At 39.6% G+C, this 72089-nt stretch overlaps 1 protein-coding gene across 1 annotated transcript; it reads right to left on the bottom strand.

The window, feature by feature from the left end:
- Positions 1-16610: 16610 nt before the first annotated feature.
- On the bottom strand, positions 16611-65930 carry CD28 (CD28 molecule). The gene is made up of 4 exons (XM_082467405.1): positions 58982-65930; positions 38373-38726; positions 37997-38121; positions 16611-32496 (listed from the first exon to the last, which is right to left on the bottom strand). The coding sequence occupies exons 1-4, from the start codon at positions 59169-59171 to the stop codon at positions 32368-32370; spliced, it is 798 nt and encodes a 265-aa protein (XP_082323531.1). The 5' UTR covers positions 59172-65930; the 3' UTR covers positions 16611-32367.
- Positions 65931-72089: the final 6159 nt, after the last annotated feature.

Here is a 72089-nt window from a genome sequence, read left to right as displayed (position 1 = left end):
AGACAAGCAGAGAAAAATCCCTAAATGGACCATAACAGAAATATTTTAGTTGATTTAAACATATTCTTAGCACTTAGAATTGATAATATTAACAGGGCCAGATGTTAAGCGGTAAATAATGAAAATCAGAGTGTTGAGCTAAAACAGCTGTTTAATCAGCCAGCTAATAGAGGAGGGGGTGGAAGTGGTCAATTAATTGTTTTCTGTTGTGCAGAATAAAACAAAACAAATGCCTGATAAGATTTTTTAACTTTTCAACTTGGTATATGGTCTGAATCCAGAGGACTGGACTTTTCCCTATTTTCTGTAACTTTGCCCCAATATCAATGTCCTGTGCTCTGGTATACTGAAAAAAACTTTTTTTAAAGATTTATGACTTGGAAATCTCTTATGTGGACCTTCAAATGTGTCGTGTTGTACCACCGTTGTTGTTGGAATGTGGATTAGACTCTCCAAAGGAGTCAAGGGTCTTTCGCTCTCCCATGAATGCTCTCTGACCTGCACGTAATTATGTGCACCAACACCAAGTCCCCCCAGATTAACTACTCTTTGACCCAAAGAGCCAGGTGGGGTTTTGCTTGTTTTTTTTCTACTTTCAAAACCTGGACCCAGCCTGTGTTGGCAGCCATGGGAGAAGTCGAAGGAACTCTCTGATCTTGTCCCCGGCTTCCCTGCTCGGTACCATCACCCATGTGTCCCTCCAGGTCATGATGACCACTGGCATGTCGAGATTTCTCAGATGGAGAAAGAACTTCGAAGCATGAATTCTTTCCACGGGGATGCAGCCTATAAATGTCTGTTTTTCATAACCAAACAACAGAAAAAATGCAACCATTTGAGGATACACTTAACATTCCTAGTACTCTGGACGTTAACACCAAGCTCACATAATTCTGTACCTGGAATGATGAGGTAGACCCTGTGGTCTGAGCAATTCATGGCAGATACTTTAAGGAAACATCTAATCTAATGTGTTGTGAAAAGAAATACTGCCTGAGGCTCCTTGGTTCCTAAATGGGTCAGCATATGCAGTGCATCTTGCACAGTGCCTGGCCCACATTAGACTTTGAAACTTTTTCCTTGCAGATGAGCTTCAACTCCACAGAGGCTGTGAAATGCATCCAGTTAATTTTCCATTCATTGTAAACAGATCTTGATCCAGTACCTGCCCCAAATCCACTTATGTCATCCCATCTGTGTTTCTCAAAATCACATCCACAGACAACCTCCATTGCAAAAACTTGGTGGAGTGAGGGTTAAAAATGCAGATTTCTGGGTCCTGCCCAGACCAACTGAATCTGCAGCTCTAGGAAAAGGGCCTAAGAATCCACCTTTTTATCAAGCTCCCAAAGTGATTCAGTGAAGCTTGAGAATCCTTGATACAGAGCTTCACAGTTCTAACCTTCTATTAACTTAGACCCTGGAAAAAGAATTTTTGCTCTGTAGCAACAAAGCCTGTTGCAAAAAATGACTTCATTGTTACTTCTTAAAGTTATGCCCTCTGTCTTTATGGATGGCTGATTGAAGACCCATCTGAGGGGCTTCCCCGGTGGCACAGTGGTTGAGAGACCACCTGCCAATGCTGGGGACACGGGTTCGAGCCCTGGTCTGGGAAGATCCCACATGCCGCGGAGCGACTAAGCCCGTGCACCTCAACTACTGAGCCTGCGCTCTAGAGCCCGCAAGCCACAACTACTGAAGCCTGCATGCCACAACTACTGAAGCCTGTGCGCCTAGAGCCCATGCTCCACAACAAGAGAAGCCACCGCAATGAGAAGCCTGCGCACCGCTACGAAGAGTAGCCCCCGCTCAGCACAACTAGATAAAGCCTGCGTGCAGCAATGAAGACCCAAGGCAGCCAAAAATAAATAAATAAAATAAATAAATTTATTTTTAAAAAAAAGAGCCATATGAGGCTTTGTTTCAGTATCCTCTATACTGCTGAAGTTAAGATTCTGTTCACTCCATAAATCTTTGTGTTTTATACAAGGACCCCATGCCATTCATTCTTGATTTCATTTAGTTTCAGGGGGGAAAAATCTCTGCTGATGGATTTATTTGCTTCCTGTTGTCAGAAAATGAAAAATATATAACTCTGTGTTTCTCCTGTAGCTTTAGCAACTGGAAATCTTACAGCAATTTTCTTGCCCAGGTGTGGCAATCTGTTCAACTCTGTTGTCTAAATATATTTACTTTTTATCCTCCTTGTAGATGAACTCTGTTTTGTTTTACATTTAAATGACATATTGCACTGTTGTGGTCTGTAGTCACCTCTGAACCACTGACACAGGGTATAAATTTTTCTAAACTAGACAGTGTACATTTTTCTTGCAGTGTTTAATTCTCAGCATGAAGCAATTCCTGAATGGCCACTTGAATCAAGATTAAAAACTTGCTTGTTATAATATGCGGGATTAGTAGTACTGTATTCTGTGCAGTTGAGTCTCTTAATTGGATTGGATACTGGGTCCAGTCGTGTTGGTTTTACACATCTACTTTTACAAATACTAGCCAGAGACAGGAAGTTATGATGCATTTCCTATGCTTTCAGAATCTATTCCTTCTTTGTAGGCTATGAATTTCTGAAGCAACAAAGTGTCTCCATGGCTACCTGACAAAATTACTAAGGCTGCCAGAGCCTGCTCCTATTTGGCTATGAACTACATTAATCACTAGAGCCAGCACGTGATAGATAATTCGCATCTCCAAGCCCTGCAGGGGGAGATGTTGAGCATCCAATGAAAACCCAGCAACACTCCTTACAGTGGCTCGATCAAGATTTGCTTTGGTACTGGCTAAATCCTCACACGTGGGAATTGGCGCCATGGGTCATTTTCATTCCCCAAATCTCCTAATACTGTTTACCACTTATGGCAACCACATACTTAACGGCAAAGTTTGGGTTGGACCAGCAGTAGCTTTTAACTCTACTTCCCTGTATGATTCCTCAGTTTCCTCAGCACCCTCCAACACAAAAGCACTAGTTACTCAACAGAGCTTCTCAATGTTCCCAGAAGCTTTTTACACATTCCTATCATGAAACGCCTTCCATGTCTATCCATTTCTAAGTGTTAGGTCCCTAAGGACAGTATGGCATAGGATTTAAGTGCACGGGCTTTGGGTTCAGAAAGACCAGGATTCAAATCCTGACTCTGCCCCTTACCATCTGTGTGCCATTTGGGCAAGTTACTTAACCTCTCTGAGATTTGGTTTCCCCATTTGAAAAGTAAGGATATTTATAATAATACTACCTCAAGAGTGGTTGTCATGATTAAAATGATAAAGAATTTAGTACAGGGAGATGCTGGTCAAAGAGTACAAACTTCTAGTTATAAGATAAATAAGTTCTGGGTGTCTAATGTACGGCAGGGTGATTATAGTTAATAATACTGTATTATATACTTGAAAGTTGCTAAGAGAACAGATCTTAAATGTTCTCACCGGAAAAAAGAAATGGTGATTATATGACAGGATGGAGGTGTTAGATAACGCTATGGTGATAATCATTTTGCAATGTATAAGTGTATCAAATCAACACATTGTACACATTAAACTTACATCATGTTATATGTCAATTATATCTTAAAAATAAGAATTTAGCACATAGTAAGCACTTAATAAATTATTATTTCTCAGTACTCACAAAGTATCTGTTCTGGAATGACCAGGTCTATTGAGAGCAAGCTCTTTCTTATACTAAACATATTAAAATGTGTTTCATAATAACATCACTCTTTGTTCCAAGTTCTGCCTTCAGGAGCTACCTTGAATGTGTATATTCCTTCTTCCACATAACAGCATTTTCAATATTTGAGGAAGCTATCATGTACCTCTTTTCACATATTTGGGGACAGCTATCATTTTTCCAGTATTACTATTTCTAATCCCTTCAACTGTTTCCATATGCCTTTGAATCTGTCACCACCTGTGGCAGAGCTGGCTAGATGCTTACCAATCCTGTTTCCTCTTATTGGGCACACAGGAACATCCCATTTCCCAACCTCCCTAGATGTAGGTTGGTGTCATGGCACTGGGTTCTGGCCAAGAAAACAAGGGCAAAATGTACACGTGCCACTTCTATATCAGGTCCAATGTCCTGTGAGAGCCTCCTTTCTCTCTTTCACTCATTGGCCTGTTTAATGCAGAGGATCCAGTGGAGGATTTCAAGGATACGCAGATGCCAGAGACAGAAGCTTGAATCCCTGAATCATTACATAGAAGTCTACCTGTTAAACACCTGCCAGACTGTCACACCAGTGGGAAACAAACCTTTATTGTATTAAGCCTTTAAGACAAGGATTTATTCATTACTGCAACATATCCTACCATACCAAGGCTAATACATCTTTGTAGTTACCAGTCTCTGGATATATAACAGCTTGTCAGTGGCTCTCTTAAAAGATGATACAATTTTTGCATCATCTGAATACAATTTTTTCAAATGTAACCAAAACTGAATACAACTTTTCAAATGTGACCTGGCCCTGATGAAAGAAAACTACCTCCTTGTTTCCCTGGGTACCACATTTTTATCAATGCTTTCCAAAGTTGCTTTATGCTTAGCAACACATTACACGTACACAGGTGGCACAAGTTAAACTTTTAGCTGACAACAAAAATGATATATTTTTTCAAACCAACTACTGTTAAGCCAGGGGTGGCACAGATAGTGTTCACCAAATATCCCATTTGCTCCTCTACACTTCCCAGCCTCCCTGGCAGTTTGGTTGGGGCCAGGTTTACATTTCTAAGAGCAGAAATGGCATGTGTCTGGGCTGAGGCAGTTAGGAGACAGTATGTCTCCTCCATCACTCTCTTCCCTGCTGCAGTGAACTTGGAAGACATACACCAGATGAAGGTAACCTTTACAACCTGCGTAGGACTTGGCATAAATGAGAAATAAATGGTTATTATACTAAAACACTAAAATTTCAGAGTTTGTTGTGGCATCTGACATTAATTAACTTGACTCCCCAACCTGGTACCTGTGTAATTCATTTATTTATACTTTAATTCAAAACTTTGTATTTACTGCCATCAATTTTAAATTATTTATTGATTATATTCCTATAGGAAAGTGTCATATCATACATGAATTAATGAATTTTCACACATTGAATGTACAATGTGTGAAATTCAAAACTGTATTTACTGCCATCAATTTTAAATTATTTATTGATTATATTCCTACAGAAAAGTGTCATATCTTATGTGAATTAATGAATTTTCACACATTGAATGTACATGCATAACTAACACCTAGATCAAAAAAGAGAACATTACCAGCACCTCAAAAGCCCCTTCATGCCCCTTCTAGACACTATCTGCCCAAGAGTAGATACTGCCCTGATTTCTAACAGCAAAGATTAATTTTTATCTGTTTTTCTGTTTTATGTAAATGGAATCATACAATATGTACTCTTTTGGGCAAATATTACGTTTGTGAGATTCATCCATATTGTCATGCATGGCTATTATTGGTTCATTCTTATTGCTAGATAATACTTCATTATGTAAATATGCTGCCTTGTCATTTTCTTTTTTTTTTTTTTTTTAATTTTTTTAAATTTTATTTATTTATTTATTTATGGCTGTGTTGGGTCTTCGTTTCTGTGCGAGGGCTTTCTCTAGTTGGGGCGAGCGGCGGCCACTCTTCATCGCGATGCGCGGGCCTCTCACTGTCGCGGCCTCTCTTGTTGCGGAGCACAGGCTCCGGACACGCAGGCTCAGCAGTTGTGGCTCACGGGCCTAGTCGCCCCGCGGCATGTGGGATCTTCCCAGACCAGGGCTCGAACCTATGTCCCCTGCATCGGCAGGCAGATTCTCAACCACTGCGCCACCAGGGAAGCCCTGTCATTTTCTTAATGGTATTTTTGATAAAAACAGAATTCCTTAACTTTATGTAGTCCAATTTATCAATTTTTCCCTTATAGTTAGCACTTTTTATGCCGTATTAGGAAATCCTTGCCTACTGCAAGATCATGGAGTTGTTCTACCTTTCCTTTTAAAAACTTGTTTTATCTTTCTAATAGATTGGCAACTCATCTAGAATTAAATTTGGGGGTATGGTATGAGGGAAGGATCAATATACAGTTTTTTCCATTTGGATATCCAACTGACTCAATGCCATTTATTGTTGTAAATCAGGTAATACATGTATGCAGATTCTGTTTCTAGACTTCATGTTCTGTTCCTTTGGTCAGTTTGCCTCTCTTTTGCAAATACCACACTGTTTAACTCAGTATTGATGTATCTGGTAGTGTACATCCTCCGACTATTTTCTTCTACTTCTGAAATGCCTTGGCTATTCTTGGTTCTTTGTGTTCCCGTACGTATTTTTGAATTATCTGGTTAATCTCCACAAATTAATCTGTAGTGTTTTAACTGGAACTTTGTTGAATTCATAGATTAACTCTTATAGAACTGACTTCTTAACAATGCTGAGTCTTCCAACGCATTAGCTTGGTTTCTTTCTTCACTTGTTTAGACATTTTTAAATCTCTCTCAGTAGTGTTTTGCAGTGTTTAGGGTAAAAGTCTTGCACAACTTTTGTTAAATTTATTCCTAGATATTTAATGTTTTTTGATGCTTTTGTAAATGGTATCTTTTTTTTACTTTATTCTGTTCATTGCCAGTATGTAAAAATACTATTGATTTTTGTATATATGCCTTGTATACAAAGACCTTGCTAAACTCACATATTAATATAGCTTGTAGATTCTTCTGGACTTTCTACATATGCAACCATGTCTTCTGTGAATAATGACAATTTTTTTCTTTCTTTCTAGTCCTTACGCCTATCTCTATTGCATTTTATCTTTTAGTTTTAAGTCCAAAATTCCAATGGGTTGAGGTAATTTCAAATCATGATTTTATAAGCCAGAACATTAGCTGCTTCCCCAACAATTTCTCAGATTTGTGAATGATAAGCATGCATTTTATATGCTCATTCAAATCAGTGTCCAAAAATAATTTTTTAAACAAGAAAAAGCTGAGACAAAGGCATGGAGAATGCCCCAGGAGACTTATTTTCAAGTTGAAATTAATCATTAATTAGTATTCTTTGTAGGCAAGTGTTCAGCTATCACTTGATTCACCCATACATTTCTCAGCCGGTATCCATTTCTTCACTAGGATATCCCAAGATGCTTTCAAATTTCACTTGAAATCCACATACACTTTGTGCCACTCTTATCTCTTTAGACCGAAGATCCTATGTAAAATGTATAGAGTTCACTCCTTTCTCTTAATGAACCTATGCTGGCTTCTTAGTAATGACTACTTTTCTTTTTAAGTAGTCATAAAATATCTGCTTAATAGTTCATTCTGTCATTTTTCTGGGATGCTATGAATGTGAATTTTCTGTCCTTTTTTGGAGACTTCAAGGACCACAAATGTTCATATCTAGTTTCCTGTCATGCCTCCTATCTGCCACAATTTTTAAGAATTATTAACAATAATTCTTAGAGTGCTGATGCAAATGATTTCAGTTCCATGGGTCACAATCCGTATGTGTCTGAGAATGTAAATGTCCTAAAAGCAAAAAGGAAATGTCTCACTATATCCTCACTTAGTGTATTAGTCAGGGTCCTGGCAGGACACAGAATCCCCTCCTCACTCCCAGAGAAGAGACTTTAATAGAAGGACTATTTATAGGGTTGTGGGCAAAGTTAAGGAAACAAACAGGGATGGTAAAGCACCAGAGATGATGGGAAGCTGGTAAGACCTTGAATCTATCAAGGTACCAGCAAGAAAAAGATGACTAGAACTATGACCCAGTGACATTTGGCTACTTTCTCACCTCCCATCTTTTGGATGTGGACTTTTAAACTCTGAGCTCACCAGCAAACCCTCCTGCAACTTTATTGGTTCTGTTAGTTGTTTCTATGTTTTCCTTACTATAATCACTTTATATCACTTTGTCAACATTTCCTCTTACAGGATTGCCATCCACTTTGAATTCTCTCCCCACTTGCAGTCTCTGACCATGAGAAAAACCTCCAAAACATTTGAAATCAGTTTCTGTAAAACAGACTAAGCCCAAAATTGTCTTCATTGACTATTTTATGAGCTCTAAAATGAGTGTAGTCACTTTTCCCCCAAATGTTGGCTTAACTTTCACTGTAATTATTTTTTCATTGCTATTCAATTACTCCAGAGTTATGGTTCTTCTTATTGTGTCCTCTTCATCCTGAAGGATTGGGTCACTAGTAAACTGTGTTTCAAAAAACAACATATCAATTGTTTCTTTTAGGAGATTGAGACTTCTGTCAACGTCTCAATTTTATGCTATTTTGTGCATAAAATTTTATGCTATTCTGTGCATAAAATAAACAAACTTCATATATACCTGATAACAAACATCAACATAATAAACACACTGATGTGAAATCCTCAAGCCACAGTGATTCATTAGGGAGTCCTACGTTTTGTTTCCACAAACCTGTATTAGTATTCTTACCCTGTTTAGTCATTTGCTGGGAGCAACTCATTGGAAGTTTAGGCCTTGGTGTGAGTGAACATTGCTGAATCCAGTAAGAGGGCAGCTGAGGCCATAGCCAATCATGCTCCTTGAAGCAGGATAGACGTGACACATTTCATGGGCATGACAACCACATTAATTGATACGACTAGAAAAGCTTTATTATTAGCTTTAAATGATGTAGGAAAAAATACCTGTTTTAGTTCAATGTCCATTTGTGATTTTAAAAGAATCATTAGCAAATAAGATTAGAAGTGAACATACTTAAATTGGTACAGTCACTATGGAAAACAGTATGGTGTTTCCTCAAGTAATTAAAGATAGAATTACTATATGATCCAGCAATTCCACTTCTGAGCATATACCCCAAAGGATTGAAAGTAGGATCTCAAAGAGATATTTGTACACCCATGTTCATAGCAGCATTATTCATAATAACTAAACCGTGGAAGCAACTCAAGTGTCCATCAGTGGATGAACGGATAAGCAAAATGTGGATATACATGCAATGGAATATTGTTCAGTCTTAAAAAGGAAGGAGATTCTGCAGTATGTTTACAACATGGATGAACTTTGGGGACATTATACTAAATGAAATTAGCCAGTCAGAAAAAGATACATACTGTATGATCCCACTTATATGAGGTACTTAGAGTATTCAAAATCATAAAGACAGAAAGTAGACTGGTGGTTACCAGGGGCTGGGGGCAAGGAATAACGGGGAGTTATTGTTTAATGGATATAGAGCTTCAGTTTCACAAGATGAAAACAGTTATGCGGATGGACAGAGGTGATTTTTGCCCAACGATGTGAACGTATTTGACACCGCTGAGCTGAACTGTACACTTAAAAAATGGTTAAGATGGAAAAAAAATTATTTATCATGAAATATATCAAATACAAAGTGTAAATAAAATACATATGTATAATTTAAAGAATAAAAAAAAAGAAGTGAACATACTTAACCGGTAAAAAGAATCAAAACAAAGCAAAACTAGAGCAAATCTCAAACGTAATGGTGATGAAATCATTCTCTTTTAAATAAAAACAAATATAGGAATAACTGCTCTCACCACTTCTAGTCAGCATTGTATTGAAGCTCTTAGTTACAATGAAAAGCAGGAAAAAGAAATAAAAGGCATTAGCGCTGGAAAGGAAACCATCGTTATTCATATGTGACTGTATAAAATATATAACACAAAATAATAGCCAGAAAATTATAAGGATTAAAAAGAGGGCTGGGCAAGGTTGTTGGATATAAGATCAATGTGTAAAAGTTAATTACATTACTGTATACCAGTAATAAAACATTAGAAAATGTATCTGCTATTTTCTTCTTTAAGTCGTTATATATTTTCCAGATTGATTCCTAGAATCAATTTTTTTTTTTTTTTTTTTTGCTTCTTAAAATGGTATATCTTTAGAAGGCTAAATACGTGGAGTGATACACTATGTATTTAGATGGGGAAACTTAATATTACAAATATGTTAATTCTCCCCAAATTGACCTTGAAATTCAATGAAACTCCAATCCGATTCCCAGCAGGGTTTCTGATGGAACTTGACAAACTAAAATTAATATAGAAGACCAAGTAGCTAAGGTACCCCTGAAGAAGAAAGTCAGAAAGCAAGATTATAAAGTGATTGTAATTAGTGGAAGGTAGTTTTAGCTTATCAAAATAGATAACTAGACAATTGGAGGAAAGTGGAGAGCCCATAAATAGATGCATACCCATATGGAAGCTTGATGAAAAGGGTGCATTGAATATCAGTGTAACAGTGGGACAAATGGGATCTATACAGAAAAAAATAAAATTATATCCCAACCTCATGCTATATCTTCAAAAGTCAATTTCAAATAAATTGTGAACTTAAATGTGAAAAGCAAAACTTAAGAACTTTTAGAAGAAAATATGTTTATGATCTCAGGGGAGAGAAAAAATTTTTAGATGAGACAAAAAACACATAAAACTGAGGGGAAAGACTTATAAATGGAAGCTATCAACTTTATCTCAGCCAAATTTATTAGGCGACACCATAAAAATCAGGTAAAGGTAAGCCACAAGATGGGAGAATATATTTGTAACACATATAAATAGCAGAGAACTGGAATTCAGAAAATATAAAGAATTTGTTTAGGTAAATTATAAAACAGTCCTCCAAAAAATTTTTTTAAATGGAGAAAAGACTTGTACACCTATTTCACAGAAGAAAAACCACAAATAGCCCCCAAAATTGAAGGAAATGTACTCATTTGTAATCTGAGAAATACAAGTAAAACACAGTAAGATACTATTTTATACCCATCAGACTAGCAAAAATTAAATGACAATGGTGTTGGCCATGATGTGGAGAAACAGAAATCTTAAACATTGATGATGGGAAAGAAAATTGATACAATAATTGGAAACATTTTGCCATTATCTGGAGAAAATTAGTATAACCAGTAACACAGCAATTCCACTCCTAGGTATATATATTCTTTAAAGAAAATTTTTCATATACACACAAAGAGATAATAGCCTCCTTCCTTAAAATGGGGGGGGTGGGGGAACTCAGAAAACAATTTAAATGGGAGACTGGACTGAGATATAGTCAAACAGAAAAATTGTAATTCAGTGAAAATGAATAGTATCAAAATGGATAAATATCTCCTTATAGTGAGCAAAAAGCAAGTTGCAGTATGAAACATACAATAGACTCCTTACATAAAGGTCAAAAACATGCAAAACTAAAAAATATATTGCTTGAAGAGGCATACATACATGATAAAATTAAAACAAAGCAATAAAATAACAAAACACAAGCCAATATTTTGCTCTGGCAACGAGAGACGGAGGTGGAAGAGAAGAAGGATACAGGAAGCTTCCAGGATACTGGTCATGTTCTAGTTCTTATTCTAGGACAGGTATACACAGGTTTTCATTATATTGCTTTATTTTGAACCACATGTATGTGTGTATACACACACACAGACACACACACCGTTTGTACAATATTTGTTCTCTTTTGTATGTGTGATATATTTTGTAATAACAATAACACACACAAAAAAGAAGACAAGCTCATGAAGGCTTTTGACCCTTCAACCTTCTTTCAGAATGTTGTATAGACATGATTCAAGAAATGAAGCATATAGCATGCAGACTTGAGGACAAGAGCCACATGCTGAAGGTGGTGGCACAGGAGGATAGAAGCACCCTGGTTTTGATCATGTGGTTGAGCTCCTGTACCATCCCTGGGCAGCCTAGGAAACTTCTTATGATGTGGGCAATTTGTTACTAAAGCAGGGCTGTCTTTCACTCTCAGCCGAATGAAGTCTTCGAAGATACAGTATTAATGAAACTCTCAGGATTCTAGTCCCTACTAGAGTCTTCTGTCTTGATCCTCTGGTCACATTAATGTCAATGTGATACGTTGATTCATACCCCATTCTTGTATCAAATCTAACAGGCACAGACCAATTACAACACATCCCCAGTTTCCTTATCTGCTAGAATTTCCCTAACACACACTTTCTAATTCAACCACTTGCCTCATTAACTATGTCTCTATTGGTGTAGCTCATAATACTGCTGAATGTTATTACATATATTCTATGTAAATGCCAAAAATTCAGGAAAATTCAGCAAAGCTCCTGTAGGGAAATACGTTCTAGGATATTATCTTCAAATTATCTCCTCCAGAAGACCTCCACCAAAAAAAATGGGTTTTGTACCTATAAAGATGATATTTTTAGAGATCTCCTTACCTGAGGCAGGAAAAAAGTGTGGTTTCTGGGCTTAGTGTGACCTGAATCTCTCTCCTCCATTATTCATAAGTCTTTTCCTTCTTATGGTTGTTTTTTGATTCATACTATGAAAATTCCTCCCCCCCTTAAATTCAATAGCTTGACCTAAAAATTATGTTTCTCGACTCATCAAGATCTTGTAGTCTAAGTATATCGTGCCTCACACAGCTGTATAAAGACGTACACATGCACTCACACAGAGGCACACGCATATGTATTAAAGATCAAACCTTTGATTCTTGAGAACAGTATTGTGGAATCTAGAAAAATGGTACAGATGAACTGGTTTGCAAGGCAGAAACAGAGACACGGATGTAGAGAACAAACGTACGGACACCAAGGGGGGAAAGTGGCGGGATGCGGGTGGTGGTGGGATGAATTGGGAGATTGGGATTGACATGTATACACTAACATGTATTAAATAGATAACTAATAAAACCTGCATATAAAAAAATAAAATTCAATAAAGAAATAATCCTTGTTAAAAACGTTTGGCTCTGACTATTCAGAAATCCTTCTGGGAACTAACAAATATTATTGTCCTTGTTTTAGCCATGCTCCAATTACAGGGATAAGATGTTCTGCAATACAGCAGCAGTGCTTTCTGTGTCCTTTCTTCCCAGTGATTAAACTGTTTAGATTTTAAAAATTAAGACTAATTCAAACCATACTAAGCATGGAGTCATTATGGAATCCATGTTAATAAACAAAATAAACTATTTTGTCTAATGTCCATTGGAGATACTGAAGATGGATAGATTCTGCACCCTTTGGTCTGCCCTGCCAGAGTAACCCAGGCTACTCTCCTCTCCTTAAACTACTTTGGTCTTCTTCAGGGCAATTCCCTGAAGCTGGATACTGACCTGAGGAGAACAAGAAATCTCTAGCAGGGAGTGTTGATCATCCAGAGAGAGACTAGGAAGTTCACTGATATATATGCAATTACACACTTCTCTCTCCTCTCTTTCATCAATCCCCAACCCAGCCCGTTACACATGTTTAATCAAGTAAATAGATTCACAAAAAACATTTTCAATAGCATGATCAATATGGGCTTGTCATTTAAATGCAGAAGACTAGGGTTCAGCTCTTTTCTCTTCTATGTGTGTTACCATGACAACTACTTAAACTCTCTATTCCTCATCTATAAAATTGAAACAATAATGTCTACCTCAGCGTGTTCCCATGAAGATCAACAGAGTAAGTATATGTGATAACATTTCATAAATTGAAAAGTGCTATGTGAGTTTGTTATTATTATTATTACTATATTAATTCTCAGCTTCAAACAGGATAAGACTGGTATTAGCAACCTTGTATAGAGGCCAAGGGTATAACCAAGGAGAGTCCTAGACCAACATCCCAAAATGTGGTACAGAACACTAGTTCCATGAGTTATTAATAGATATCATGTGTTTTTTTTAAGTAAAAGGATCAAAATTAGTTGGGAAATATTTGTTTAAAAGGTAAATCAGGGTTTTTTTTAATTACAGGACTTCTCAGAACTTTTAATATGTAATGTAGTTGGTGACACTCCGAAAGGAATGTCATCTGTAGTGTTTACCCCAAATATTTGCACCCCACAATTTCCTTTTGCAAACTGCAACCTCCAGCAAGTACAATTTTATCTTTTGCCCACTCTCTTCAATTTCTGCACTCCTATTTTCTGTTACCTAATTCTTAGAACACTTTCTCTAATTTCTGTTTTGTTGGATTTCTGTTAACAGGCAGAGAAAGATTTTCCAAAACAATGTTTTATTGGAGCAAAAACCACATGGCTAAGCCCACTCTATATAACATAGTTACAGGAACTCAAGGGAACAAAATATTAACAGGAAACCAAAACATCAAAAACATGAATTGCACTGTAGCAATACTTAGCCCTCTCTGACCTACAAAGCAAGATTTCATAAAGGTAATTAATCAATCATCATAATTTATATTTAATTATTCCTTCTTATGAAACAATACTATGATATGAAATCTTAATCACAGGTCTCTTTACTTTAGATTTTTAAGACCTACCATCTCAGCTACATATTTTCAAGTCCCATGGTAATTTTAGGGGCTTGTACTCTAAGACATGGAGCTCAACAGGCACTGGTTTTACACTAATATAAAAACAAAGTGCAAAGTACGTTTTTTCACTTGGCACATTTTAGGCCTTAGCACAGCCTAAGTGACACTCACTTCCTTATTTGGGGCATGAGAAAGTTCCAGCACACTGTCAAAGTCACAGGCTTGCTGGCCTCTGTGTGTGCACTCCTAGATGCCTGAAGCACACACCTTCCCCTTCTCTCAAATGTTTTCACGTCTATGAGTCAGATCATAAGTTCTTGAGCCAAACTCAGCTCCCCTGCCCCTCTTTTTTTCCTTTTGTAGCATATTTAGTACTTATGATCCTTCCCAAACACCCAGAGGCCACCCAGGTGTAGTGTATCTCTGATTGTGGCAGTTGTCTTTCTAAACTTCACCTATACCTCCCCCACTGTGACCTCCACACTCCCACAGACCCTCATGGCTCATTTTCTCCACTCCGGTTAAGGCAGCCAGGCACAAGCTCCACCTCATTTACAAATGACTACATCTGCCAAAGCCTGTCTGGAGTCAGAAAACAACCTTGGGTTTGATTTGAGTGTGAAAACCACTGTACTCACTTGTTTGTTAAAAGACTTATGAAGATGTGTTAATCATGTCAATTTCTGGACCTCCCTACGCCCCCCAAAAAATGAAGAAAAGAAAAACAAGTGGGAAGGAAACCTACAATGTTGTTTCACCTCCTTTTGTTACCATGCTGTGACACAAAAGTTCACAGACTTGTAGAATCTCTGAATGAGAAGGGGTTTTAAGGTCAAGATGGTTTAAAGCACCTAACCCATGATGAAATTGACATGTGTACTAGTGAAAAGAGAGTAGGCTTTGAAGCCACACAAAATGGGTTGGCTTTGCCACTTCCTAGTCACATGGCCTTAGACAAGTTACTTAACTTCCCTGAGTCTCAACCCCCTCAAATGAAAAATGAAGAAAATAATGTGCAAGGTTATCATGAAGATATGAGGTTATGTAATTAAGATGCTTAATGTTGTGTCTAGCACCAAACAAATGGTAGCTATGATCTTATTTATTTACTTACTTACTTATTTAATTTCTACATACTTGACAAATGATCATCCAGCTGTCTTAACTCCCCTTCTGGGATGAGAAACTCTTTGCTTTCCTAGTCAGCCCATTCCATCTTTGGAAAGTCCTCCAAGAGTTACAAAGTGTTTCCCTATTGTTGGGATTGCCAACTTCCCAAGGAGGAAGAGACTGGGGTGGAGGGCAGCAAGGGCTGTGTTAAAGACTAACAAAGGAGGCTGTGGATTCAGATCGATCGGAAGAGAAAAAAATTCAGGCTCAATCAGGTCAACATGTGCTCATTAGCTCTCCTACACATGTATGCATACCGACCCCTCAAGCCCCCTAGAAGCTTCACTAGTTCAAAGTTCAAAGTTCAAAGACAGTTCACTCTCCAGCCTTTCCTGTGTGGATGGATGGGAGGAGAAAAGGCAGTGTGAATTAAAGCAAGGAATCATTATTTCCCCATACTGCCATCTTAGGAAGTTTGGAAGTGGTGTTTAGGAGATACTGGCTATTTGTCCCTCTTATGTTGTTAACCAAAGCTCTGATGTCAAATAGGTGGATACTCTTTGGGAGCCATGTGCCCATTAATAGATCAGGCGTTTTCCCCTAACACTTTGGATTGGGATGAGGAATTTGAGGACCAGCATCCTGGTCCCACATTTTAAAGAGATCACCCTTCCTGAGCCCAAGCAAAGCACCTCATTCTTGCCTTAAACATATATCTTTTGCCATTTTGGAATGAAAGGGACAGAGGCTTCAATCATGCTGTTGAATTTAAATTGGTTCCTCTAGGATTTCAACTCATTGGTCCTCATTCTACATCTGTGGGCCACAAAAAAATGAAACTCATCTAATGCTCTTCTACCCAGAAGGTTTTGAAGACTGAAAACAAATTCATGGTCAAATATAATATTCAAGTATCTTGTTTACAGTATGTCAGACACATGATTTCTGGAAATATACAAGCAATTAACTGAATTTTTCTTTGGACAGAAATGACTTCAGACTTGTATATCCTCCTATGAATTGATTCATCATGAGGATGAGTTCAAGAATACACATTCCTAGGACAAACAACAATAGATCCCTTGAGAATTGTAAAGATGCCCAAAGTCACAAACACCATGACATACAATTTTCCTTCTTTTTTTTTTTTATTTTTTTGAGGATCTGGGTTATATATATATATATATATATATATATATATTTTTTTTTTTTTTTTTTAATGGCTGTGTTGGGTCTTCGTTTCTGTGCGAGGGCTTTCTCTAGTTGCGGCAAGCGGGGGCCACTCTTCATCGTGGTGCGCGGGCCTCTCTTGTTGCGGAGCATAGGCTCCAGAAGCACAGGCTCAGTAACTGTGGCTCACGGGCCCAGTCGCTCCGCGGCATGCGGGATCCTCCCAGACCAGGGCTCGAACCCGTGTCCCCTGCATTGGCAGACAGACTCTGAACCACTGCGCCACCAGGGAACCCCCAATTTTCCTTCTTAAAATGCAGCTTTTGCACTGTCTTCTTTAGAAGTACTTCTCCACAGATCCAAGAACTACAATAAACACCATAAAACAAGAGGCAACCTTTTGTGTGTATGTGCTTTTTTTCTGGGAAAAAAAATTCATAACTTTTAAAAGATTCCTAAAAGGGTCCATGACCCATCAAAAATTAAGAACACTTGAATTTGTTGGTGGCTCACATATGTAATATGAGCAAGTCTACAATACATCTTACACAGCAAAAAAAAAAAAAGATGAAGGAGGATTCATGAAACTTTGCTAGTAAATAAGCTAATGTGACATTCCAAAATTTTTATTTTCTTTTGAAGAACTAGAATGTCTTAGACCTGTGTTAGACACAAATAGGGTGGCAGCTCAGCTGACAATGATATCTCCAGAAACCATACCTGTCCTCTGATTCCCTTCCTCCAACAAAGACCCCCTTCCTATTGGCACTTGATCCAAGCTAAGCAAGTCAGAACAATTCCCTGAAATTTTTCAGGCTGAAAATCTTGAGGAGGAAAGAGAATGAGAGAATGGAGATTACATCTAGAAAGAAGCAGAAGCAAGAGGTTGAATAAAGTCCTAGGAACATGGGGGTCCTGGTTCCATTGTCTCCTCCCTACCCTACATACATGAGCTGCTAAACCCCCCTTTTTTTTTCTACTTGCACCAGGTGAAGTCATGTTTCTGTCATTTGCAACTAAAAGAGTCCTGACCTCTTTATTTTCAACATCAGCTCTACCAGTTATCTTCATTTTCAGGCTCCTTCTCAGTAAAGGAACAAAGATACCCTCACAAGAAGAAGCTATCTGCCCTGGCATGCTCTTAGCAGAGCTCATTCTCTGGGTAAGTGACTGCCTCCACAGATGAACCTCATGGGCAAAAATTTCATATTCACGTCTAAGAACAATTGCAAATTACCATAAGACCTGGGCCCTGATGGTTCTCAACAAGTTGAAAGAAAGAGACTATATAAAGCAAAATGATTAAAAATGTGGCTCTGGAAATAAATTCCCTGAGTTTGAATCCTTGACAAGTCACTTAAATTCTCCAAGTCTGAGTTTCATTGCCTACAAAATAAACAAAATAATAATAAAGCCAAGTGCATAGAAGAGTTGTGAAGATTGGATAAAACCATGTATACAATGCACATGTTATGGACTTGATATTTATAAGCATTCTCTAAACATGGACCATAATATTATGATTGAAGCTTCAAATGTTTGCTTCTCGAATGCCAGTATGTGAAAGCTATAAATATATACATGCCATTTGAAAGGAATTTAGACGTTATATGAGATGCTGAATATTCATGAAGGGTTTCCAGCAAACGTTGACTTTTATATTGTCTTTTGACATCTCTACCTCCAAGCTTCTAAGGCTATGGAGAGTGTTAAGTGATCTTGCATAGCAAATTAGTCACCAGGTTAAGTCTCCTGATTCTAAATTCTATAACCTATCCACTTTGCTTTGTTTCATTGTATTGTTGTTGATTTGGGATATGGTTATTTAAAAATTCTTTGCCCCTCCTTCCATCTTGAGATAGAGTCTAATTCTCCTCCCTTTGAATATGGGTTGGTCTTAGTGACTCACTTCACTAATTTCTAAGGCAAATTGCTTCTGTCTGGATCTCTCAAGGGATCTTTCCCTTGGACCCCAGCTGCCATACTATTAGGAATCCCAGACCAGATGGATAAGCTCTATGTAGGCCAACAGCCTCCAGCTAACAGCATCCTCTGAAACCCTAACTGGAAGCCAACATTGGCTGCCAGACTCTGTAGAGGCTTTCAAGAGGCTCCAGAGACCCAAGTGAGGATTACCAAATTGAGCCCAGTCAACCATCAAACTGTAAGAGATAGTAATAATATATTGTTGTTGTTGTGTGCCATTAAGTTTGGGATGGTTTGTTACATACCAACAGATATGTAGATAACAGAATGGGAGCAGGGGTACAGAGAAAGCACTCATACATTTGGGCACTATTTGTAGGTGTAGGCAACAAACTTCACAGAACCAGTGATCCCATGTAGGCAAGGCTCAACTGCTCTGCCCACACATAAAAGGAATATAGTGCAAGCTCTGATGATTTGTCTTTGCCCCTCTAATATCAAGTCACCCTGTGCATTTTGCACCAAGAGAAGAATAGAAGAGCTTGCTTTGCAGGAAACAAATCCCCCATAGTCCATTCCTTTCCATTCAGCGCATAGTGCAGCAAAAAAGTCGGGAGCAGCTGAATGCAATGGCCTTTCCCCACACTCTACAAATAATGGGTGCTCAATGCACTCTGCACATATGTGTATGGATGAGAAGGAGACCAGCATCCCTCTCCAGACCAAGATTCATTGCTCCTCCTTCCAACCCTCTACTCTCTCACCTTCCCCAACACTACCACCCCACCTCATTGCTCAAGGATCTTTACCGTCTATTATTTTCTTATTCCTTCAGCTTTCATTTCTCCATTGCTACTAGATGCCCTCTTTCCTTAGACAGCTTAAATCTTTGCCTTCTAACAAAAACAAAACTTTCCTTTATCTTATTATTTTTCTCTTGCTCTCCAATCAACAAATATCTGCGAGCCTGCCATGGCCCAGTTACTACATCGTGTGCCGGACTTTGGAGATGCCATCAAGGAGCTCCCAGACCAATAACGGACCTCAGGTGCCAAGAAGTTTCTCTTCACAAGGAAACTTCTTGCCATAAGTTCAACTCTCTTGACCTCCTATTCTTCACTGTCTGATCACAATTTTCCCTGCTAGGACCTCACTTCTAGTCCCACCAGCTCACTGCAACTACTCTTGCCAAGGTCTTAGTTGCTAAATCCATAGAGCTGATTTCATCCCTCATCTCACTTACCTAACGGACACTGTTGACCACACTCTCGAACTTAGAATTTTCTTCTCCTTTCTATTCTTTACATTAAACTATATGAAGTAACAGTTTTTGTAAATCAAAAACAGTCAAATAGCCAAGATTTGGAGGAAGAAAGGATGAGTAGGTGGAACAACAGGGAATTTTTAGGGAAGTGAAACTATCCGTATGATATTATAATGATGAATGCACATCACTATACATTTGTCAAAATCTGTGGAACGTACACCACCAAGAGTGAAGCCTAATATGAACTATGGATTTGGTTGGTAATGATGTGCTGATGGTGGTTCATTGATTGTAATAAGTGTACCACTTGGGTGGGAGATTTGATGTGCGGGAGGCTGTCTGGGGTGTGATGAGGGCGCGGAGAGTGTATAAGGGAACTAGTTGTACTTTCACTCAATTTTGCAGTGAACTTAAAACTGCTCTTTAAAAACTCATCTATTAATTTTTCTAAAAAGGCCAAATATCAGCAGTTTTACATGGTTCAACCTAACAGTTCTACTCTCTTCCTCTCTGGCTGTTCCTTCTAGGTCTTTTCAGGCTTACCTCCCTCAGTTCCTTTCTTAGCTGTTGGTGTTCTCCAGGGTTCTGTGTTTTCTTCTCACTCTGAGATCCCCACAGGAAAAAGCCTTCTATCGTTAGAATCCTGCATATCAGGCTCCCAAAAATGCTCTTCCACATCTCTTATCCTATGACCTCAACATACTGGGCGACCACCTCCAAATGCCGTGAAGGTTGTAGGTTGCATCTCTGCCAATCTCAGACACAAACACTGCTTCCAAGTTTGGGGAGGATCGAGTGCCAGGAACTTTCCATCAAAGGAAAAGAAAAATTCGCCTTTTAAATTCTTCCTCTCAGATAGCATGAATGCAATAGATTCTTTTATGAGAAGATATCACTTCCCACTACTGCCAAACATCCTTTTTCTTGCTTCTCTTTGGGTTCCGATTTGTGGCTCCAGAGGCGCTCACAAATTAGCACAGTGTTTGCAGTAGTTCCACATGATATTTTGGAACATTTAGCAATATTAAGCAATTTAAATGATCCAAAATACGTATATCTGTAAACCTAGACATCATGCATGAAAATTGACGCTGATTTTTTACTATCATAGGTTAGGTTTCCTGGGACCAAACTCTGAGACTGAAATTTATTAGAGTTTTACAGGGAAAAAACACTCAGTGGGGAGGGGCAGTGAGGGAAGCAGGATTGGGCAACAGGGAGAAATTGAACTTTGATGCAGTTGTTGATGCAGAGCCTCTGTCAATACTACTGGAAGCTTCTGAGCAGGGATGGTTGGCCCTTCAGAATTATCCCAGTGGTAGCACCTCAAAACTGACCTACCATTGAACAAAGGCAGCTCCCAGGGAGAAGGCATAACCTAGGGTGAGGCAGGTCCCTTCAGCAGAGAGCAATTCCCGGAGAGAGAGCCATCAGAAGCAGACACTGCAGCAGCTGCAGAAATGAGGCCTCAGTCCTGCAGGGAATCTGGCTTGCACATCTTAATGTCCATCACGTTGATGTGGGCAGCTAAATAGACTTTAGATGGTAGAATTGCAAATTCTATAATATTTATTAAAATTTTAATACTGTTTGTTTAAATCCTGAAAAAGTTAAACAATTTTCGTTTTATTTTGTCGTTTTTTTTTTTAACTGTCAAAGGAAAGCCTATGAAAATGACATGAACATGGTTGAAAAGAAAAATGTATACAAGCCAGAATTTTGGCCAAAAATAGAGAAGTCACATATGTCTCACTGTTTATACTTGGCACTGTGAGTTGTGAGTTCGAATGTGCTGCAAGTAATGACATTCTTTGGAAGAACTCGAAGATGACACACAATATTTTACGGATCTGGTAAAAGACAGAAATCTTGATGAAACACATAGCAAATCTGACCTTATAACTGCTTTGAACACATGATAAGAATGCCCACTAAATACTATTACACTAAAGCAATTAGACTTAACTAAGTCTAAAATAGATGATACATTAGAATAATTATGTGAAACAATAGAAAATCCTCAAGTAAAGAACAAATTGTGGTCTTTGTTAGAAAAAGAAATTATTTCCATACTTGTTCTGATTAGTTATTTGGTATGAACTATTGTTTATTATTCATTATAAAAATAAAGAGATCTAAATGTGGATGTTTTATTTTTAAAAGAAATTTGAAGTATTTTCACTTTAGAGTAAATTATTTTTCTAGATGAAGAGAAACTACATGTGGAAAAATGCAAAAAGAAAAAAGTGGCATTTTAATTAAGAATAAAGAAATTATTACAAAAGCCAAATCTGTTTGCATAGATGTGAAGGAGAAGATTCACCTATAAATAATCCTGAAACTAATTTCTCTAGAGACTATTTTCTGGCCATTTGAGATCAAGGCACAATCTCAGTTGAGACTAAGAATGACAACGAATATAGATAAGTTGTCTCATTGAACAGGAACCCCAAAGAAGATCAGTGTTGCCTGGGGAACCACTACCAGAAGCTAAGAGAGATTGAAAGGATAAGGGTCCAGGCCCAGTATACCTACTTTGACCTTCTGATAAGATTTCATTAGAAGAAAAATGGGGAAGGATTCTGCTACTTAAAGAAAAAACTTAAGCCACTGATCTAAATTAACAATGCGATTTTTTAAGTTTACATTTTTTATTATAAGTATATTTTGAATTTTAAAATTTAATACTTTTTCAAATATTTATTATTTTATACCTACTAAGACCTATCTTTCCTATTGGTCCCTGCAGTTTAAGGTGGCATTTGGGAACACAGGGGTAAAAGAGACCACTCAGCTAGAAGAATATTGAAAGACTTTACTGGTGTGTGGTATCCTATACTGCAGGGAAGTAAGCCATTGTTCCCATTTTTCACATATATATTTTAATTCAAAATATGACTATAAGTTCCCCAGGCTCCTTCCAGGAGGTGTTCCTTATTAATTCATGTAACAGAAGAAAAAGAAGGTAAAGTCTTTATGATCTCTTGCGTGGGCCTTGAATTTTCTGCTGTTCTATGGTCTATAGCACCCTTAAGAGGCAATGTGTTCAAAGAAGCCAGTGGCCCAGATTCAATGTATCAGTAACTATGGATACTGTTCCAAGTGTAGTTACATCACTTATTTAGTCCAAGTTATCAGCGACTAATTTGAACATGTCAATAGGACAAGATATTGAGGCAAGTTCTTTGTATCCTCAAGTAACATAATTCATGAGTATTTATACACATCAATAAATGTGAAGAAGGAGTTACCAGTTAGAATGCTTTAAGCTTCATGCAATAGAACATCCAACTCAGAATGGCTTAAATAATAAAGCTATGCATTGTCTCATATGACAGGAAGTTGAAGGAAGAACAGTTTTAGTGTTAGTTCAATTTGCAGCCCAACAATGTCTTCAAGACGCAGGTTCCTTCCCTCTTTCTGCTCTGCCTACACCAGCATGTTCATCTCAGGCTAACTCCCCTCATGGTCCGAAGACGGCTGTCCAGATGCCACCTGCAAACACAACACTCTGGAGCAGAAAAGAAACTGTTCGTTTTCATAGATCTCTTTCTAAGAGTACTGAGAAACTTCTCCAGAGGCCCCTCAGAACAAACTCTCAGGGCTATTGGTCAGAATTTTGTAACATGTCCACACTTAAAACAATCACTGATGAGAAAGCTGGGACTACTCTTCTGGTTTAAACCAATCATTATGTGCTCCCTGGGACTCCTTAGAAACACACGGCGGGTAGATAAGTGAACACAATTAGAGTTCTGTTTGTTGCCAAGGAAGGGTAAACAGCTTTTGCTTCTGAATGTCTGAACAGTGTCTTAAAATGTGTATTCATACAATCCGTTTCAACAATTTAGGAAATGGTAAATCTTTATCAGTAGCCCTCACTTTTCCCAAGTCTTTTTATAGTACTTAGTTAGACCAAAACAGCTTGCAGATATTTATCTAAAGAAACATATTCATTCATCCATCCACTTATTCATTCAGTTCAGATGTTCCGAGTACCTATCATATTCAAGATATAGTTCACTTATGGAAGACTCAATAAAGCAAAGTTTATGTCATCACTAAATTTATTATTTGGAAAACGCCTAACTTTAAAAATGATGTAATAGTTTCTCATGCCATAATGTGAAGGTGACTTTCAAATTAAATTCACCCAAGTTCCACAACATTTGCAAGATTTCTAGCCTAAACTTACAAATAAAATTTTCTTAAGAGAAAGTAATGGAAACAATTTGGATAAAGTATTGAATTTAAGAGTTACAGGGGAATTCCCTGATGGCCCAGTGGTTAGGACTTGGCCCTCTCGCTGCCAGAGCCCCGCTAAGATCCCACAAGCTGTGCTGTGCAGCCAAAAAAAAGGAAAAAGAAAACAAACAAAAAAACAGAGTTATAGGAAATGGTAGATTTATTCCAACAATCCTGATTGACAAATATCAAACATAAAATACTTATGTCTGTAAAATTTGGGAATGTGATGCTGGGAGAAAACCCAAAACAATGGCATTTATTTTGGGACGATTATCCTGGAAGAGTTATAATAACAAATTTGAAAACTATTATAGGAATTAGACTTGAGGTTATTTAGTCTAGCCCCTCCATGTACTGATAACTACGAAATAAGAGAAGACTCTGCCATTAACTCAAAAATTCCAGGGACATCCTAAGAACTAACCCCAAACCTGGTATTCTCCAGGACACAAAAACTTATTTGTTTTCCTTGGAGATCTGAACCAGGAAGTTTCTTCTCACATTACTCCTAAAAGACAACCCCACCAGATGCATGTCAGGAAAAACCAACTAACTGAATTAAAGTGTGCAGAAATGCAGGGAAGAGGAGACTAAAGAAGGGAACCCAGAGAGAAATTGTGATGGTATTAAGAACAATTCTATGTTTTTGTTTTATTTTATTTTAACTATTATTCATCCTGGATAATTCCTGTTTTGAAAATGGGTATCTAACTTATTCTATAAAGAGCTCAGTAATCAAGTGGCAGAAAGGTAGGCATTCTGTCAGCACCTCAATAGCTCATAGGTGTGGGCATTGGAGAAAGGCACCCTCTCCAGGTGGGCATAGCTTTTCCAGGAGAGTAGCTTAAGAAGGCGATCCTGACTGGATTTCAGCCCCCTCGTCCCCTTGGCTAGGGGCCCTTGCTCAGGGCACACAACACATAAATGTACACAGTGGCCATGCATGCTGGAGGAGAAAAATTTGGAATTCCTGAGGTTGTTCACCCAGACCCAGAACTTGAATGCCATGTACAAAGTCAGAATAAATCCACTCTACCAAAATCTTTTTTCATTACTGGTATCCTCAACTGTTGGCACAACAATCTTAATCATCTGACCTTTTAGAGGCAATTTCCTCATCTTGGCTGGACAGATCAGGCTAAATGCTACATTTGGCCCTATTTTTAAATTGCCCAGATGGTGTGAATGGGTGTGTGGCTCAGGGTGCCCACATAGGCTGGGCTCCTTCCAAGGACTATTTGTTCCTTGGGTGTAACCAGCAGCTGCAGACAGGAGTGGGGAATGGAGGTGAAGGAATGGTAAGGGTAGGGTCAGTGCCTTTCTTATCTGAGTAAAAGTGATTTCACCAATTACCCTGGGAAATGCTGAGCCTTAGTTTGGATTTCAGAGGGGTCACTCTTGGTCACCCATAAAATGGCAGCCAGGTACACAACTCCCAAGTTCACACATAGTCACACAGCCAAACTGATTCCTTCCAGCCCTACCAGTGTAAATGGTGGCTGGAACTCAAAGACAAGCTTCTAGCTAAAACTGTGGCTTGGGTCCAAGCCCAAGCCAGCAAACTGCAGCAAACTGCAGCCTGCAGCCCGAATCCAGCCCACCGTCTGCCTTTGAGCAGCCCATGAGCTACGAGTGGGTTTTTACATTGTGAATGGTTGGGAAAAAAAGTCAAAAGAATACTAATATTGTGTGATGTGTAAAAGTTATATGAAATTCCAATATTCACAAATAAAGGTTGATGGGAACACAGACATGTTCATTTGTTTCCATATTGTCTGTGGCTGGCTTTGCACTCCAATGGCAGAATTGAGTAGCTGCAAGAAACCGTACGGTCACAAAGCCTAAAATACTATCTGGCCCTTTCCAGAAAAAAGTTGTCAATCCTAAGCTAAGACATTAAACATGTTAGAGATGGTAGATAAGAACATCTCAAAAAATAAATTTCAGGCAAACCAATAAGACAAGGGCTATCAAATCGCCACATTCCAGTCTGAACCCATAATTAAGACTAAGTGATTACCCTGAGGATTAGGGTATTAAAAAAAAGAAGGGACATACAACGTGTACACTCTGCACTTGGTGAGTGTGGAGATAATAACACCGTGTTGCTTGCTGCCACATCTCCATCCTAGGCCACTTCTTAGAGCTGGGCAGGTGCTCATTAAATAGTTATTCAGTGAATGAAAAGGAAGGGAGTAGGAAGAAACATAAAACAAGTGAAGCAAGAGTTGCATAGGGTTAGGAGTGCAAAAGGGACCCCAAGTACAACGATTTGTCTACCCTTGTATAATATGTCACGATTCTTAAAAGGTAGTAGAAATGCACATTTTGGAAGCTAACATATCAAATGCTAAGTGCGTGCCCAGGAGACTAAGAAATGACTACGTAACTATGGTGACGGCCATGATGCCCGTTCAAGCCCACCTTGTCCCACTCCCTTCCTCAGTCACCAGACACTCGTCTATTTAGTCCAGAGACTAACTTCAGACTTGGAGATTAATGAGGGGAAGGAAATCAAATCTGAACCTCACGAAATAAACAGCACCACTTGTCACTGTTGATCTTTGATTAACTGGCTCTTTTTTCCGAACCAGGGCCTCTCTCTCTCTCTCTCTCTCTCTCTGTGTGTGTGCTTGCAGGTGACACCCACACATATCCTTCAGTGTTGGCAGAGATGCTCACTCAGATAACAACTGGAGTTCATGCTGCATATTTTCATCGTCGTGTGTCATCATCACCAAGCAAAACCACAACTATAGGAAAACAAAGCTGTTTGCTGCTCTTCTGTCTCAACTGACATTTCCACCCAGCTCTCACAATTTGTTCTTTGGAGCCAGAGGAGTGTTTCAACCTGTCATTGAGATAGCTATGCCAGTTGAAGTGTAAGTAGAATCCGATCCACCCCTACTCGAAGGAAAATTCACCTTTCTGTGATTTTTTGTCCCCTAGAATTCCCAGTATTCCAAAACTTTTCACTGAGTTTACACAGGCAAATAAGATAAGGAAATGGGCTTGGGAAGTCCACATTCTGGCCTTTAGAGTGGCCTCAATAATGAGGTCAGCTCAGAACAGATGAAATATTCTTGGGTCATCCATATTTAATCGTTAGTGTTTTTCAAGCGTGGAACCCAGTGTCCATACCCTGAAAAGAACAAAAGGCACACTGAGGAAGTGTGCTCCATTCTTCCCTGGACAGTGGCCTGGGTCTCTAAGTGCTGAGAGCCTGGGAATCTTCAAGTGGAAAGCGCTCATTCCTTTGGGATGCCAAATTAGAGAAAGTTGGGAGGTCCACCCACTCAGATTCATTCCAGAAGAACCAGACTTCTTCTGAGCACCACTATTGAAAAGCCAAGAATTAGTGCCTCAGCTAAAGAGATACAGATAAGGTAACAAACAAGTTTCTGGTGTGACTCCCAGACCATCCCATTTGCTGCTGCTTGGGGTGGTGGTCAGGGCCCCCATTATGATGGATCCAGAATTTTCTTTGATTTTTCTCACTCATCCATTATCTCTGTTCCAGACAAGGGGAGAGAGGAGAAAGTGTACTGCTTTAAAAGGAATCAATCTCTTTTATCAGACTGGATTAAAAAAAGTGAATTCAGGGCTGCAGCAAATTACACTCTTCACCTAGTTATGAAGTTAGAACGTGGTGGGAGGTCTGTTAGGTGAAGTCGCGAAGTTTGCATTTTATTTCATTTTGCACTTGAGTTTCAAGGTGCTAGAACCTTCTCACAGAACTAGGTTACACTATTTATATTAGCCCAATAAAGGAGTGCTTATTGAGCCGATACGTTTAATGCCGGAGTTTTTACCAACTTATCCTTCTCCAGTTGATTTGGTTTGTCCAATCAAACTCATGAGCTAAGTCTTTCTTGGAGTAACAGGTTTTGGTTATCTTTATTAAGTTCAATGAGCTCCATTTCAACGAAGAAAATAGTCCGTTTGGAGATGAACTCATAACACAGCTATGTGACTTCAGGCCACACTCAAAGCACAATTTGCAATGAAGTAATAGGAGTTATTACGTGAAGTATCAGACCAGCTCTTGTGTCTCTTGTTCAAGGGCCTTTCCCTACCCACAAGAGGATAGCAGTGTGTGTGTGTGTGTGTGTGTATGTGTGTGTGTGAGTGTGATGATTGATATGCCTGATTTGAATTTTCAACTTGCTCCAAATGCCACAATTTTGTTTGTCATTGTTCTTTTATTTTTAAACTATTGCAAGCCATTAGCGTGTTCAGTTATGACAAGAGCATGACAGGTGAAGAATCTGAAATTGTCTGTCCCCAGCATTCCCATCCTTGAGCTCTTTATGAATCACAGCCAGGCAAAGCATTTATAGAATTTGTTGGGGGCCAGGGGAGAAAAAATAAAAAGAAAGAGCAGCAGTTTAGTAGTCGGATGGGATTTTAACAACAAAGGCAATATTTTCAGAAGTCTTAGACTAAACGCATGTTTAAAACATAGTCAATACTCCATTAAGAGGGAAATTAGGGACTTCAATGGGAAATCAACTTAATTTCAACTGTGGCTTATTTAGTGTGACTTTTTAAGATGACTCTAACAGTATTGGTTTTCGTCACTGCACAAACATTTCTAAAATGTAAATGAACTTATAGCTACCAGGTTTTCTTTCATCAGGCTTGGCTGTGTGTATGTTTTACATCCTGTCTCACTAATAAAATGGATTTTTGAGCTTATTAATAGGAAAGTGGAAAACAGAACTGACTCTCCCCTTCTCAGAGTCTGATTAGTACATTTAGACTGACCATTAATTCATAAAGGCATGTGAAATTCACTCATCCAGTCGATAAATATTTGTCACATGCCAGGCACTGTTCTGGGCACTGGAGATATGGCAATAAACAAAACAAAGTTCAATCCCTCCTAGAGCTTACATTCTAGTTTGGGGAATTAGACAGTGAACAAATAAATAAGTTTAAAAGTCAGGTATAAGAAATGGTGAAATGTTATGGAAAAACAAACAAGCAAGGAAAGTAGATGGGGCTTGGGGAGATTTTACTAGGGTAGAAGGTGACACTTGAGCAGGGACATGAAGGAAATGAAGGAGCAAGCCAGGTAGATATCTGAGGAAGAGCATTCCAGACAGTGGAAACAGTATGTGTAAAGGCCCTGAGGTTGGAACATGCCTGTGATATTTGAGGAGGAATATATCAGAAAGTATGTATATACTTATAAGAAAGAGATTTACTGAGCCTCAAGTGCCCTTGCAGATACCAAAACCTGGGTAGTAACAGGTCTATAGCAGTGATGATTTTGGTTCTAGGTTCATCATTGCCACCATCTCCAACCTCCAGCATGTCGTTAAATTTAACACTTTGGGATCAATCCCCAGGCCTGCTGTTGCTCCTGTGCAGCAGTACAAAAGGCCAGGATGAGGGATCTGATATCCATTTAACCACCAACATCCCCATTAAATTAGCCATGAGAACTAGTGGCTCAGTTAGTTAACCTGAGGGATTGATGGAGTCAAGGCTGAAGTTTGATCTCTCTGATAGAACATTTACATCACACAGAATGCACAGGTAAGCCCAGCCTGACATCTCAGAGATATAATCCATTGGTCTGATGAGAAGCTGTGACTAAAGCCAAGCAAACAAACCAGAAGTGTACTTTGCTTTGAAATGAAACTAATATTTAAAAGTCTGGATTTTTTTTTCAAGGCTAAACTAGAGATTTATAAAAAGGGTTTATCCCATACCTTTTTTAAATAACAGGTTTTCTCCAGATTCATCACCAAAAGTGAAGCATACCTGCTCTGAAAAACAGTATTAAAGCAAAGATTTAAAAACAGGCACATGGTAGTTCAGTAATTTTATCACTGAACACAGAACATAATGTATACTTGGTCTCTTTAAATTGGTATGCTCATCCCCAAATAAGTGAGCTCACAATCAAAAATTATAGAACCACTATTAATTATAAGACTCTTACAATAATAGCAGCAAATGGCATTGTTCTCTTCATAATTGCCATATCTGAAACTGTAAAAGCATTGCTCCAACCACTGTTCTTAAACTATTTCTTGGTTCACAGTAATAGTGAAAACGGACTTCCCTGTTAACATTTCTACTTTGGTTCTGTTCAGAGTGAGTAAGAAAAATCTAAAGTATGATTCATCTTCAGTAAACCTATTTTTCCCATCAGAAAATAAAACCATTTATTACCAAAGAGCAAATCTTTCCATTTTTTAATTTATTTTTTGTCATTGCCCTTTCTAAAAATTCTCCAGCTTTGTCCTTTTCAAATTCAATCTGATAACTTGGATTAAGGAACTCTGTATGCCAAGAGGCTGGCAATTTGGCACATGTGTCAGTATAAATTCAACAGTTTTCATCACCCAAGTACTGCTAAGTTTGACCTTCTTTGAAATAATTTAATTCATGGAATGGAAGCCCATTTAAAAATCAACCAAAGTTCAATATCCCCTGAATGGAATTATAAGATTTCTACCCCTCCGCATGTTACAAAAAAAAAAAAAATTAGAGAAGACCTCTTTGTATACATAAAAGTGAGAGGCAGAATGCTGTACATTTTATTACAAGCTAAAATATTTTGAAACAGGAAATGGGAGGGAGTTTAGAGGATTTCAAATTTTGTAGCACCTCATCCCTGGGTAGTGAATTTAAATTTGTGTTATAATAGTCTCTTCCTTCTCAGGTCATTGCCCAGTTTAATTTTTATACATAGTTTATCTATATGACAATAATAATAATAGCTAACATATGTCAGTCATGGTACTATGTGCCAGGGACAAGCAGAAAAAAAAAGACAAACTTGAGACATGCCCTCATGGAAATGATAGTATAGGAACAGACCTTTGTGATCATTATCTTCATTTTATAGTTGAAGAATCAGAGTCTTAGAAAGGCAGTGACTTGCCTGAGGCCAACTAGCAATAGTACTTGAGCCACGCCTATCTGCCTCTAAAACCTAGACTTCTCCAACGTCTGAATGAATCAAAGCACTGAACAAATTATAAGGGCAGCAGTAAAACCATTCTTCAAGGTCCCCAGACATACTCCAGTTGACCCAAACTGGAGCCAGAAAAATATTCATGGTGTTTCCAGGGTCTGGCCTTGCCTGGTGTCTTGAGAACTTTGATGTTATCTCAAAAGCATCAAACACTTTTCCATGTCGATGGACCTCCAGGGTAAACAGGCAACTGAACCACAGAGTTCTGGAGCTCTGAGCCCTAAAGCACAGAAAGTCCCAGAAAGAAGCTCTCGCCATTTCTCCTTCTGCCTTCTGTCTTCTAGAAAACTCCTACCAGATGCCGGCCACCCCTGCGGCACGTGGCAAGAATTGTGTCATTCCCTTCAGAAGTTTCTCGAGACCCATCCCTCATACTCTAATGGATACTAACATCCCTTTTTCACAGTATCATCACTTCTCCAGTAGATGCACTCTCAGCATCCTGCTGTAGATCTCCATGCAGACAATAAAGAAACCAACTGAGCAAACCTAAAATACATGGAACAGAAAAGTCCCCTGTATGATTCGACTGAAATGAGCTGCTAAACAAATAACCCTTCATAGTATTCAAATAATTTTGACATCAAGTGACCTTATTTCCTGACACATTCTTCCTTGGTGTGGGAGGACTACTTTATTCTTTTGAAATCATATTGTGAAGACTACCTTGAATTCCCATCACAAGGAGTAAGGAAAGCAAGTTGGTTTACCTCCCATTGCTTTGAAGGGATTCCATTGGTCAAAATGACTAAATAGAACCAGAATTCATCAAAAAGAATGTCTACATCTTTACAAACTAAAATAAAACAGCATTAAATAGGAACTAAGTGACTCATTTCATGAGTGAGAGACAGTGTTTTAAGGGTTTTTTAAATGTTTATGTCTCACCACTCCCTCCCCCATTCCAACTTATCTCCACCCTAAACCCCCATTTAATCAAAGGGAATGATTTCCTAACCTTTTCTTCTCCATCTAAAAAGTCTTTCGATATCACACTTCACTTGGCCGCAATATGCAGGTGAGTTAGAAAGGAGTGGAACTGGAAGCCGATGTCAGGGCTAACAGAATCCGCTCACTTTCAGTTTTCTACCCTAACCGCTCAGTCAAGTCAATAAATACATGGTGAGTTTGAATTTGGGCCATGGCACTACAAGAGTCTGCCACAGTAATATTCTTTAACTTCATTTCAGAGTCTCAAAATGATGTTATTCGGTCTAGTTGTTCAAGAAAAATTGGCATTGGTGGCCTAACAGGAGGCCAAGGTGGCTGGCTGAAGACGAGGCAGTCCTTTCCTATCCAGAGCAATGGTGTTGAGCAGGTGAAGAGGGGCCAGCCGGCTTGCATCTGGATAGGCGTCCGTGTCAGGAACGGTAGGCTGCAAAGTCCCGTGCTGGCACGTAGGGCTGGTAGTGCTTTCGGGTGGGCCCCGGCCTGCGAGGTGTCATGTTCATGTAGTCACTCTGAAGCATCCTGTTTCTCTTACTCTTCATCTGCAGAAAAGAGAAATGTCACTGTGAAGGGGGCCAGGGACACAGAGGGAGATATCTGGGAGGAGTGCTAAGATTTGGGGGCAACTCTTCAGAACACAGACAGTCAAAGGAAGCTGAACAAGCCAGAATTCACTGAGCACCTTGGACTTGCATAATCACCAATCAAACCCAACTACTTTGGACTCTTCCAGATTAACCTGAAAAATCTTAATCAAAGAAAGTATTTTAGAGAAATGCACCCCTGTTACTCTCAATGCAGCCATTTGAACTGAATTCCAAAAGCATATCTAATTAACATATCCGCTGCTGATATGTGGATATTCTTTTTTTTTTTTTTTTTTTTTATTTATTTTATTTATGGCTGTGTTGGGTCTTTGCTTCTATGCGAGGGCTTTCTCTAGTTGTGGCAAGTGGGGGCCACTCTTCATCGCGGTGCACGGGCCTCTCACTATCACGGCCTCTCTTGCTGCGGAGCACAGGCTCCGGACGCGCAAGCTCAGTAATTGTGGCTCACGGGCCCAGCTGCTCTGCGGCATGTGGGATCTTCCCAGACCAGGGCTCGAACCCGTGTCCCCTGCATTGGCAGGCAGATTCTCAACCACTGCGCCACCAGGGAAGCCCTATGTGAATATTCTTGAAGGCCCTTCCTCCTTTGAAAAGGTTAAGCATCCCCATTGCAATCTTCTTGTATTAGTCATTTGCTCAAGAAGCCATTTTTTTCATGATTAACCAAAGAGGACCTTCAGCCCTCCAGAGTCTGGAATAGTCACAATTTCATAGCAGTGGAGTCCAAATTAATTGGATGTTACAGTTCTAGACAACTAGATACCGTCCTATTCCTTTATATGTATGTATATTTCCATAAAGACAATAGCGTCATTCATCTCCATCCCTCAGACACAGCTCCCTCTGGATGAATCTCTACCAGGAATGAGGGGTGATACTAACCCTAGAATAAGAGTTATACTCACCACGAATCTTAGCAAAGTTTTGACTGAGGGTTAGGAACATATTTTCTCAATCAGTGTGATGGTAAAATTTACATATTTGACAAAACTCCCATAAAAATTCTAAAAGTAGAAAGCCATCCAGATTTCTGGATTCAGAATTCTCTAGAATGAAAAAAAAAGTCTATTTCTTGGCACATAGGCCTGGCCTGATGCATAAGTAAATATTGATACGTTGGACATGAATGTCATGAACACCAGAATAAATAAACCAAAGACTGGCCTTATTTCCATGCACTCCTACCTGAGCCCTTCCCACCTTCCTTATCAAAGGGGCAGGAGTAAGTGTTAAAGGTTGGTAAAAAATGGACCTCCATATCACTAAATAAAACTAACATGTTTTCAGGCCTCATCTTTTGAGCTCTCAGCAGCATTCTAGATTATCCGTTCCCTTCTGAAATGCTTCTGTTTTGCCTTCCGCGAGGTGCTACCATCCCAGTTCTCATCCTGCCGCTCTGTGGCCACTCCCTCCTTGCCTCCTCTGCAAGCTCATTCTTCTCCAACTAGCCGTTCAGCGTTAGAGTTCCTCACAGTTTGGTCCGAAGGCTTCTCCTCTACTCATGCCATCCTCTCTCCCTAGGCAACCTCATGCACATTCACAGTTTCAATTGCCGCCTATTCACCCAAATTTATATATCTGGACTAGACCTCAAAGGTACTTTAAACTCAACATGTCCAAAAAGAAACTCAAGATCTTCCCCTAAAATCTGGTCTTTTCCAGTGTTTCTCATCCCAGTGAGTGACACTACCATATACACGGTTGCCCATACCAGACCTCCCAAGCCTCATCCTTGACACCTCCAACTCCCTTATCCTCTGTCCCAGAGGACATATTACAACATCTGAAGACATTTTGGGTTGTCACACTGGGATGAATGCTACTGGCATCTAGCGGGCAGAGGCCAGAGACGCTGCTAAACATCCTACAAGGCACAGGGCAGCCCCTGACAACAAAGGATTATCCAGCTCAAACGTCAGTAGTGCCAAGACCGAGAAATCCTGATCTGAAGAGTCTGATCGTGAAAAAGAAAGGAATGAAAATGAAACAATGGACACAAGGTATATCACCAAGTTAGAATGAATATTGTTAGGCTGCCTGAGTCCTCCTTCTTGCTCATATTCAAAGATGACTGATGGTTTGAGCCTGGGTGATCAGGAGGTTGATGGTCCATCCATAAGTATAAGGCAAGATGATAGGGAAAGTGGATTCGAAAGAGGCTATCAATTCAGCTTTGGTCGTTTGGGATTTGAGATGATGGATGGGGTGATCTAGCTGAAGGTAAGAAGAGGACAGCATTAAACGGACATAATTGGGGGATGCATTCTGGGAGTGGTAGCTATGGAAACCAAGGGGGTGAGGGACGTTGCCCTTCAAACATCCTGGTTCTACATCCTTTCTATAAATAAAGGACCAGACATCTTGGTTCTACATCCTTTCTATAAATAAAGGACCAGACATCTTGGTTCTACATCCTTTCTATAAATAAAGGACCAGAGTTCTCTTGGGCACAGGGTTATGGCAGGGCAGGAGTAAGGCAAGGAACTGTCTGCCCCCAGATAAATGTGCAAGGCTGCCACTGATATCCTGGGAGGCATTAGAGTACTCACCTTACATGTCTGTGTGACTAAGTCATTTAGCCCTTCAACATTCACTGTCTGCTAAAGATGTGTGATTTCAGGACCACTCCTCCCTTCCTCTTCCTTCTACTCCCATCCTTACCGACTTGTTTCTCGGAAGCAGCAGAAAGACACAGGCATACACAGGGCAATTCATTTAAAAGACACGGTCTTCAAGAACCCACTGGATTTAAAGGCAGATACTACCTGTACACACACTATTCACATTCCCCACAGTGTGATTTATAGTGGAGAAAACTGTGTTTTTTAAAGGCTCCTTTAGACTAAGAAGGAGAATGGGTTTACCAGCTCAACGGAGTGAATGGAGGATTGAGTGAGAGTAACAGGTGCTGGTCTGTGGCTGCCTGGCAGAGGGGAGCTCTTTGTTTATTCAAATGTCAGCAACAGGTCAAGAACTGAGATAGAATCTGCAGCTGTTCCCAGAAACCCACTCAGCCTAGAACTGCCTATGGCAGTACATCACAGACCCTCAGGAAGTTCCGGAAAACAGCAGCTTACACCAAGGCACAATGCAGACCAGCCAAAAATAGGATCCCAGAAAAGTACCCTGGAAATGGCTAAACTCTAGGGATCCCTGATGCCTATCTCAGCAAGGTGCCGGTTGCTTAAACAGTATCCGGAAAAGATGAGCCCTGGGTAAAAATGCTCTGTTATTCTATGAAATATACATATATATTTACTTCACACCCTTTTGGTCAGAGAGTACAAAGACCTATGTTTGAGATGCAAATAAAGAGTACTTCTTATTGCGTAACCTAATTAACCACAAGAGGCCACAGAAGAAGATAAGGTATGCCAAGCACTGGGACTTCCCAATTTTCAGGGAGCTCATGAGACAGAATAAGACCAAAATAAGTTTTCTCAAGACAAAGCAAGATGAACCTTACTAGGAATTAGTAGTGCTGCCAAAGAAAAACATATTGCATTTAGGATGTTTCCAATTTAAAAGTAAACTTTTTAAACTCATTAGAAATAGAAGATACTTTTGTCCCTTGGGTAATTCGAGTCACTTAGCAAATTAGTCCCTGCTTATAGTAACTGATATTCTAGTGTATATTGACAATAAGTTTTAAATGGTGAGCAGTACCCTTCTGGCCACTGAAAGTTAAAACAGTTTTCCAAAACTACTTCTCACAAAACTAGTAAAGTACATTGACCTAGGTCAGCATACTACAGGGGAGCACCTGTCCTGGAAATGTACCCCAAAAGGCACTGCACCTGGCTTTTAGATTAAGAAGTTGATATTTCAAGGGGATCAAGATAAAAACAAGAACTGAGATTCTAAATTCTAATGTTACTGGCAAACTCCACAGAGGTTCAAAGATGAAAGATAACTAGGATGAAGACACCAAGATCCAGACTCAACTGACCTCAAAGGAAGAACTTAGACGATATTTCACTACATAAAAAGCCCCCATCAGGGTTGGGCAACTTGAAGAAGGCAAGATAGGCAAATTCTCATGATCTGATATAAAGGATTTCCAGGAACAAGCAGCCACTTTGGTGGTTACAGATTTAGTTGGAGGTACAGATTAGGCAACAGGCAGCCTGACAACCATCCGTCTGCCCCCTAGTCTCCCAAAACGAGAGAAGTATCTGGGGAACAAGGGAGAGGCACACTTTGGCAATAGGCCGACAAGAATTTAAAAGGATCCCAGGCTGAATCTATCCTTGGCATGACTGTGAACCCAGGGCTGCCCTACTCCTCCACCACCCCGACCCTGCCCAGCACCAAGGCTATAGTAAATAGGATGGCTTCAACATGGCATGGCTTCCAGAAATCACTGATCCATGTATGAATTAGTTAGATGTATGGAATATGCCTTAAAGATAAGTATGATACTTCAGGCATACTTATTTAAGTCCTTAGTTTGGCCTCTATGGGGGTTATCAATTCATCAGTTCATAAGCATTCTTTAAGCACTAAGGTCAATGTACTTAATACCAGATGGATGGTGAATGTCAAGAGAAATAGTCCTATATCCTTGAGAAGCATACATATCCTGTTGAAGAAATGATTCATACATGAATCTAACTTCTAGAAAAAAATTCAAAGACAATATGGAATCAGTGTCACACTGTGTACATAAGAACTGGAAGTTTCTGAGTAAGAGAAAGGAAAGAAAATAAGGCGGTCCCTGCCTCACAGTAGATATGGTTATCAATATGCATTCAAATCTAGGCCAAAACTTCAACGTTGAAGAAGGTAGAGAAAAACACACCAAGTTTATTGCATGAACATTTGCAAAAGTTCGTAAACTCCAATTCAGTGGTAAGAGCTCAGAAAAGTCTAACTCCCATTATAGTTTCATAATGACAGCACCATACTTGGCCTCACAAAATTCAACTGCTTCAGAGGAGATAAAAATATGACTCAGATAAACAGACCTAGTTTCCTTGCTAGGTTTGAATGCATAATTTCAGTAGACAAATTTCTCATGATTTTTGACCCTGAACCAAAGTTATTCATTGGCTTCAGTTTCTTAGATTCCCAAGTCGCTTAGATTTTTATACATATGTATATATTAGAGCTATTTTATATGTCATAATGACATTGCAAAGTGGGGAGAAGAAAGGTAATTTTCTACCCTAATTTATCTCCCACACTTATTTACCTGTTTAGCTTCTTACTCTGCCTGGCCACTTAATCAGTGCCTTCTGGAACATAAACTCACATCAGATTTTTATCTCAGATAAAGTTGGATAGGCTAAAAGAGAACCTACTGAAACCTAGCAGGGAAAAAGAAAATAATCACATGTTCAACAGAAAATAAGCCACATAGGCAAAATCCTTGAATATGTCCAATTGCATATGCAGTAGAAAAGTTACATGAAAACAAGGCTGCTTCTCTTACCCAGCAGTTAGAAAGAGCCACTGTTGCTAGCAAGCTATAGAAAGCTAGGACTCCATTTACCACCACAAGTGCCCAAAATGGCTTAGAGGACTCAGGAGACTGGGGAGCTGGACAAAGATGTTTCTCTGAAAAATAGAATAGATTAGATTAAATGATATGGGAATGGCACTTGAGTACATTTCCTTCCTTCTTCCTAGAGGAGAATGTGAGAGGAATCAAAATATGCAAAATATCACTGGCTTAAGAGGTGTAGACTTCCTCATTGGTCTGTCCTCTTTGGGAGTTAGCCAACCCCACCACTGATCATGACCTAGTTTTCAAGACTGCGGTTGAAAACCATTACTTGAGAGTGGACATTGGTCGAGCCGTGCGTTACCTTTCACATGGATAATGGTCCCATTACTCTTCTCATTGTCTATGTAAGGAGGAGGATACAGAACCTCGATTTTGCAGAAATAAATATCCGTTTGGTTAACGTACAAATCCTGGAGGTAGAATGTCACTGTTTCGTTGCCCAAGTTCACAGTGCAGTTGAATTCCTTATTTGTAGACTGAAGTGACTTGGAGTGATTTCCATTCACAGCACAGACCTCCACAGCACTATCTACTCCCTTATAAAGGGATGCCCGGAACTCCTTCGAGAAGAGGTTGTAGGTATACTTGCAGCTGAGGTTGACCTCATTGTTGTTTACCACAAGCATGGGCGACTGATTCACCAAAATCTTGTTTTCTGGATGGGGAAAAAATCATTTGCTTAGAACAAGAATATAAGGACTTTTTTTTCTGAAGTCAAGATATGTTAATTAACAAAATAAACAGACATCCAGCAAAGGATTTCTCTTGGCAGATGAAGACGCAGGAGCTCTTTGGAAGATAATTATCCTGCGAGTTTACATTTTGATATTATTTTCATCCTCCTTTGAATGGAACAGTGGAGCATGTTTTCACTTGGAAGGCAGAACGTGGCCTTCCGTTGGCATTGAACATCACAGCTATGCATTTGGGATTTTTGAATCTGTGCTGAGGTTCCTAACATGTTAATCATGCTCAATTAATTTTCTAATTGAGTGTTTTACTTGGAAACGGCTTTTAACACCTGACATAAACAAATAGATTTGTATTTTAAGTTGCGATTCAGCATTTTGTGGAGGAATTTAAATGTTTTGAAACATTTTGACTTTTTTTTATTGGCTGTTCCAAGAGTAGGATAAAGAGGTAAGAAAAATGTAACCCAAAGAATTTAATTTATCCTCCATAGCAAATGCTGAAAACAGCCTTGTCAGGAAGTTTGCGTATTTGTTTCTTTAAATCACAGAAGATGGAAGAGGCCCAAGAGGCCCACGAGAGTTCTTTCTCTAGTCCGTCTTCTACCTTTATGCTCTCCTAGTAAACGATCAAAGAATCTGGAGACCACCTCGTTCAATCTCTTCACTTCTAAAGCAAAGAACCTGAAATCTGCATGATGGAAGAGAACATACCTATTCTATCCTGTTTTTTTCCCACTATACCCCATTCCCTAGCACATGACAATATATTCCCTTTTCTTGTAGTGACTGTGTGAGGTCTAGAAACATTAGATGATCCGTCTAATATTACTGAGCAGATGGTGAGCAAAGCAAGGGCTAAAACCCAAGCAAACTACAACCACCTGAGCAATGGGCCACTTAAGCACTGAGAATCGACCTTGCAGCCAACACTCTACAAAATTTCTCTAAAACAAGAAATCACTTTGTGTCTTTTATTCAAAATTCAATACAAACAAAAAAAACATTTTTGCTACTGTTTTTAGGTATACTAACAATTGTCTGCCCGTTCACATTTTTTTAAAAGGGTTATTTGAAGCAATACCCCCCAAACCCATACTAAAGGGTCAAATAATCTATTAAAATGAAATTTACAATCTAACCTGGATTTGAATCCATGTACTCAAGTATTTTGTTTTTGCTTTGGAGAAAACGGAGCTGCATAGAACTAAATCACTAATAGCCTTTCATCTCTTACATAGTTCTCAATGCTAGCTGTACATCAAGAACCTGTGCCTGGGTCCCATTCCCAAAAATTCTGATTTAACTGGTCTATGCTGGTGGAGAGAGGGATCGATTCTTTTCATTTTTTTTATAACAACTGATTAAGATATAATTCATGTACCTTAAAGCTCACCCTTTTTTTAAAGTTCACCCTTTTAAAGTAAACTTTAAAAGTTCAGTGGCTTTTTATTATATTCACAAAGCTGTGACTGGATCACCACTCTCTGATTCCAGAATATTTCATTACCCCCCAAAAGAAATCCCATACCCATTAGCAGCCCCCTCCCCATTCTTTCTTTTTTCCAGCCCCTGACAATCACTAATCTATTTTCTACCTCTATGGATTTGCCTATTCTGGACATTTCATATAAATGGGATCATCAATATGTTGCCTTTTTTTTTTTTTTAAACATCTTTATTGGAGTATAATTGCTTTACAATGGTGTGCTAGTTTCTGCTTTATAACAAAGTGAATCAGCTATACATATACATATATCCCCATATCTTTTCCCTCTTGCGTCTCCCTCCCTCCCACCCTCCCTATCCCAACCCTCTAGGTGGTCACAAAGCACCAAGCTGATCTCCCTGTGCTATGCGGCTGCTTCCCACTAGCTATCGGTTTTACATTTGGTAGTGTATATATGTCCATGCCACTCTCTCACTTTGTCCCAGCTTACCCTTCCCCCTCCCCGTGTCCTCAGGTCCTTTCTCTAGTAGGTCTGAGTCTTTATTCCCGTCCTGCCCCTAGGTTCTTCATGACCATTTTTTTTTTTTTTTTAGATTCCATATATATGCGTTAGCATACGGTATTTGTTTTTCTCTTTCTGACTTACTTCACTCTGTATGACAGACTCTAGGTCCACCCACCTCACTAAAAATAACTCAGTTTCGTTTCTTTTTATGGCTGAGTAATATTCCATTGTATATATGTGCCACATCTTCTTTATCCATTCATCTGTCGGTGGACACTTAGGTTGCTTCCATGTCCTGGCTATTGTAAATAGAGCTGCAATGAACATTGTGGTACATGACTCTTTTAGAATTATGGTTTTCTCAGGGTATATGCCCAGTAGTGGGATGACTGGGTCGTATGGTAGTTCTATTTTTAGTTTTTTGTTGCCTTTTGTATCTAGCTTCTTTCACTTAGCAGAATGATGTCAAGGTTCATCTATGTTGTAAATGTATCAGAACTTCATTCCTTTTCATGGCCAAATAATATCCCATTGTACGGATATACCACATTTTGTTTCTTCATTCATTAGTTGCTTCCACTTGTTGGCTATTGTGAACAATGCTGCTATGAACATTCATGTACAAGTTTTTGTGTGGATGAATGTTCTCAACTCTCTTGGGTGTACACCTGGAGTGGCATTGCTGGGTCATTATGGTAACTTTGTACTTAACTTGTTAAGGAACTGCCAAACTGCTTCCTAAAACAACTGCACCATTTTACATCCCCACCAGCAGTGTATAAGGGTTCCAGTTTCTCCACATCCTTGCCAACACTTGCTGTTGTCCATCTTTTTTACTATAGCCATCCTAGAGTTATGAAGCGGTAGCTCATTGTGGTTTGATTTGCATTTCCCTAATGACTAATGATTTGAGCATTTTTTTCATGTACTTATTAGCCATTTGTATATCCTTTTTAGAGAAATGTCTATTTAGATCATTTGCCCACTTACCTGGGTTGTCTTGTTAGTGTTGAGTTATCAGAGTTCTCTACATATTTTTGATACAAGTTCCTTATCAAGATATGTGATTTGCAAATATTTTCTCCTATTTTATATGTCGCGTTTGGCATTGGTTTAACAATTCCCCCAGTTGATTCTGATATTCAGTCAGGGTTGAAAACCACTATAGCCTAACAGAGTTCTCAAGCTGACAGCATATTAGAGTCATCTGGGAACTTTAAAAACCCTTGATTCCCAGGCCAATTAAATCAGAATCTTTGGGTGTAGGACCCAGATGTCAATATTTTTAAAGTTTCTCAGGAGATTCTAATTTGCAGTCAAGTTTGTGAAGCAGTGGCTTAACAGTTGACACTCACTTTTAGTCCTCAATTCATAGGCTTCCACTAGCATTTCCAATCTCATTTCCTTGAACCAAAACCCTCCCAGTTAGCCAGATCATTTAGGGACACTGTGGGTACTCATCTCTCTGTACTTTGTTCACCGACTCCATGGCCTACAATGTCTCTCCCTTCTCAGGTCTCAAAATGATTACTCTCTGTTCTACATTTTGAACACCTCTTGTTTCATAGGCTTCCATTTGTTTAACTTTTGATTTGTGTGTATTTCCTCTACACCCCTAGTTTCCAAGTCCCTTTTGAGCAAGGACAAGAGGTTATGTTTCTTTGCATGATACTGTGCAAACAATAGCATCTCATTAAATACTAAGTGAAAGATGGTGATCAGACTGTACCATTCTTATCAGCAGCTAGCTCTGCCTAGCATCTCATTAAGTCCTCATTCAAAATCTGTCTCAACAACAACTTTAGCTTCATTTATTATTCATTATAACAAATACTCTCTAAAAGCACTGAAAAGTAAACACGTAAAGACTCAAAAAGTTCAGCCTGTCTTGATGGGAAAATCCAACTCATTTTCTGTTTTGTTGTATCTTGCTTGGCCTTTTTCTTTGCTTACTTAGCAAGAATCACCGGGCCGGTTCTGATTGGAAGAGCCAACCCCAGCAAGAAATGCCAACATCTCTGCTCCTTTTCAGCTTAGGTATCTGTGTTTCTGCCTATTGAGGACTCCAGGAAGTGTGTTTCTGTTATTAATTACTTGAATTCTGTTCTAATGGGCATTCAAATTCTTCCTGATCTTCCTTTGAGAGCTGATGTGAGAAAAAAGATGAGAATAGGACTCCTTTGCAGGGATTTTTAAAAAGCGGGGAGGGGAAGCATGGGCAAGGAAACTGAGTAAGGCTGAAGAGAAATCCTGGACGGTTGCTCAGTTTGGCCTCCTTCTCCCAGCACCCACAGCAAGCTGGAGAGGGAGGGGGGCCAGAGAAGCTCAAGCATCTACACTCCAGTAGTTTGCTTAGTGCCTCTTGCATAACTCAGGGTGAGACACCTTCCCCAGAGGCACTGGGAGAGAGAAATTGATTTCCCAAAGGTAAGCAGGGCTCAGTGTCTATCCTTGGGCAGCTCACAAACTGGTGCGGGAAGAAAGATACAAAAACAGACAGCAACTTTAAAAAGAGTGGCAGAGTGATGTGCGAGTGTTTGTGAGGGCAACTGGGGAACCAACTAAGGATTTCTGGAGGAGGTGACTGCTGACCTGAGTCTTATAAGGCTTATGCACACATTGATTCAACAGGTTTTTATGAAGTAAAAGTTATCCTAGCTAAGATGAGTCTTTGTGTTAGGGGACGCAGGGGAGGTAGGAGAATGTGTGTTGGGGTAGGCGTGAGCTAGGGGACTGTGGGGAAGACAAAGACAAAGAGTAAAAAAAGAACAGTCTAGGCAGAGCAGATGAGGAGGGGAGAAAGAGTATGGCAGGTGTTGGGAATTGCACCTACCTGAATTTGCTGCACCTGAGTTGTAAAAGACAAGACTGGCAAGGTAAGCATAGTTCATAGGTTGGACTCTCTCCTGCAGGTAATGAGGACCTTTTGAAGGATTTCAAACAGAAGAGTCATACGTACAACTTTTCATTTTATATAGATCCCTTTAGCACAAAGGTGGAAGGTGAATTTGCAGAGAACAAGAGTGAAAACGTGGAGACCAGTTAGGATGCAATTGTAGTAGTCTAGGCAAGAGGTGATAAGGGTCTGAACTATGGTTAGAAAGAGGTGGATGAACTCAAGAAATATTTCCAGGCTGAAGTTGGCAGAACTCAGCATGGGTTTAGATGTGATGAGTGAGGGAGTTAAAAATGCTGTCCTCAGGCCACACCGACCAACCAGTAAGTAACACTGTTTTCCTTTTGCCTATGTCTTTTCTTCATTCATTCCATGACCGGAGCAGACAGCTCAGAAACTGAGGTGAACTTTGGACATCTGGGCTGTGAAGAAGACATTCTCCCAGCCTAGGGGATCATTGCAAAGAAAAAGGAAACTACCTCAAGGGTTCCTGGGCCCATAGTTGACTCCCTGGAGCTTAGTCAGTGTTTGCTCTTTTTCAGAAGAGGGAGAAGCAGTGGTCTTCCTCTACTTTCCTTCACAGAGCAGGATATAATGAGATAACTGGAAGATAGATTTCCCTTCTCTTCATGATGGGGCCTCCAAATTCAAACCTCAGCATTGTTAAAACTGATCACGTTTCTCCTGAGCCCATTCTCCCTCAGCGCTACAAAGTGAGAAACTTCTTAGGGAAGGACAATCTGAGGTCCTAGGATTTAGGCTGGCTGTTACTTATTCAATATTCCCCTGGTTGATGGCCTATCCAACAGTTGAGCAAGGGAAGAAAAAGTCACTTCTTGTGTGACCCTATGTACTAATATTTTGTTGGGAAAGAGCTTGAAAAATATTGGTTACATGGTCATTTGAGGGAAAAGAGATGTCCAATTTATCTGTCAAGGTTTACTTTCCTCCCTCTTCTATGTCAGCACAGATGATTTTAAAATTAGGTACTATGCTTGAAGTATCAATAGTTCTCTTAATATGTGCTAGTGTGTGACAACAGCCTCCTAGCTGAGGGTGCAACTTGAATTCAAGTTTGACTGATAGAACGTCTTGTTTTTTAACATGTATCTCCTTATAGCACTTGCTTCCACCTTGATTCATGTCAATCATTCAGAGAAACCTAAGTGAGAAGCCATCTCATAGGACTTCAGAATCTACATCTGCTTTGGAGAGACACTGAAGGAAGGAAATTCACTTTGGGTGGTAGGAAAAGATAATCAATTGCTCTAAGTGATATTGAATATTTGTGATCATTATGACTTCCCATAGACACAGTAATCCTGATTGCTCTTATTTTTTCTTAAAAATGGAGCATGTGTGGAAATGCACACCCCTTACTCTGTGAGAGTAAAGTAATAACATGCATCAGTCAAAGCAACAAATAACCAGAACACCAAATGACATTTGGCTTTGATATGTATTTTGGTTCTCTGAGTTTCAGGGAATCTACAGTACTTCAGATGATTTAAGGACACACTGTAAAATTTAAGGACATATCTAGACTCAGAAGAAGAAATAAGAGAAATATTTAGCTTCCCCATACTAACTTCTGTTTGATTCCTTTTTGCTTTCCAGTTAGTGCTAGGAGTGGGAAGCATCCTTCTCATGTTAATTTTTTCTTAGCAGACCTACCCCTTTCCCTGTAAATATTCGGTTTTCCCTCTTGTGAGTAGTTAGGCAAGGTCTGCCGGGGTCAAACCTACTAGGTTAAAAGACAGACATTGTCAATCTATCAGTTGTATTCGTTTCTGGTGTCAAAAGATTGGCTTGACTGACATGTCTCTAATTGAACTGGCAAGTTGTTTTGATGATGAATTTAGTGCTTTGCTTTTCAAAGCCTTTCCTAGCAGCTAAACTAGCTAAAGGTGTGGAGACAGGAAGCAGTAACCTCAAACCTCTTTCCCTCAACTCCTCCTTGACAACAGGCAACATGAAGAGTAAGATTGGAGGTGAGAAGGTACTTATCTGCTACTTATGAGCAAGGCAGTGAGAGCTGAAAGATTTCCCACAGATAATCTGTGAATTTTGTGATATAGTTGACTTCTGGAAAATTGAAAGTTGCTTGTGCTTCCATGAGAAAGGGGGGAAGGGAGCTTGGTTACCAAAAACAAAACAAAACAAAACTTTCCCTTTTTGCCTATGGTAAATAGGTCAATTACTATAATAATAAACAACTCTCTGCACAGGTGGAGTGGATAACCATCTCTAAGGTGTGGCTCCAAACACCACAGAAGGAACCCTGACCCTAAAAGGACACTCCCCACCAGCTCAGTTAATGTTTTGATTTCAAAATACGGTGAAGCCTAAAATGCAATGTGGGAAATACATTGACAAATTAGTAACTATGGTCTATATTCATAGGGCTACAAAGTGCTTTCTCCTATTTTATCTCATATAAACTCCACATTAACCTGTGAAATAAATAAGCAGGACAGTCATCTTTATGCCCATTTTATAGATGAGGAAACTGAGGTCAAAAAGGTCTAATTCTTGCTCAAGGTTACAGGACAAGTACATGACCCTTAGGACTTGGCTCAAGCCTCATCACTTCTAATCTAGTGTTCTTTTCCCTCTGCCAGGTTGCATCAAATTTTCAATCAATTTTGGTGATTGTTTCTAGACCTTCTCAAAGTTGGACTTGATAGTTGGATGGCACAGAAGTGAGACTTAGGGAGGAGAATAACATTGAGCAGGGGAGTAAATGGAGTGGGAAGAGGACAGGACCAAGATAAATTTCATTTTCTACCCCGTTTTGCTGGAATACCATCCCGCAAAAAGTGCTCAGCTGGAAGGGAAGTTGGAGATGATTTCAGCCAATCCCTTATTTTACACAAGAGGCAACTGAAAACCAAAGAAGTAAATGGCTTTCTAAACAAGGTCACAGAAATTGTGGAAGAACTAAGATATTATTTATTTATGATTCTAGGAGTAATATTTTAAATCATGAATGAATAGAAAACCAATTTTGTACATTCAGCAAGTTTGACTTGATTTCATGTCAATCTTGACTTTTTCATATTTAGAAAAAGTCTGTTACCAAACTTGCTTTGTCTCTACACAAAAGATTTTTTTACAACTGCAGAGACTTCCTGAAGGTCATAGATGGATTCCAGATAAAGCCTACAGACAATATGGTCCCATGAAATGCCTCTTATAAATTATTTCAGATCCACACGCAATAATTACACCATTGCAGCAATTCCATTTCAGCTTGCCCACGTGTCCAAAAGAGTTTGAACACAAACATTAGTCAATGCATAAAATCACTTTCAGTCTAAAGCTCATTGGGCAAACCCTTAACTTCAGGGCCTTTGTGAATTACATTTATTTGTCATGATTAATTTACGATATTCCATCTTTCCTTTTCCTTATCATAGCACCATAGAGAAATCAAATGGCACACAGAGGCTGGTGAACCAGAGAGTGGAATACGCAGCACTCAAGACTGAAGGCCGCATTCCTTAACTAAAGTTAAGGAAGCCCTAAAAAAGATAGAGTACACGTTTCTTTAGCAATGTCATTGCCCTTTGACCTCTTGACCTTGTCAATGTCCACTGACCTCTTAAGAACTTTATTGGGTTCCATCTCTGCACACCATGATCAGAGTTTCTTCTGCAGTTTAACCATCAGGTTGTAAAGATCCTAATCACGTTGCTTCCTTTTTAAAATTCTGACTGAACAGAATTTAGCATGTTAGGCGGGAACCAAAGAAAATGAAGCTTTCTCTTTTCAACCATCTTGCCCTGTGATGTTTGTGAACACATTGTGAAGGTGACACTGGTTTCCCTGGCACAGAACACCTCCCTCCTGACCACAGAACTGGTGAAGTTACCGTAACTTTCCTCTGAGCACGTTTCCTGTTCAGGCCCAGGATACCTTTCAACACATGGCCATCTGAGCACTTCCTCCTTTTGCAGACTCCATAAGGGGCAGGCTGACCATAGGCCAAGGCAGTGTTTGCTCAGGAACTTGTAAGGCGAACTGTGCTTTCTGGGAGGAGAGGCATGCTCAACCATCTGGGCTCTGGTAACTCTAGCTTGTGGCTTGGATTCATAGAGATGCGAGAAAGAGGAACACAAGACACTCAGACTACAGCATCTTTCACCATCCTCCTCAGTGAAAACAAAGAGAAAAACAAAGCTATCAAACTTTGAATGGCTCCAGACTCTCTGAAATCCATGTCAAAATGGGAAAAAAGAAAAAAAAGTAATTCAGATTATGTTTTCAAAATAACTTTGTGGTCATTTCATCTAGTTTCCTGTTGACTGTCATCTTGAAACTCTCCTCATTTTCACAAGGAATAGAGATTTAAGGAAAGCCTCTCCAAAAAAAAAAAAAAAAAGTCTTTGAAAAAGCATGGTCCATATACGTATACATGGTCTCATTCAGGATCTTAGCAGAAAACAGATGGCACTCTCAAAACTGGGCAATAGGAGGTGGGTTTATTTATAATAAGACTCTTGGCAGTGGTTTGGAACCACAGGGGATAGTACTAGAACCTGTAGCTCATAGCAGCAGAGTTATAACCATGCTCAGATCTAAAGGGGCAAGGGGAGGAAGAGGTTCCAGAATCAGAAGGAAAAGAGAATTGTGTTGAGGAGGCCACCATGACAGAAGCAATGACTTCTGTAGGGAAAAACAGTCAGGCCAAGCAACCAGCCCTGCCCAAGATTGCATATGCACAACCTGAAAGTTATATCAAGCACATTAACTCCTACCAAGAGCAAGTGTGACTTTCAAACAAAATCTAAAGAGACCTTAGTTCAAACAAGTACATACGATTACAGATGATAATAGAAATAGAAGTTGCTATTGGCCAGCACCAGTCTAAGCACCACCTTTAGCCTTGATCTGTGTTTCCAGACAGGCAAACACTGTCATGTAGAGGACCATCATCCTTGGCCTTTTAGAAAATTGTTGTGCTCCAAGCAACTGTCAGAAAGTAACTCAGAGGTCAGATAGTAGCAAAAAGTCCCATCCAAGCACCTAGACCTAAGACACTAATTATTGAGAGAGAAAAATTATCAATACAATCAATGAATTCTTTCTGAAAAGAAATTTCAATGTGTCAGAAAATTGTTCTGGTATGCTGACTTCTGCCTTGACAAAGTCAAGCATTCACTCAGCAAATAAATAATGGGGCCTATAGTACTAGGTTCTTGGGAGATGGGAAGATGTAAAAGAAGCTGCAGCCTCTTCCTTCTAGGAGAAGTCCTAAAGCAGGTTCACAGTTAGCTACACTCCAAAACCAGGTTTGGTGTGTGAACCCTGTAGAGGGTCACTGACAGTCACACGGAAGAGCCCTTGTTTCCAGACAAGATGAGTCTTCTTCTGTACAGACTGACCTTTAACTGGGCCGTGAACTTTCGAGTAAATTTAGACAGGCTAAGGTAAAGGAAATGCCCTTTAGTGTAAGGGCTTATTGGGAACAAGGTGAGCATTCCATTTACATAGGGGGGACGTAAGTGAAGATGGCTGATACCAATCATGGAGAACCTTTATAATGCCAAGAAAAAGGCACATGGATTTTACTAGAAAGGCAATGGGAGACATTGAAAACACCTGAGCTGAGACTGGGATGTGGTAAGTACCACTTTGGCAAGATGAACACAGAGGGGCACGTGCATTTGCTTGGAGCGAGGGCAGGGCTGAGGCAGAGACCGGTCAGGAGGCTGAGCCAGTAACATCAGTGTGAGCTCCTAGGGCCTGAGCTGCAGAGGTAGCAGCTGGGATAGAAAGGATGGACAAGGTGTTGGTGCTGGGTTATGCTTGGTGATGGTGAACAGGAATGAAAGTGACGTGGAGTTCATGGACTGGCTAAGGGACTATTAACAAAATTAGCTACGTGAAGAGAGGAAATCTGTTTGGAAAAAAAGCTGTTGGGTTTTAGATATGTTGGGTCTGAGGGGTAGGTAAGGCATCCTGGAGGAAAGGTCCAGGAGTTTGATGAGTCGGACTAGAGCTCAAGAAAGTCAGAGATAGACATGTACATTGGGATGTCATCTGTATTAGGGTGACAGTTATTATTAAACCTGCTAAAAAACCACTACCTGTACTACAACCCATCCCTACCACTCAGAGACACTACCCAGCTATGCAGGGTATGAGCACTCTAGGACCAAAACTTCCTAAACACAAGGCAACATAAACTTGGGTGTGATGTGACCCAGGCCCTACCACTCAAGGGTCTGTATTGTCCTCTCAGCTCCTAATGCTGGAAGAACCATCTGAGAGGACAACATGACAGAGCACCTCAATTTACATGAAAGAGCTACCTATACCAAAAGCCACCAGACCATTCCAAAAATCAAATTCTATTACCTTAAAAGGTTACCTATAGTTCAGATAGCAGGTAATCAGGGCTTTATAGCTTTCTACATAAATATTATGACAGTAATCCAGTTAACAGATACCCACAGGTATCTAGAGACCTCATGTATTAATATATTATATCCTAAATACATATTTTAACCTGGTAACCAAATTTGGGAACCATATTTTCCTCCTGAGCCACCATCATTCTAAACCCTCATTCAAAACAACTCTGTAAAGAAGACGACAGTACATTTTTCCTGTCTGTTTCGTTCTCCCTAAATCTTATACCTTTGCAAAGTCTGCTTAGGGCCACCTTAGCACATTCAGATTCTTCTACATAAGAGTCATGGCCTGGAAGTTTGAAAATAATTACTGTGTTAAACTTTAACATTATGTCAGAAGATAGGGGAGAACAAAGGCAATATTGTCCCCCAAAACTCTGCCGTCATTTCTAAGCACATTAGCGTCTAAGATCCTGGTTCACAATCTCTCCAAACAATTTCCAAGATGTCTGGGTGCAGTTCTCATATTTTCTCTATCATATCATAAGAGCATCCACAAAGGGGTGGGGTAGTTGAGTTGCCTTGCTAGAGCTGATAAAAGCTAGAGCTTTTATCCCACTTAAGAAGCATTTTTGAGCCAGAAATAGACCTGAGATGTCTTTTCGTCCAACCCCCTCGTATACCAGATGAGGAAATGAAGGCCTAGAAAAGTTAAGTCAGAGTGTAACAAACTAAAACTCTTCATTACATCCCCTTACCTTGATAAATCAGGGGTTTTAGATTTTGAGTTTGGAAAAAGAATAACAGACGTGGCCTCCCTAAATTCAAGGGCAAGCCACCATGTCCTTTCTCTGAAAAGCACAGAGAGTCGCTAAGATTAACATCCCTGACTGGAAACTGGAGCCCTGCCTGTGATGCTGGGCAGGCTTGGTCTGAACCTTGTGACCCTGTTATCACAGCCATGAGCTGAGGCCAAGCCCAGCCACAGTGTGCAGTTTTGAAGACTCAAGCAAATTTACAATACAAACAGGTTAACTCTTCAAAGTCGAGGTATATACTATCCCAGTGGCCCTTGTTGAGACAGGTTTAACACTATGACCTGTCTTGAGAGAATCAAACATATATATATATATATATATATATATATATATATATATATATATATATATTTGCCAGTATGGAACCACTCATCTACGCTGGCTTCATCCTAACACATCTCTACCCTTATAAATCTCTTCCCTTCCTCCTGTTCTTCTTAGACATTTGTCCTCCTCTCGCTAATACTCCCATTCTCCAAATCTCCATCCCCATCTCCTCAAGAAAACTGCCTCCGTCCTCTTGTTTTTCTCTCCCTCTTCCTCTTGTCTTTCCTAATAGCCCTCTCTCTCCTCCACCCATGCAACACACTCAAAACCAACACTAGGCTCCTTCCACCTGTCGAATATAATTAAGTCACTCAGTTGCAAACATTCATTACACACCTACTATGTACAAAATACCGTGGTAAACATTATAAGTGTTATAAGTTCCTGATTGTCTTCACTTTATCTGGCAATTTCCTCTCCTTTTCACTCTCTCAATTTTGTCCCCCTTCACCTTTTCTTAAACCTTTGAAGTGTTATCTTCCTTCCCCATCACTTGCCTAAACTCCGAAGCCCCAAATGGCCTCCTTTTAGCCGAAACCAATGGCCTTTCCAAGTCATTACTCACTTCTCCTTCCCTTATGCAGTCAATGCCATTGACCACTGTCTCTTTGGAAACTCTTTCCACTTCTGGCTCTAGTGACATTCCACGAGCCTCATTCCCCCTTTCCCTCCCCAAACACGTTCTCTGTCTCCTTCACTAGCTCATCCTGCTCTTCAGCTGACTCCAAACCAGGCCTATTTTCCAGACTCCGTTCAACACTCTGCTTTTCTATAGTTATACCCTCTCCTTTCTATTAGCTATTCATATCCATGGCTTCAATTTTATTCCAAAGTTGAGGATGCCTAAATATTTTATTCTTACCCAGTTCCCATGTCTTCAGCTTTGTACCAGACATCTTTCTGATACCTCAAGTCCTTACTTCAGACTCAGTGTGTCTAAAGTTAAACACTAGTTTCCTCCAGAACTCAGTTACACAACATCTTGATTTCAGGCAGAGACACCACCATTCCTCTTAAGCCAAAAATCTTGGCATCATTCTTTATCCCTCCCTCTCTTTCACAAACCAGGCACTAAGTCCTGACATTTCTACTTTCAAAACATCTCTCAGAATAGTCACTCCTTTCTATTCCCACCTTTGCCACCCAAATCCTATGACCCTCTTCCTGACAAAGTGACAAAGTGTTCTAACATGATCTCCTGGTCCCTAGTCTCCATACACTCTAGACCATCCTGCTTCCACAAACTTTCAGCTGTTTCCCAATATCTTGAAAATGAAGTTTGAATTTCTATTATCAGTATTCAATCCTTTGTTGGACCTGACTCTACCCTGCCTCTCCAAGCCTCTATACATTCAGACTGGTCAACTGTTCCAAGAACATGCAATGATATTCCTGGTTTAATTTCTTCATTTGCATTTCTTCTCCTTCCTGTGGCAACATGGCTTTGGTAAGAAGATGAACCCTGGAGCAAGCATGTATGGATTGGCTCACTTACTAACTGTGTGACCACAGGCAAGTTGTTCTATCTGCTTCATGCCTCAGTTTTACCATCTTATAGACAAGATAATCATAGTAACTACCTCAAAGGATTTAAGGAAAGAATAAATGATTTAATACAGGGAAAGCCACATAGAACAGTGTCTGGCACATTATAAGAGCAAAATAAATATTAGCTGGCAATTATTATTAATAACATTATGCATTCACATCCTATCTAGCTTTAAAGTCCAGCTTAATTCCCAGCTTTCCGTAAAAGCTTACTATTTATTTTATGCTGCCTCATTTTAGTACTAATTCATTCATTTCCTTCAACAAATATTTGTCTAACACCTACAATGATTCCTGCACTGTACATAGTACCGAGGTTATAAGGATGGATATGACATGATCCTGCCTGCAAGGAGCTCACAGTCTAGGGGGAAAAAACAGATGTATCAACACACAATAATAATTTTAGGAACCCTGATGAGGAAAGAAGTCCCTCACTTTGCCATGTAGGGTCTCAGAGAAGACTTCTTCAGATGAGAGGACTAGGGGACATAACAGATTACAAGAATAATATATGCAAAGCCATTAAGGCATCAAATAGCATGATGAGGTAGGAAACTGCCAAGTTTCATTTATCTGTTTCCAGCTGTTATATCCTGTCACATATAGTCTTCTCAACTAGATCTGAAGTCCGTAAAAGCACAGAGAACTTGATTAATTACACAAGCAGTTCTTGTGTGCTAATGAAGTCTTTATATTTCTTTTCCTCTTTTTATATTCCTTCAGATCCCAATAGAGACTAAAATATAACAGAGGTTTAATAAATATTTGTTAGATTGTGTTACACTCCCATTGGGGCTCCTCTTATAAAACCGTAATAAAGGCTGAATACCCAGGGAAAGCTTCCTCAGGGAGATGGATCTTGCACTAAAGACATAAAGTGAAAGTCAAGTAGGATTTGGATGTGTGGAAAGGGAGAGGGAATTCCAAAAGGGAAACAGCATCAGAAAGGTCATAAACATGGAGTGCAGGTGTGTGAGACATTGAAGAAACCCTCAGTATTGAGGTTAAGGATCTTGTATTAGGGTATAAAAGGAGATATATCGGATAAGTAAAATGGGTCCACACTAAAAGCATCCCAAAATGCCAGGAAACATTGCAATGTCATCTTTCTATTAGCATCTTCGAGGAACCATCAACACAACTTCCTCTTCTATAAATTGAGAGATGTCTAAGTTCCCTCCCATCTCTAAAACATGTCTGTGGTTGAATTCAACAGTTCTGTGGATGCTTTGGCTTATCATTGTTTTCCATAAAATAAATTAGCATGGATTGGAAATCATTCACAGTGGTCCTAAATTGAAAGAGAAAAAAAATTCTGGAAAGGTTTCACAGTTCTCATTTTTAACTTCATTGTAGCTCAAACCGGGTTTTTGTATCAGTCACAGAACCTAAAATAGCACGTACAAGATGTTAATAAATACCTATGGAATGAGCACATGAAAGAAGATCTGTCTTCCCAAAGCATAAGAAGGAGCAGGAACTTTAGAGAACAGTAACTTACTAACACCCTGTTTTAGTCCCCACAGGAACCTCACGGTGGGAGGAGACATTCTTCTCCTATGTGCCCATTCTCATCCACCTTCTATGGGATAGAGTCTGTTAATTGGAAATGGAACGCTCCTGGACTCAACATTGCTGAAGCTGGTCTTAAATTATGTACGCTTATTATTAGTACTGTTGAATTTCAACACAAGTCCTCAGGTCACATGGAAGCTGCAAACACAGCCACAGTGATGTTCTGACACTTTATCACATGTCAAGTATCCCTAAGAAATGAAAAGCACAGCCCTCTATCTTCTCAAGTTTAAAAAAAAGAAACACCCACCTAAGTCCTTAACAGGGGAATCCATGTCATTGTTAAAAATGTAAGACATGTCAATAATTTAGATTCTTGTGTGAGAGAATGGGTAATGACCAGGAGTTACTGTTATAATCAATACGTTAAGTGGTGGATTGTGAGCCAGAGAGGTGACTCAGATACTGCAGAAAGGGGCTCACAAGTAGATTAGAGGTCAGAGTGAACTGTGAGTGGGTGACTCTTATGACACCATCAGGAACCATTAACCTGGTTACCTTGGCAACCAGAGTCCCCAAGATAATAAAGATGATGACAAATGAAAAAGATGACGGTAATGGTGATGCAGAGATAAAGTTGCAGCTCAGAGTTAAGTAAGAAATTCACCACCACCATGCTTTTGTCTTCCAACAGTGAAAATATAAACTCACATAACCTGAATGGTCACACACAGACTAAATTAAGATGCCTATTAAATCAGCATTGAAATCCTAAGGCCCAAGAAGTCTAAACTCTCTTTTTCACATCCTCTAATAAAGGGCTGAGTAGCCCTCGAACCCATCCAGGACACCTCTCTTCTAGTGTTGAGAGTCATTAAAATGAGAGTAATAAGCAAGAAATCAGACACCTACTTTCCATAGGGCTTGGGTTACCTTCCCTCCGGCTTCTGGGACCAATTCTCATGCAACCATTCTCAGACCGAAAGTTCTGGGTACATTTTTTGATGACAACATCATGTCATTGACCAAAAAGGGTCAAAGAAATTAACATAAAAGAGACAGAGATTCCTCAACAAGTCTTAGAAAACCAGATACCCCTTCAGTCTGTCACAAAGCCACCCAGATATCATTTTTTTCCTGAAGTTCAGCTAAACTATCTACTGAGAAGAAAAGTCCCAGCCTCTGTGAAGTTTTATAAATAAGAAATGTCTTGAAGAAAAAGGCAAACAAAACTTTAACCAAGATGAAAAGGAAAAAGGATAAATAACTGTGCTCTGAAGGAGGGCCTGCCCTCTGATTTTCAGACAAGAAAGTCTGCAATGAACCGTGTATCCTTATCAATGCCTATATGCGTTAATAAAGAGCTATTGTTTTAGAGATGATAAACCACAAATGGAATTTTCTTCTGGGATGTTGGTGGCCTAATAATTTTCATTTTGTAAATGTCAACACACTGCATGCAGGAAATACTTGGAGGAAGATAGCCACCCATGATAAAAGGTGAATGGTAGTCACATGGCATTTTGATACTCATGAAAATAGAGTAAGGGTATTAAAAAGGAGGATGGTTTATGTTTAAAGGGAAGGCAGCGAGATCCTCCCCCACCCCCCATAGTAAAGGTTTGAATGTGAGAGATTCAGAGTAACGATCACAGATTCATTTCTTTTTCTAATCTATCTGTGAAAATGACTCATTCTATTTCCTGGTATTGATATATTGGTATTAATTTTACATTCCTTGCTGTAAAAGTTCTTTCTGGATGGTTGCCTTTAAAAAAAAAAGTATCTTAGGGTGTGAAAGCAGAGTAAAACCAATTCTTAAGCAATGGCTACACTTTTGAAATGTCCATCAAGTTTACTGGAACTGACAAAACACCCAGTCAATTTTTTAACAGTCAGAAGAACTGGCTACTGTGTGTGGGGTGTCATGTAGAGACAGCAAGCTGCTGGTTACATTGCATTTTCTATGTCCATCTTTCTACCTTACTTCCCCAAGCCCCGCCTTGGGGCAGCACTTTCCTGAGAGAGGTAAATGGTTCTTTTTGTGTACAACTACCTCAGAGGGGTCATTTGCTGAACTAAAAATAAGGTCTTTAATTACCTTGCTTTGCTGATGGTTTTTTATTAAATACCAATCATTTTCCTGCCTTCTGTGCCTCTCTCAGAAAAAGAAGTGCTGGGGGGGAATACAGCAGCACTGGAGAAACCAGTCATGTTCGAATTGGCCGTTTTTGACAGTTTCTTTGCTAGGGTTTGGGAAGAAATGAAAAGAAATGCTCTCGTGAAAAAAAAAAAATTGTGTTGTCCTGATTTTTGCCTTCGTCATGGATGATTAGCTTGCTGAAAAATAACCAATATTGGCTGAAAAACCTATGAACAATGCTATATATTATAGGCACACTTCTATTATCAACCACGAATTGATTCCCTTTCAAAGGCCTGAAGTTCTAAGCTGGATTCATATTCCAAAATCCAACAAAATCCTCTATTGTGGATCTCAATTGCACAATTATCTGGTAGAAAACACATCATGTTAGTAAAGAAACTGTGTAAGTTAAGGTTTTCTCATGCTTCCTAAGTCATACTTCTTTAATTTAGCCATAAAGATCTTTCTATAGTGTTATTAATCATGGAGCATCAGGTTAGGTTTAAAATATTTCATAGAATAAGTATTTTAAGCTATGCTGTGAGGCAATGAGTTGGAATTATTAAATTAGTCGGGGGAAAACTCTTCTTCATACACACACACACACACACACACACACACACACACATATCTCAACACAGACATAGAAGTAGTCTCTCACAATCTTAGGGAGGACAAGTACACTTTGACCAGCAAATTTCCTTAACTGTAACTTCTTCATGTAGCGTAAAGACAGAAACAAAAAACACATGGAAGATTTTGCACCACTGATTAGAATGGATCATTAGATATTTTTGTACGTTGTAATTATTTTTTCTCATAAGTTTTCTTACTGGAAGAGACATTTTGAAAGTGCCTTCTCTACATCTCTCCTACTTCATTAGATGGCCACTCAGCGTCAAATCTTAAAAGTTTTTATGGGGGTGAGTTGGCATTTGAAAAGTAGAAGTACCTCAAAGTCAAAAACAGTTTCCATGTGTGTGAACTCTTCACTGCTTTTCTAGCTATCCCCTTTTAATAAATGTTCTAAAGGAAGAATATAAAGCTTTGAGTCTTACAAAAAATATCTTCAAAGGAGTGTGAATGAAATGATGATGAATGGCTCTCCACAAAGAAAAGTATTTTGTGTACAATTACCAATTTTAAAATTTTCTGTCAGAGTGAGGCTTCTCTCTCTTTTCTGCCCATTCTTTACTGCCTAATAAATTAAGAAATTTTAAATACTCTTTAAAAATAAATTTTAGAGATCCCTTAAAAACAAAGTTTTTTTAAATCGATGTTGAAGATTCTTTTAAACTATACTTGGTAATTCTCAATGCTGGGTACCAGCTATTGGAGCATAACCTATCTCATCACCTGTTCATGTCTTTTATTATATCAACACCTTTTATAAATACACTCAGTTTGTAAACGTGCTTACTGGCACCTCAGACAACAAAATGGATGGGTATATATGTAACTAGCGTACTTGTGCTGGTTGGGTAATTATATTCTTTGGAGGCATGTACATGATATTTAAGAACAACAAAAAATCATGCAGTCCCCACACTACCAAAATAAGTGAGAAAGAAAATGGAAGATACTGGCTTTTCAATGTATCTTCAAGGGAAAAATAACTATCCTTATTTCAATATGCCGATTAACCCATATCAGTCCAATTTCTGAGCCAAGTGGGACACTTTTCTAACTCTGAGAACAAGTTGAACAAACATCTGACTCCAGCCCACATAAGCAACAAACTCTTTCCTTTCGAAATTGTAATTTTCCAAAGATGATTTAACCTTGGACATATCTGGAGCTAAGAAATTATAAAGCACATCATGTTAGGTGGAGTAGCACAGGCTCTAGAGTCAGACTAAAGTAGTTCAGACCCTGGTTCCAATAACTCCTATATGTATATCCTTAGCCAAATTAACATTCCTACCCCCATCTCTTCATCTGAAATGCGGTTAACTGTGATAGTGTCAAGTTTTTTAGTCTCACCCCATCACCACTGGAAACGTAAAAGAATTTCAACCTAAGAAAACAGATTTCAGCCAACTGTTAAAAAAAAAAAAAAAACTAATTTATTAGCATCTGTATTGTACCAGCTTCTGTGACAACTCCAGAATTCATTCTGGCACTCATTCAGTTCAGGTAGACATGGTAATTACAACCAACATTTATCTTGCTAGCCAAGCACTGACTGTGCTAAACATTTCACATGGATTGTTTCCTTTTTATCCTCACAATGACCTTGAGATGAGGTTATTATCATCCCCATTTTACAGGCAAGGAAACTGAGGCTTAGAGAGTTTAAACACTAGCCTAAGCCCAGCTAGCAAGAAATGGATCTGCGCTGTGAATCCAGGTAGTCCAAGTCCAGAGCTTTCAGAACCAACCTGCTTACAGCAATTTTCTTACATTTCAAAATATATATGTATAGACACTATCAACTGATAGCTAAATAAATCTGATTTCATTCCAAAGGCAGTTCGTTAAAATATTTTGCTGGCTGTAGTCTGAGAATCAGTGAGTTTCTAAATAACAGGTTGTCATTCATAGCAAAAACTACACTTCAAATGTCCAAATTTCATGAGTTCTTTGAAATTTGAAAATGAACCAAAAACCGCAAAAGAAAACGTTGGGGGAGGAAAGAAATCAAAATTGTTTACCTGCTACTTGAATTGAGGGGAAGAAGTTGAGAGCCAGGACCAGCCTGAGGATCATCGTGCTAACGGTGGGCCAGGGCTCCCGCCCCTCCTCCCTGAGAAGCCCAAGTGTGAGGTGAGCTGGAGACGCACCTGAGCAACCTGACTCGTCATCCGCAGCCACCACCACCGACTTACTTCTCTCAGGGCACATGATTAAGGCACTCAAACCACTTACTTCCCTCGGGGCACATGATCAAGGGACTCAAACCTCAAACTTTTGTGACTGCAACATTTCACACAGGATATTGCATTGTTTTGATGACTTTTGACTTTTCCTCTTCTTTTAAAGGCAAGTCTTTTCTTGTCACTGAGAGACAATGTCAGTCACTCTATGATGGGCTCATGGAAATCACTCTCAGTGGACGGGTGTCAGGGCTGTGAGAAACGGGTGCTTGAAATCCAGCAGGAATGTAAGGGTAGAAGAACAAGGTGTTCTAAAAGGGGAGAGATTTTCATAGGATGGAGATAGACTGTGTCCAAAAGGCACCAATAAGAATTATATTGAGGATTTGAGAAATATTTATCAGTGTTGAAAGGAGTTATGAACATTAGGAATTGAATGTTTGTGTTGGATGTAAGCGGCCCCATGGAGCACTTAGCGCACACACACTGCTTAGTTTATGCCAAGCCTTTCCCATCTCACTTCTAGGAACTTTGAGAAACACATTTGCAAGCACCCCGCCTACTGACTATCTGGAGGAGGTCCCCTAAGCAAAGGGAGAGTCAAAAGTATCACATGTCCTTAGGAGGACAGTAAGGTAAGCAAAAGCCCATCGGTACCTCATGGTATCCACGTCCCTCAAGGAAGCATTCAAGGCTAAGTGACAGGCGTGAAAGGAGGCTCCGTATCAGCCTCCCCAAGGCTGGTGACCTTGCCCTCTGGTCAAGACTTCTGCATTTAGGCTCATCCCCCTGGTGTGGCCAGCTCCACTCTCCTCTTCTGGCACCTGGGTCAGGATCTTGTACTCGATGACTTTCTCAAAAACTTTCCAGTAACTTTTTTCTGCTTTCCTGAAAAACCTAAGCTTTATATGATTATCCTAGTTTGGGGTTTGTGTATGTAATTTTTTTTAAAAAACACAATTTGTATTGATTTTTATTCTGACTCTAAAAGTAGGACATATTACATATAGAAAATTTAGAAAAAAGATACATTTTACTTTATTAAATGTCAAAAATAATCAATAAAACAAAACTTACCCATGATCTTATTGCTCTGATATAAACACTGTTAACCTTCTGGTCCATTACCTTCCATGTGTTTTCCTATTAAGATTTTTACATATTTAATATGAGGTTTTATGTATCATTTTCAACTGATCTATACTATTATCTGTTATACCTTGAATACTTTTCCATGACCTGTAAGTATTCTTTATAAACATCATTTGAAATTGATGCATAATATTTCATCCTATAATCACCTCATAAGTTGTCTAACAATCCCCTGGTGTTGTCACCAAATTTTTGCTGTTTTCAAATGCTACATTGAACATCTATCATGATTTAGCTGAAGTGAAAGAAGGCTTCATGTCCCTCACTCTTTGTCTGATAAATGACGGATCAAAAGTATTTCCCCTCCTAATAGACCCTCTTTGTCCATATTTCAATGTTCTCACAAACACAGTCTTTGTGACCCCCCCACCCATACCAATATATCTTTCTGCCCTTTGGAGCAATTTGTCCTTGGCTATGGTTCACTTACACTTCTGAACTAAAGGTAAATGATGAAGTCATGTCTCCAGTCCGAGAGAAGATTCACTTCTAGAATTTGACCCAGTATTCCTAGCTCTGACTCTCTAAGATATAGGGGAAGTTATATCTTACCCAGGGCCTGATGTCTTTCTAAGGACAATTTATAGAAAGCAGTGTGCCCTTCTCTAAAAGGTTACCCTTATTCAGGAGTCCCCAGACCACCCAGATCTAGAACAAGAGACTCTGAAATTCATCATAGAGATGAAGAATATGTACAGTAGAAACAAAGACTCCCCCAAATTTCCTCTGATTGATAACAAAAGGTTAAGGAGCAAATTAATAGCTGCTGTGAAGCATATAAAAGAAATATGCTTCAAGCATGTAGCATGTAGTTAATAATATGCATATGGTAATGCTTAATTGAATCAACATTAGCTGGAAAGAAGGAGTGCAATTATCTGGTCCAGCTCCTTTATTTTGCCAATGAGGATGCTGAAGACAAGAGAGGTTACTTGATTTACACAAACCCATAAACAATAATTAAGTATACTTGATTTTATTAATTGACTAACCGTATTTGGTTTTCACTCTTTAGAATAAAAAGAAACACAAACTTTGGCCTTTGCCTTCCTTTTTTTGCACACTAAAGAAACAAATCATTTCATTAGAGTCCTTTCACATTTGCTCTTGAAATTCAATGACATTCACTTATACTAAGAAGTAGAAATGATAGAGATGAAATAAGGGACCTTAAATCCATCAATGCATGGAGTACTGAGACCCTCCTACATTTCCTATAATAATAACCGTTATGAACCAAACACTTTACATGCCTGATCTCACTGAATACTCACACAACCTGTAAGAAACATGCTATTATTATCCCCATTTTACAGATAAGAAGACTGATCCCGAGAGAAGGTTAAGAAGTCTCAGGAAGCAGTGGAGCCAGGATTAGAACGTACACCTTTCTAACTTGAACTACCAAGCCATAATCACAGCACTAGACTGCCTCCCTACTGTCAACCCTCTCTAGGATTGTAAATTCCTTCAGGACAAAAGGATAGGGAATGTACATTACCTTTCTGGTACAAGTCATTTAACACTATGTCTTATTAGAGCCTGAGTGACCAGGGGGTGGAGAGGAAAGGGGGTAGTGGCCCAAGAGGACACTGGGCAGACTTAATCAAACTGTGTTTCATAAAAACCCACCTGTATTTTTCTGGAGAAATTCCAGATTCCTTAAATCCACACGTGCTCTTGAAAGTCAAGGACAGATGCTCTGTGATGAAACAAATGACCTTAATAAATCAACACGTATACTGAAGTCCCACCTATAATACATGGCTCGTCAGAGAAAAATATAATACACATGACCAAATTCTATAGGCTGTTTGAAACATAATAGGAATTAAGCCTAGCGGTAAGAGCCTTAAAAAAGAAAAAGAAAAAGAAAAAAACTCTTTTTTGTGATATATTAAGAAATATGTATTTTGGTCTTCATCCTTGGCTCCTAGCAAGAGCTCCTAAAACCTGTGAAATTCCCTAATCAATAAAGATGCTAGGAGTATCTTTTGTTTTAATAGTTGGGTTTTGACCCCAGTTCCTGACACAGAGCTCCTAAATCCCTTGGAATTTCCTGTGTGACAGGAACATTTTTTTTTTGTCCTAACGAAGGGACTCTTGGTGGGCTCCTGGAGAGCTTTAGGATGGGAGCTGGCCACAGAAAGATCAAGCCATTATTAGAAGTTTAGAACTTTTATCTTCACCCCCTATTCTCCGGGGAGGAGAGAAGGGAAGGAGATTGAGTTAAAAATTAATCATGCCTAAGTGATGAAAACTTCATAAAAATCCCTGAACTACAGGTTTTAGGGAGTTTCTGGGTTGATGAACACATCACAAGCTGGGAGGGTAGTGCACCCCAGTTTCACAGGGACAGAAGCTCCTGCACTTGGAATCTAGAACTCACCCTACATACCTCTTCATCTGGCTGTTCATTTATCATTTCCTTTATTGCATAATAAACTGGTAAGTCTAAGTGTTTTCCTGAGTTCTGTGAGCCACTCTAGCAAATTATTGAACCTGAGGAGGGGGCTGTGGGAATCCAACTTGTAGCCAGTTGGTCAGAAATACAAGTGATAACCTGGGACATGCAGTTGGCTTCTGAAATGGGGGCGGTCTTATGGGACTGAGCCCTTAACCTGTGGGATCTGACACTAACTCCAGGTAAATAGTGTCAGAACTGAATTGAATTGTAGGACACCCAGCTGATGTGGGGGGAAAAATCACACATTTGGGAATTCCAGTGGCTAAAAGCACAGGACTTGAAGTCCCATGGGCTTAGAAGTCAAATCCCAGTTGGGTCACCTTGTAGCCATATAATCTTAGAAAGTCATAATGTCAACTCCTAGTGTGTAAACTGGGGATCAAAATGCCTCACTCAATAAGTTGTTCACATGTCACACAATGTGTGAATCTCCCCCATAAGATTTAATGAATCTCCACGTCATTCTTATTGTAAGGGGCTGAATAAATGTTTGTTGGATCAACCAAAATAGACCATTGAATATGTGTTCCATCTATTTCTGTGGATTGATTTTACTTCATAGCAAGAGTGCCATTAGAATCATTTTAGAAATTAGCCCAGTGTTCCTCCTTGCCGGGCAATCCTTTAATAATAACACAAACCAGTATTAACTACAAAGTATCACTGAAGAGTCTTCAAGAATCAGAGTGGCTAAGCTAGTCAGTGGGAAACCCTCGGCAATCTCTAACTCATATAGAGCAAGCCTACCAGGATAATATCTTCTTTGATCTAAATTCCAGCTAGAAGCTTGCCTTTCATTTTAGTTTCTAAGTTTTCCCAAACCTCTGTCTCACAGAGGTTCAAATGCTCACATGGCGATTGTGGGAAAATAATGAGGCCTTAGATTCTCCCTTTGAGCTTTGATTCTACCCCAAGTGTTTGTATGAAAATCTTATTCAAAAAATAGACAAAAATGAAGTCTAAAAAGTCATGCATATTATCACAAGCCAGCAGGACCAAAGCCTGAAAAAAATTAGGCTACCACTAAAAAAAACAAAAAACAAGAAATAACTGCCGTACTGATTGACTAATCCCACCAAGTAAAGAAATATTACAGAAAGACATATTGGCAGGAACAATCTGGGAGGCTTTACCAAGGATTACATGAAAAAATATGGTGAAAAGTAGCTTAAAACAATTACCTAAAAATCTTTTGACCACTAACAGAGGCAGGCCTATCTCTCCATATGGTAAAAGCAGTTGCTAACATTTCCTGGGGCGCTGCCAGCTAGCAGGTGTGTGCTAAGCATCAGGCATGCATTATCTCCTTCAATCTCCGCAACAACCATAGGAGGTTGCTACTATTAATATCTCCATTTTATAGGTAAGGAAACAGAAGCTTAGAGAGGTTGGGTAATCTACCCACAAACACACAGTAAGTAGCAAAGCAGGGATTTAAACTAGAGTCGAACGTCATGGGAGAAGTAGACACCATCCCAATCAAAGCAACCAACAGCTTGCATCTGTGACTGATAGTGCAGTGGGTAGGAGCATTGTTTCTAAAGAGGCATGTATCCTCTTGATAGACACATCTATGATTCAGCACCAACTTCATAAAAATTCAGCAAGAATTCCATAGGACTTGCAAAGTCTTCCTCAGTCAGGAGTATGGGATTCTCATACTCCCCTGCTGACCCTATATTCATGGAGACCCAGTCAAGAGGAAAAAACAAATTGTGTGTATTCCTGACATCATCCTAGAGGAATGAATCCTGACGAGACCAGGAATTTGTGTGCTGTCAGCAAGGATACATCATGAGCCCGGACAATGCTGATCTGAGCTTTAGGACGGTTCTATGACAACAAGTTCATCCACTTGGTAATCTGAAAAAAAGCAGAAGGGGAGTGGTAGATACAGAAAACCTCGATCACTGTCGTTAAAGTTTGAGAGAGACTATTGCCAATCAGACTTGGGCGAAACCATTAGGACAGTGTGACAAGGGGCAGTCTTAGGACCCAAAGATGTTGTCATCAAAGAAGTCTACTGTGCTGCTCTCCAGTCCTATTATTCTGGAAATCTAATGGTCTCATGGAGCCACGTTCCTTCAGTCTCACAGAAGACCACCCCCTGCCTTATTGTCGGCATTAAACAAAGGTACCAAGGGCCCTGAGTTGGCTGAGTTTTTAGGTTTTTGAAGCCGCTGGGACATTTTGGATATTTTCTAGAAAGAGGAATGTTAATTAAACATGACTGAGGTTGGGAGGGCAAGGTAAGGAATGTCTTTCACTCCACAGCTTGTCTTGAACCTGATTTGACCTTCTTCTATAACCCGGCTTTGCAATTGGTGGAATGGTAAGGAGGCAACCTCTGACCTCTTCAGGAAGTACAATCTTGTCCAGGCCTTGGGAAAACCATCATGCCTGGCTTTCCTCCTTTTGGAAAAAATGTAAGGGCCTTCGTCCCCTCACATGTTTTTTAGCACAGAACCTACAGGAAATAGGACTGTTAACTTCAACATTGCTTTCAATGGTCTCTCATGTTACTGGGCGCCCATGGGAACCTTCCCACCCTCCCCCTTCTTGTATCTTCCTCCCCCCTACCCTTTCCAACCATTCCCACACTCATTGAATAAGGAAGGTCAATCTGAATACATCTGTCCCCATCTCTGGAATGCCACAGAGGAGTAACAGCTGTTGACCTCTGTTCGGAACACATGATCCTGTTTGTCCCAAAAGTAGCTTGGGTGAACTCCAGATAATATATACAATCTCCACTTCCTATGGAGAATGTATGGCCAGGAGAGTATATTCCCCACACTTGCTTTATTATAAAGACAGCCTGCTTTCAAGTACTGGATCCTATGCTTACTAAGAGTAATATTAATAATTATAAATAGAATTGTACCTAAAATTTTTTAAGCATTTGCTATATGCCAGATATAGTACAAAGTTAGAAGCATCCCAAATTTTAAAGCCTTAATTTTTCCTTTAAGTTTTGGAAAAAAGCAGTACTTTTCTTTCTTTCTGTACTTCCACATCTTAATACACACACACACACACACACACACACACACACACACACACACTGAAAACCTTTGCTAACCTCCTGTGTGTACAGGCAATAAGATTGAAGATTTTGTGTTTTCTTCTAGAAATATTGGAGGGGAAAAAAAGGAAGTTGAGGAGAAAAAAAAAAAAAAAAAGCCTTGGACTTCCCTGGTGGTGCAGTGGTTAATATCCGCCTGCCAATGCAGGGGACACGGGTTCAAGCCCTGGTCCGGGAAGATCCCACGTGCCGTGGAGCAACTAAGCCCGTGAGCCACAACTACTGAGCCTGTGCTCTAGAGCCTGCATGACACAACTACTAAAGCCCGTGCACCTAGAGCCCGTGCTCCTCAACAAGAGAAGCCACCACAATGAGAAGCCCGCAGATCGCAAGGAAGAGTAGCCCCTGCTCACCGCAACTAGAGAAAAGCCTGTGCGCAGCAACAAAGCCCCAACGCAGCCAAAAATAAATAAATAAATAAATCTTTTTTTTTTTTTAAAGCTGTAATTGGAATGTTACAAAAGCCCAGTAGTAAGAGTAAGGAGCAAGAATACAGAGGCTATGGCCCAAGGCAAGTTCTGGACAAATCTAGGATTTGTCTAAAAATCCATCCAGAGACATCCATTAACACCACGGTACATATGATGTCTTTTATACATGATCTTAAGGAAAATTCCAGACTGAACTTGTTCTCACAGCATTTAGCTTCTGTTGTATTATAGGCTGCTTAGAATTGGGGTGACTAAAACCTCATCATTCTCTTCACTGAGGGGCTAGAATCAACACTGGAAACATGGGGAAATCTCATGCATGTCAGGAATCTAATGTACTCTGCTTTTTCATGCTGTTGCTCATTGTATGAAATGTGCCCAGCTTTGCTATCCCAAATTGTTACAAAGGACTTTTCTAGAAAAATTGGAATTGTTTAGAGGGCTTCAAAGCAGAACAAACAAGAGTAGGAACATCTAGAATGACCTTGAAAATGCACTCATTCTTCCAAGAAACCTGGATTCAGGGCCAACAATAGGGAACGCTTTGTTCTACACCCTGGGGAGCCAGGGGAGAGGAAAGTGGTACCCATGTTCCCAGGGAACTCAAGTCCGGAAAAATACTGAGGAAGAAGCCCCTAACTTACCAGGAGAGGCTTTCAGGGAAGAGATGCTATGACATGGAGGCTAAGCAAAATTGGACAGAGCAGCAAAGGGGAAGAATGCGACTTCCCTTCCAGGCAAAGTATACACTATTTGCAAAAGCCTATGGTGCATGGCTTGCTGGGGGAACCAAGGAGCTCAGTGTGGCCGCAGCAAGAAGAACACTGACGAAGGGCAAGGGAGGTGACAGGCAGTCGGGGCTGGTCAGGCCACGGTGAGAAGTTTGCTCTTAGTACCGAGGACAATGAGGAGACATCACAATATGGGTCAGTGTACAGGTCAGGGATGCTGTCGCCGGTTTAGGAGGCATCAGAGTATTGGATCCAGGCTTTCAAATAGGTTTAATCTCTTGCATTAACTCCAACTGATCGTTCTCAACTGCCTGAATCACAGCTGAACGGGACTTCTGAGACCTCATACCAGATTGATGGGAGCATGGGAAGGACACGAGGGAGGATAGAAAAGGCTCTCTGACTCCCTGACCAGAATTATAATAAAGCTATGACCGCAGATCAGATTGCAGGCTGCTCTTCCCCACCTGTCCCCTAAATCTTGGCATTTTTCCATTTTGGGGGTTTGAGGTGGCTAAATTATGCCCTTCTACTTGTTAATTCAGTTCTTTTTTTTTTGAATTTCATTTTAATTTTTTTATACAGCAGGTTCTTATTAGTTATCTATTTTATACATATTAGTGTATATATGTCAATCCCAATCTCCCAATTCATCACACCACCACCACGCCTTGCCTCACCACTTTCCCCCCTTAGTGTCCATACGTCTGTTCTCTACATCTGTGTCTCTATTTCTGCCTTGCAAACCGGTTCATCTGTACCATTTTTCTAGATTCCACATATATACGTTAATATACGATATTTGTTTTTCTCTTTCTGACTTACTTCACTCTGTATGACAGTCTCTAGACTCATCCACGTCTCTACAAATGACCCAGCTAATTCAGTTCTAAATCAAATAAGAGGGGCTAGGGAAGACAAAGGAGTCACAGTGGTGGAGATGCATATATCACTGATAAAGTCCCACTGGAGGATGTGGCTAAGTGTGCAGCCACAACAAGCATCCCGGACTCACACAGACTTACCCGCCAGTCATAGGCATTGCTAGAAAACCACAGGCCCTGCCTGCAGGGGCGGAGTCTTTACCATTCACCTACCGCGATGCCCAGAGCAGATCACAGGCTCCCTGCAGGAAGGCAGGTCCCAAAAGCGGGGACAGGAGGCAGCAGGAGACAGGGGGAGAGGAGAGGTCAGGGGAAGGTTTGTTTGGAGTGGAGAGACAGAGGGAAGCATGTTTTCATGCTCTAGATGTGGAAGACATCGCAGAGAGAAAGACTGAAGAAATAGGAGAGAGAGGATAATCTGTGGGGGAAAAATGGAGATGATAGGAAATAGGCCTAGGACGTAAGCTAACACCTTAGCATTAATGCAAAAGGAGGAAACTACTTTGAGACCATCACGTTTGTCTAGCAAAATGGAAGTTACAGGAGTTAGAGATTAACTAACGTGGACCGTGCACGTTTCAACACACGCACATTATCTCATAAAATCCTTGTGTAGGACACATTATTGTAGGTCCATTTTATGGATGAGAAGACCTGGTAAGTAACAGAAAAAGACTGAAACACTGTTCTTCCAGCTATGAGACTGTGATCTTGGGAAAGGTGACAAACTCCTTGAGTGTGACTCCTTGCTCTTTGCCATTAAACCACCGCTTCAGAAGGAGCTTCCTCTAGACAGGGTGAATCAGCAGGCGAGGCACCTTCAGAAATGATCCTTCAGTTCGTGTGGTGGAGGCTGGAGGGTCAGAGTGAGTGAATAGCCTCTTAAGCTTCCGATTCAATTTCCAGAATCTCTGAAGAAGTGAACAAACATCTCTTCTTCCCTCTCCTCCTCTCCCTCCTTTCAAGATGCAGAAGTAGAAGCATGTAATTTCAGTAGAAGCATTTTAATTTCAGCATTTTCATTTCTCTGGATGCCACCTCAGACTTTTGGGAAACTGGGCTGACTTCTCAGGGCTTTGCTGCTGGTACTCTGTCTCTGCTGAGAAATTAGACTTCCCAAAAATAGCCTCCATCAAGTGGGAGAACAGTGGGAGGTGGCAGCTTCCTCCTGATTTGTACTGGGCTTGTCTCGGTCATCTCTGAGTACCTGAGGCTTCAGCCCAAGGGAATGGGGAAGGCTCAGGCTGGCTGGCTGGACTGTCACCAGGTCCTGCAGGTCAGAGGCTCATGAAAATGACGTCTGTTTTCCCAGATCTTTAGTTAGGAAAGGTTTGTAGAAATGTACCCTTTGTAGCCAAGATGGTAGGCATGTTCTATCAGATCTATCTCTAGTCTCCCTGGACCTATCACTCTCTTTTTGTTTCTCAGAAATTCAGTGTCTGAGATGGTCTACAAGCTGCATAAAAATATGTATGTGTTTCTGCACAGATATGGGGTTAGCAAGTACCTATTACCTCTTTCCCTTTTCTACTCGGTCCAAATACAAAAATTGCCTCATATGAAAGTGGATGTGCAGCTTTTTTGTCCACAACATTCCTATTACATAGTCCAACTGACAAGACTGTATATAATAACTCTGGAAATTCTTTTTTTTATTTTTTGAGTTTTAATATATATATATATTTAACATCTTTATTGGAGTATAATTGCTTTACAATGGTGTTAGTTTCTGCTGTATAACAAATTGAATCAGCTATACATATACATATATCCCCATATCTCCTCCCTCTTGCATCTCCCTCCCACCCTCCCTTTGTGGACACAAAGCCCAAGCTGATCTCCCTGTGCTATGCGGCTGCTTCCCACTAGCTATCTATTTTATGTTTGGTAGTGTATATACGTCCATGCCACTCTCTCACTTCGTCCCAGCTTACCCTTCCCCCTGCCCGTGTCCTCAAGTCCATTCTCTACGTCTGCATCTTTATTCCTGTCCTGCTCCTAGGTTCTTCATGACCATTTTTTTTTTTTTTTTAGATTCCATATATATGTGTTAGCATACGGTATTTGTTTTTCTCTTTCTGACTTACTTCACTCTGTATGACAGTCTCTAAGTCCATTCACCTCACTACTAATAACTCAATTTCATCTCCTTTTATGGCTGAGTAATATTCCATTGTATACATGTGCCACATCTTCTTTATCCATTCATCTGTCGATGGACACTTAGGTTGGTTCCATGTCATGGCTATTGTAAATAGAGCTGCAATGAACATTGTGGTACATGACTCTTTTTGAATTATGGTGTTCTCAGGATATATGCCCAGTAGTGGGATGGCTGGGTCGTATGGTAGTTCTATTTTTAGTTTTTTAAGGACCCTCCATACTGTTCTCTATAGTGACTGTATCAATTTACATTCCCACCAACAGTGCAAGAGTGTTCCCTTTTCTCCACATCCTCTCCAGAATTTATTGTTTGTAGATTATTTGATGATGGCCATTCTGACCGGTGTGAGGTGATACCTCATTGTAGTTTTGATTTGCATTTCTCTAATGATTAGTGATGTTGAGCATCCTTTCATGTGTTTGTTGGCAATCTGTATATCTTCTTTGGAAAAATGTCTATTTAGGTCTTCTGCCCATTTTTGGATTGGGTTATTTGTTTTTTTGATATTGAGCTGCATGAGCTGCTTGTATATTTTGGAGATTAATCCTTTGTCAGTTGTTTCATTTGCAAATATTTTCTCCCATTCTGAGGGTTGTCTTTTCATCTTGTTTATGGTTTCCTTTGCTGTGCGGAAGCTTTGAAGTTTCATTAGGTCCCATTTGTTTATTTTTGTTTTTATTTCCATTTCTCTAGGAGGTGGGTCAAAAAGGATCTTGCTGTGATTTATGTCATAGAGTGTTCTGCCTGTGTTTCCCTCTAAGAATTTTATAGTATCTGGCCTTACATTTAGGTCTTTAATCCATTTTGAGTTTATTTTTGTGTATGGTGTTAGAGAGTGCTCTAATTTCATTCTTTTACATGTAACTGTCCAGTTTTCCCAGCACTGCTTACTGAAGAGACTGTGTTTTCTCCATTGTATATTCTTGCCTCCTTTTTCAAAAATAAGGTGACCATATGTGCGTAGGTTTATCTCTGGGCTTTCTATCCTGTTCCATTGATCTATATTTCTCTTTTTGTGCCAGTACCATACTGTCTTGATTACTGTAGCTTTGTAGTATAGCCTGAAGTCTGGGAACCTGATTCCTCCAGCTCTGATTTTCTTTCTCAAGATTGCTTTTGCTATTCGGGGTCTTTTGTGTTTCCATACAAATTGTGAAATTTTTTGTTCTAGTTCTATGAAAAATACCATTGGTAGTTTGATAGGGATTGCATTGAATATGTAGATTGCCTTGGGTAGTATAGTCATTTTCTCAGTGTTGCTTCTTCCTATCCAAGAACATGGTATATCTCTGTATCTGTTTGTATCATCTTCAATTTCTTTCATCAGTGTCTTATACTTTTCTGTATACAGGTCTTTTTTCTCTTTAGGTAGGTTTATTCCTAGGTATTCTATTCTTTTTTGTTGCAATGGTAAATGAGAGTGTTTCCTTAATTTCTCTTTCAGATTTTTCCTCATTAGTGTATAGGAGTGCAAGAGATTTCTGTGCATTAATTTTGTATCCTGCTGCTTTACCAAATTCATTGATTAGTTCTAGTAGTTTTCTAATAGCATCTTTAGGATTCTCTATGTATAGTATCATGTCATCTGCAAACAGTGACAGTTTTACTTCTTCTTTTCGGATTTGGATTCCTTTTATTTCTTTTTTTCTCTGATTACTGTGGTTAAAACTTCCAAAACTATGTTGAATAATAGTGGTGAGAGTGGCAACTTTTTCTTGTTCCTGATCTTAGTGGAAATGGTTTCAGTTTTTCACCATTGAGAACGATGTTGGCTGTGGGTTTGTCATATATGGCCTTTATTATGTTGAGGTAACTTCCCTCTATGCCTACTTTCTGGAGGGTTTTTATCATAAATGGGTGTTGAATTTTGTCAAAAGCTTTTTCTGCATCTATTGAGATTATCATACGGTTTTTCTCCATCAGTTTGTTAATATGGTTTATCACATTGATTGATTTGCATATATTGAAGAATCCTTGCAGTCCTGAGATAAACCCCACTCGATCATGGTGTATGATCCTTTTAATGTGCTGT

The sequence above is a fragment of the Balaenoptera physalus genome (genome assembly GCF_965194825.1).
Source record: "Balaenoptera physalus genome assembly, chromosome: 6".
Lineage (NCBI taxonomy): Eukaryota > Metazoa > Chordata > Mammalia > Artiodactyla > Balaenopteridae > Balaenoptera > Balaenoptera physalus.
The sequence above is the reverse complement of the archived record's forward strand: the minus strand, read 5'-3'. Positions and strand labels throughout refer to the sequence as shown.

Bases quoted from the DNA above. Each gene is read 5' to 3' on its own strand.
- CD28 (XM_082467405.1), bottom strand. From the start codon at position 59,171: ATGTGCCCTGAGAGAAGTAAGTCGGTGGTGGTGGCTGCGGATGACGAG. The intron at 38,727-58,981 runs GTAAACAATTTT...TTCCCCATCCAG, and splicing joins CCCCTCAATTCAAGTAGCAG to AAAACAAGATTTTGGTGAAT. The intron at 32,497-37,996 runs GTAAGAGAAGCA...TCTTTTCTGCAG, and splicing joins TGGCTCTTTCTAACTGCTGG to ATGAAGAGTAAGAGAAACAG.